The sequence below is a fragment of the Cupressus sempervirens genome, chromosome 5 (genome assembly GCF_028749045.1).
Source record: "Cupressus sempervirens isolate cs-2001-9-10 chromosome 5, ASM2874904v1, whole genome shotgun sequence".
Lineage (NCBI taxonomy): Eukaryota > Viridiplantae > Streptophyta > Pinopsida > Cupressales > Cupressaceae > Cupressus > Cupressus sempervirens.
The window spans coordinates 140,832,472-140,904,560 of NC_143122.1; the positions used below are offsets into that span (position 1 = coordinate 140,832,472).

Genomic DNA, 72,089 nt, shown 5'->3' on the forward strand with positions numbered 1-72,089 from the left:
ATAAATGATTTTTGTAAGCCTTTCACACCTTAGTAGTTTTCTTGGCACATGGCCTTACTAGGGGATATGTCCAAACTTCCACACAAGTTTTCTTAAGTTTGGCATGCTTTTAGGATGACTATCCTTTTCACAATACAAAAAGATAGAAATGCAATTATTTTCAATCAAAGTCATTTTGATATCATTGTTTCTATGTACACTAAAGCATGCATTTGTAGTAATGTTATGCTACAAATTCAATTGTAAACAAATAAGGTGGCTTTGGAGGTGGCCCACCTTCAGGGGCTCCTTCAACATTGTGGAAATGCTCTGTGTATGGTGGCTCAAGTGTCATTATCTTCTTCCTATACCAATTGCACTCTATCTTGTGGATGTTGATGTGACCACAACTTCTTCTCCCACCATTTACATGGCCCTAGTGTTGTCCTTGCCATTTCTTCTATTGGGTGACGTCCTACCATCAATGACAAATGGTTTCCCCGCCCGACACTTGTGATTTCTCAGGAGAGAGGAAGAAGAAATAGAAAAAAATATGATGATGGGTGCTCTCTTCCATAACCACCTCCTAACCCATTGATGTATGGGATTCAGATGATCACCACAATCCATCTCTCTCAGTTGACACTATTCTTGCACTCTGAAGGCATTTTATATTGTTTAAACTATTTTGTTTTGATAAATAACTAGTTGTGTTCAACCTTGGTGCCATGTGAACTCTTGCAAGGTGATCCTCTATCCCGCAACCTTTTTTTTGTGAATATGTAACCTTATATTTATAATCAATAGAAAGGGACTATTCATTTATTTTTTTAAAGAGATAACCAATAAGACAAAATGAATTCATGACTAGAAATTAATTTAAAAACACCACAATACAAATCCATTCTTAAGCTTTAGAACTTAATAATGTTTATTGTGGAGTTTTTAAATTGGTAATAAGTTCATTTTTCTAATTACTGGGAGAACATGGCCCGACCCAAAGGTAGTAACAAGGGTACCACCATCCCTGGAGAAAGCCAAAGGAATCCAAAAATAGATCACAAAATAAATCATAGCACATACAATGGTACTAAAATTTTCTTTTTTCCTTTGAATGAGATTAGAGGTTCATTTCAAAGGTTGCAACCTTTGGCATCCTCACTTTTTCCTTTACACTATTTGCCACCCATCTTCAATCCAAGCTACTTGGAACTCCCAACCAACATATTTTTAGTCAAGAAAAAGCTCATGATCATCAACCTTTGATACATCCTATAGGGCCTAATCAACCTTATTAGTTGCTCCCTCGAACACTTGTGACTCCAATGGGTTATCCTTTTCTTTCCCCCCAACCAACATCTATGCCCAATTGTGAATCTCTTTCTACCCTTGATGACATGATTGATTGGTTGTGAGGAGCTAGTTGCACCTCTTGTGAAGCAACATCAACTGATGTTTTTTTCTCCCCCATAACAACCTATGAAAAAATCATTTGGATCTCACTTTTTTTCAATTGCACAGTGTTGTTGGGTAACATCTTTCCACAAAGAGGCCTCCTTTTTTATTTTACTTTATCATATTCCACAACTGTGGGACCAGTTTGAAAACAAATTCTACATCTAAACAAAATACCTTCATGATCTAATTTTTGTACCCAAAAACCTTTAGATGTATTGATTTTGATTTTTGCAGGAAGCCCTCCAACAATACTCAACTCTACTAAACTACGTGCAAATGTAGAATGATACAAGTTGGATGAATTTACATCAACCATCATAAAATTACCTAATGAATCCCCAATAGCTTCAAGACAAGAATTAAACTAAACATGTCGAGGGAGATTTGGAAGCCTTACCCATATTAGAATTTTGTCAATCATTTATGTACTTGGGCAAAAGTTAGAGTGTCATGGCTTAAACAATAGTATAAATTTCTCTTCCCTACACCAAACTTGGTCACACATAATCGTATTCTTATCTTGTATCTTTTTAAAAACCAGAATAAAAAATCCTTTTTTCATAGGGTAAATCTAAACCCAACTAGTGAGAAGAGGCTCCCAATTATTTGATATCCAGTTGTGTAGTTGCAGTAGACTAGGCTAGAAGTCTTTATAATATCCAATTAATTTCATTTTAGAAAAAAATTGCAGGGTTATGCACAACTTCCTCATCTATTAGACTCATCTAAAGACATTGAGATCTCCTTATTGGATATTGACACAAACTTCCTTTTTGCTAAACCCATCTCGTGCTAAAACCTTACACTTCTTTTACGGGACCGTGAATGAATCTGTAGCATAGACCCACCATTCCCAACCCAACAATCCTTCGCTTGGGTCACACAATTAGCAACAAACTTTGGATCACAATCCATGATGATCTCATTGATTGCCATATCAAAATATTTATGACCAGCCATGGGTAGGTCTAACTCATAATGTAGGTCATCAATATGGGGTGAGCCCTCGGCGTTTAAGATCCCTATTGCTGCCAAAGGTCCCAAAGCTTGTTGAGATCCCACTATCGCAAGCTTATTTTGAGGTAAAATGTGAACATAAGAGTCTCCTTTTTCAAAACAACATCATTGCAACACAATCTCCAAGCCAAATAATTGTTTGTTCCTTCAAGGGCACCATTCACAAGCGACAATTAAAGCCTAGGATAAGAAAAAATAACTAATTTGGGTTGAGGACGTGAAACCCTAACCCTCGCACATCCAACCAAAATAGAACTCCACAAACTCATCATTTTAGCTTCTTGTGGAGATTAATTAGTAATAGACAAATGAAAATATTAATTCTTTGCCTATATATAAAGATAGACCAATGATTGAAAGATGACAACTTTGACAACTATTTAAAAACAAAGATCAACAAAATACCTAACTTCTTAATAAAATCCAACATTAAAAAGAACTTAAGAATAATTTAGAAAAATGATTTTCCATCCTAAAATGATTGATCTCATGGAAGTATTAAAATCTTTAATCATGCTTAAAAAATGTGAAAATGATCTTATGCTTTCCTTACAACCATCATCAACAAATAATATTCTTGTAGGAACCATGGTTAGACTTAACGTCGAAGGTTTGCAACCCAAAATTGGTGAGCTATAAAAGCCCCCCCTCACAAAGAAACCCACTCGGTCCCGGGAAAGGAAAGTACTTAGCTCCTCACTTGCGAAAGGGCCTTAATCTCCCTCCCATACGACCAACCGCTGGCAAAGGAAAATATCCCAGTCCATAATATTTTCTGCGTGTTTGCCGCCCATGGAGTCCTTACGCCTCTGTAATAACCGAGGGGGTCTCTCTTATTCACCACCCCTTCACGTGTGTCAATCCCATTGGACAAGACAACACCTCTCGAACTCTTTTTCATACACCTCACCCACCCCAAAATTGTTTAAGCAACCAAGTCGTACCAGTCTGGGCATTACTGGCTTGTTGAAACACAAGGGGAGTAAGGGCAAAGAGAAGATATTTGTAAGCATGGGGGATTCTGTTGCTGTGGCCCATCCGGACAAGGGAGATTTGAAAGTCTTTTCTAATGGAGATGAGCTAGCAGCCAGCCTTGCCGATTATGTTGCTGGATTGTCCCAGGCAGCAGCCGCCCAGAGAGGGGCTTTCTCTGTGGTCTTGTCTGGTGGATCCCTCATCAGTGCACTCAGGTAGGTTTCTGCATAATGTGAATTATATACATCAAATTTGTTGTTTTTCCTGATCTCGTCCCATTGGATACTTAATGTTGATATTGTGAAGGCCAACAGTCACACCTTTCTTCCCTCCAATAAGCAAGTCTCTTGGTTTCCTGAGACTTTTCATTTGTAATATTATTGGAGCCTTTTTATATACCGCTCCTGCTCATTTGTAATCACCTTTTTTTAACATATTAACTCTGCAGTCTGGATGTAGCCACTATTGTGGTGAACCAGGATAAATCTGGTGTTACGTATTTTTCTTATTGCGTCTATTTTATTTATCTGTTTAAATCCTTTCTTTTATGGCTCTGCTTGTCTACTGGTTCCGTAGTAGCACAGGGCCCACCCATGTAATTGGGAACATTTTGTTCAAAAAGAGTTGAACTTACTGTTGGTTGTGAACGTAAGCGGGAATGAGCAGAATCTTCAGGGTTGTGATGGATGAAGTACTCAGTCCCATGTCTATACTCCAACAATTTGTCTTTCTCTATGCCATCGTGCCTTATTCCTAGGCAACTACCTTGGCAGTGAATGTGCTCTATTTCACAGACCTAAGGTTGTGAAGATATAGGCGGAGCATCTGATTGATTTATGGTAGTGAACTGTTTTGAGTTTGCATTTTCATTGTCATAACTTCCCGAGTTGAAGAGGGAGTCTTCTGCCTGAGTATGCCATGTATCCTCTGAGGAAGAGACAGGGGCAGCAGCAAGAACTGATGTAGGAGACAGATTGTTTGTGGGATACAGCAACTGGGTATTGCCATGCTGAGAGTGTGTGCCATTACTCATCATATCAAGTAAAGGAATGAATTCTCTGTTAGGAGTCTCGTCTTTAGAATGAGGAAATACCTTCTCATTAAAGATGACATCTCTGCTCCTAATGATCTTCTTTCCAGTTAAACTCCAAAGCCTGAAGCCAAACTAATCCTCTCCATATCCAACGAATATGCAAGGCTCGGATTTAGGATCCAGCTTGCTTCTCTTTTCTTTGGGCACATGTGCAAAAGCCTGACAACCAAAAACTTTAAGATGAGAGTAAGAAATTCTTCTACCTTGCCATTCCTCTTCCGGAATTCCAAAGTTCAACCTTGAAGAAGTACCCTGATTAATCAGATATACGGCTGTATTACATGCCTTAGCCCAGAATTCTTTTCTCAATCTAGCATTTGAAAGCATACACCGAGCTTTCTCCATTATTGTCCTGTTGAGTCTTTCCGCTGCCCCATTTTCTTGAGGGGTGTAGGGTACAACTTTCACCCTACGAATACCATTATCTGCACAATAATTGTCGAACTCCAACGAACAGAACTCACCTCCGTTATCCGTTTTTAAACATTTGATCTTATGGCCCCTTTGGTTTTCAACAAGAGCTTTGAAAACTTTAAACTTCGAAAAAACTTCAGATTTATTTGCCATCATATATATCCATACTTTCCTAGTACAATCATCAAGGAAAGTAACAAAATTTTTTGCACCTCCTAAAGAGCTTACCTCAACCGGACCAAAGACATCCGAGTGTACAAGTTCCAATGGTTTTTCCTTGAGATTATGTCCATCTTTCAAGAAGCTGACCCGCTTTTGCTTTCCGTAAAGACAATGTTCACAAAATTCCAAATTTGCTAATTGGAGACCCAGTAGTTGATCGCTTTTGAGCATTACCTCAAGGCCCTTTTTGCTCGTGTGGCCTAATCTTTGATGCCAAATTGCTGCATCTCTGCCCATGACTGTCATAGCAGCCCCTATTTCAGTAGGCTTCTCAAGAAGATAAAGATTACCAACTTTATTTCCCTTGGCAATTATTCTCGAACCCTTGGTAACTTTCCAAGTATTTGGATATAAGGATGGATAATATCCTTGTGCAAAGAGCTGACTGACGGAAATCAGATTTCGCTTTAATTTGGGAACATGGCGAACATCTTTTAACAACCATTGCCCTCCATCTTCCAGCTGTAACAAAATGTCACCTTTACCAACTATTTCGCAAGATTTGTTGTCTCCAAGAAATACCTCTCCAAATTGACCTTCATGGTAATTTGTGAAACAATTCGTACATGAAGTGGCATGGAAGGAAACTCTGGAATCTATCACCCAAGAATCTGATTTTGAGTCACTTGTAGAAAGAACTAGAGCGCTTTCATCTTTCTCATAGGCTGTATTGGCTTCAATGTTTCTCACATTTTCTTGTGCTTTCTTGTAAGCCTGACAATTTCTCTTTGTGTGGCCAGGCTTACCACAAAACCAACATTCTCCATTCCTACCTCTTGACCTTGAACGATTGGGTGATTTGGATTTCCTTTGATTGTTATGGTTATTACCTCTATGATGGCTTCTTCCCCTTCGCTTGGTGCTGACCATGGTGAGAGCATCACCGAATGAGGAGTCTTTGTTACTCCTTCTCATGTCTTCACTTAATAAAGTGGCAACAACTTTGTCGTAGGCCAGCTTTGACTTCGTAGAGTTTGAAGTACTTACAGGTGTAACTACAGGATCCCAACTGTCAGGTAACGGACATAACAAGATGATGGCTTGGGCTTCATCATCTTGAGTCATACCAACCGAGCTTGCTTGACATAATAGGGTATTCAAATCATTTATATGATTTGACATCGCAGTCCCTTCCTTCATTTTTAGTTTGTAGAGTTTCTTCATAATGAAGATTTTGTTTGCAGCCGACGCCGTTTGATACATATTCTGAAGTTTGAGACTTGACTTCTTGTTTGAGACATTGAACAAGACGTTTTTCACTAGCAAGAGAAAAATGGATGCCATCGCCTTCTCATCCATCTTTTTCCAATCTTCATTAGACATTGTAGACGGTTTCTTAGACTTTCCTTCGATTGCGAGAGCCAAGTCTTGCTTAACCAGCAAGGAGCGCATCTACACTTTCCACAGGCTGTAATTCTTGCCTGTAAATTTCTCTATTTTCATATCCTCCATCTTTTCGGAAAAATTCAACACCAATTTCCCAATCTGCACACCTCGTGCTCTGATACCAATTGAAAGGATTTAAACAGAGAAACAAAATAGACGCAATAAGAAAAATACGCAACACAAGATTTTTCCTGGTTCACCACAATAGTGGCTACGTCCAGATTGCAGAGTATTGAATTAATATGTAAAAAAAGGTGATTACAAATGAGCAGGAGCAGCATATAAAAAGGCTCCAATGATATTACAAATGAAAACTCTCAGGAAACCAAGAGACTCGCTTATTGAAGGGAAGATATCAACACTTAAGACATCCATTCATTTGGATACAGTATTTGATATAAATTTAATACTTGGTCTTGTCTCCCTGGATACAAACTTAAGCTCCTTCATATCAATTTTAGTAATTTTTAAGCCCAGGAGAAAGTCAGACATCAATTTGGTCTTTCATACAGAATTAAGTAATATCTTTGTTTTACAGTGGGATTTATTTTCCTTTTTATGTAGCTAGATCTGATCTGAATTAACAATGCGATTGCCAAGTTCAAATAGTAGTTTTTGAAGGCCTTTGGACATTTTAATTTAGTAATTGATTACACAAGCCGTGCAATTTGAAATTTCAGACGTGATCACCTGATCATTGTTTGATTTCATAGAGATGAATAACCATTGATATTCAAAGTCGATTATATGCAGATATATCTCCATTTGCATATTCTACAAAGCCTGAACTGAAGCAATGGTCAAATGACCATTTTGATGAAAAAATTTAATAGTTGTTTCTGGCTTTTATAATCAAGATATTGATTACAAATGAGAGTGCACTGTCAAGTCACAAGCTTTAATGGCATGGATGCATAGATACGAGTAAAGATTGACACCTTGGTTTGATTTTCGACAATTGTACTTTCTTGAATGTGTGCTTGCTAATTGAGACCCTTTAGGCCAAATCCAGATTTGTTTACTGCCTTTAGTAGTCTCCCTGTTCTTTTGTTTGCTAACTATAAGTAAGGCAATGGGCCTATTTGATGTGAGAGTAAGCTTGAGGACGTTTCTGAATAAAGAAGGTATTATAGCAACGTGCAAATCATCCTCATTGAACAATATGATCGTTATGATAAGTTTTTCAGCCCCTGGATATTTGCCAGCCTCTTGTTGATTAAAATAAAGGGTTACAAGAAGCAAAAAGTAGGCAAAGGAAACTTAAGGAATCTGGAGTGACGAAGAATGAGCAGGCTGCTGATAAGAAGGGAAAACCCCCTTGTTTTGTTGATAGGCTGCCCCAAAAAGAGGGCAATGAAAATAAATGAAAGAATTCAATTGGAATATAATGTGTTTTTAAAGCCCTAGCTAGGAAGGGAGTTGTGAAAATGCTTTTAAACTCTCAAGGTTCTATTGAATTCAATTGTTTCTCCAAGAGTTCAAATTCACTAGTTGTAAACTCAATTAGACAATAATTTTCATCGGAGCAAAAGCTTTCAATGTTACACAAATCATGGCCATGGTACAGGGGTGTGATGTTCTCGGGTTGAGTAAGTACTCATTACAGAAGGATAAAGTTTTGAAATTTGGCTTTTCACCTTGTAACAGAGTTACTGGGGGCTATTGTTAAAATTGGAGGTACAGAAATAGAGCTCTCTCCAATTCATGATTTTGATTCTCATATTGGAGGACAGGAACTTTGAAAGTGTTGGGAAAAAAGATGATAAATTAGAAGGATTGGCATTTTTGTGGGAAGAAAATGAATTACGTTTGGTGTCTGCTTAAGATAACATTGAATATTATTAATTCCTCACAGGGAAAGAGAAAGGACAGTGAAAGTGTAGTATTGAAAAAGGAAGAGACAGAATTTACTCAAGGCATGACAAATTTCTTCTTAAGCTTTTTTTTTTTAATAAAAGAAACTACTGAATCCGGGCATGACAGTTCTTCCCTATAATCCTTCAAATGATCCCTTAATTATTATCCTCACAATTGAAATCCTCTTGGGGGATTGATTGTGTCTTTATAAGATGAATGCATTTCATTTGCATGATAACTATTGTTTGGATGGTCTCAAAACTATGTGCAAGCTTGGCAGGCCTGTTTTATTTACAATTGAAATTCATGCAGTTTTATGTAAGATTAAGGCAGTGCTAATAAGGGAATAGTTTAGGCAATCACTGGAAAAGCAGATAGGTTTGAGGATAGGTTTTAGGGCACTGAGAGGTGAATGGTCTTAAGAGGAAGTAATGAAGGTAAAAACAGAGATCAAGCATATTCAGAAGTATCTATTGCAGGGTCCTAGATTGAGGTTTTGACTAACTTGATTGAATTGAAAGGGATAAAGGCTAGATATTGCTTATGTGTAAAGAATGGATGACTCTCAGAGTCTGTTTGCTTGCACATATCAATAAGACAAGGAAGCACTCTTCCCCCTGTCTTATTTGTGATTACGGCTGAATCCATTCATTGGTTTCTTTGGAGTTCCTAATTTGGTCCTCCTTAGGGGGATTTAACTGTCCCACAAGGAGTTACCCCTAGACATACAATTTTCTGTTGATGCAACTGTCATTTCTATCTAGAATCTTGGAGCATCAAGTGTTGATCTCTATGCCTAAGTTGCCAATTAGTGTTCAAACACTTAGTCATTTACTGGGCAAGATTGAACAGTCACCAGTGTGACCGAAAAGGCCGAGTATACAAGGACTTGTTTACTTTTGATATAGATTGAGCAAGTCAGAGATTGCCGAGCACCCTAGTTGAGTCTGAGCACACAAATATATGCTAAGCTAATACAGTTGAGGCCGAGTACAATCGTAAGATAGTTTTTGCCAAGCCAACAGTGAGAAGCATGTTTATAGAAGCTGAGTGCTAGTATGAATGTTAGTTACAATCGAGTGTCGTCCGAGTGTTAGAACATTCAAATGCCGAGCAAACCAATATTGTCATATGAGTTTGTAATTGCACAGGCAATTATGTAAATCATTTTTGGCTGACTTCTATATGGCATTTAATGATTGAAGAGATAGGTTGGATGGAGATTATGTGTTATTACAAAAGGTGATGATCCCAAGGAAAGCTAAGTAACCAATTAGAATATCAGAGGGAAAACAACATAAGAGATGTAATGTAAACTGTTGATTATGATCTAGAACTTTCAAAGATCATCTATTTAACGACGGTTCTAACCCTAGAATCAATGTGTGGTGAGAAGAAAGAAGCGAACAAAAGATAGTTTGAATGTGAAGTGCATTAGAAGAAGCAATGAATGAAACCAGAGCAAGAAAGGCTAAGTTTGAAGGAAAATCGGACAAGGGCAATCCAAGCAGTGAAGGACAAAAACAGAGATATCAGATTGAGACATTATATAGATGTCATGTCCCTTTCGCACTAGTTCTTTTGGCACCTGGTTAATCTATCTCCACATCCTGATAGATTAATGACATTTCCAGAAAGGATGCCTGCCAGTCACAAGGGAAGATTTGTCTTAAGTTCATCATTTAATGTATTAAAGTACTTTAAAAAAGTTACTTTATGTTTTATTAAGACATTCACTTTATAAAGTGACTTAAGTGACTAGAAGACGAAATTGGTGTTTTATCCTACTTCTCTTATTGCAACACTCTTTCCTCACTTCAAGGTTACAAAAAGGAGGCTCAGTCTTGGGAATAGCACCATGAATATATGTCATTTAGATGAAATCCTAATAGTTTCTTAAGGTGACAGGATTTGTTTTCTGAGGACAAAACCCCTCATTGGAAAAAAGAGGAGTCTAGACGCCAACCTAGCCTCTTCCTATTTGCACATCATAAATTGCGATTCCAAAATTGGTTCATTGTATATTTCAGTATGGAGGGTTTTGCAACGACAAGAAGATGATATTGGTTTCTCTCTAAGACAACATGTACAGGTTAGTTAGAGTTAAGTTTGGAATAAGAAGTAACTAGACTATACATTAGCAAGAGCAGTGTTGTTTGTTGGTCGGTTCAAACTCCTATATCCTTCCAGACGAGACTCCATTAATAGTTGGGTCGAGTTGGACATTATTTGTAAGTTCCATTGGCAAACAAAATGTGAGCAGTACATATTATAGTGGTGACATCTCCTTTTCGTAAGGGCACTAATCTGTACGCATAAACCTCTGGGTGTCAATGGAAGAACGGTGAAGAAGAATATCTGTCGTGGGTGAACAGGTCTATTTAGAAAACTCGCACTTGGTATTGGTAAGGGACGTGAGGTTGGAGTACGAGTTTGGCTATGCTAAATTCACCTTAACCACATACTTTATACCACGAGATGATGGTGTCATAGTAGGTTAAGAAGATTGCCAACATTTGAAAGACTAGATTTGCAGAGGAGGAGTACAATCACAGCCAACTCACGCAAAGTACATCCAGCTAGATAGCTGCGGATTCACCAGTTACTACGGTGGTATCAGAGCCACAAAACCTACCATCTTGTGGGTTGAATAGGAAGAAAATGACAGCAGGGTATGAAGAAAAAACCTTATAATTTTAGTCACCTCCAACTAGAACAAGCAGGGTCTTCTGAACAAATTGACATTGAAGACAGCTATATATTGGATGAGGAATTGGATTTTGGAATTGGTGAACAAGTTGAATAGGTTGATCATTTTGAACAGGTAGAACAGGTAAACAGCTTTCAAATGGCACGTAATGAAATGGAACCAGATAGGGAAGTTAGGGAAACATTGCGGGCTATTAGAGATGGGCAAAATAATATAGTTGATGCGCTTCAACAACTTGTAATTAATTTACAGCAATTAGCCCCTGCTAATAGGAGAGCTCCGAGCCATCATAGTGGAGGTAATAGTGTAGTTGGATCACCCCGAGCTATTAGAGCTCCCACACGTAACACTGACAAGCTTTTAATGCTAGTGTTTAATTTAGAAGAGTCAACACCTCTAGCAACACCAAATCTTCTACCGGATAATGTTATGGCAATGTATGATGAATGGGATTTGTTTCCTAATCGTATTAAACAAAATTTGGCTTTTGTCCAGCATCTAAATCAGAAAAGGGAGTCAGATAGACAACAACAGGATAGGAGACCTAGAGCACCTAACAGAGACTTAAAGCATGCTATGAACAAATTATCTCTCCTTAATTTTGATGGCAGCAGTAAGACATCTGCGAGAGCTTCGATTCACAAGCTAGACATGTACCTCACTCTTAAGCCTATGTTAGAGACAGAAGCCATCAGGTTTGTTGTGATGCACTTAGAAGGAGCGAAGTATGATTGGTGGCATCACGGGTTAGTTACACAGGATCATAGTCTCATTACATCATGTGAGACTTTCAGCTCTAAGCTGATTACCCGCTTTGATAGGAAGGATATAGAGGTCTATTACAGGGACTTGGTATAGCTACGACAGAGCAGATCTCTAGATGATTTCATTGACGAGTTTCAACGGATCTCAGTGATGGTTCCTGATATGACAGAACAACGTAAGGTAATGCTGTTCACGGAGGGTTTATAGGATAGATGTAGAGGTTTGGTTAAGGTACTTAAACCAAACACTCTGGATGATGCTATTAAGATCCTTCACGATCTAGAGTCACCCTCTTCGATATTACATCCTCCTAAGAAGATGTATAAGGGGACCTCTTCGTTCTAAAAGAATAAAAACCATCATAAGGCTACACCTCCCAGGATGGACTTTGAGACACAAAATGAACTCAGAAGGAAGAAGCTATGTTTCACTTGTAGAGAGCCATGGATGCTGGATCACAGATGCCTTGGCAAGGGCAAGATACATTATTTAGAGGTACTTTTAGAGGAGGATGATAAGCGGCAAGAGGGCAGCGATGTTGAGGGCAGTGATGAGGAGGAGAACGAGGATCGACCACCTAGAGGGAAGAAGAAAGCAGGTGCCCAGGAGTAGCCTCCTATCATAGCATCACTTTCTAGCGATCCCACAAGTCACCCCTTTCGTGTGAAAGGAATTGTTAGGAGACAGTGTATTATTTGTCTCTTGTATACAGATGCCTCTCATAACTTCATAAGCTCACGATGGGTTATGTTGTCCTGCATTTTGTCACCTCAAAATGTTGGTAACAGCAAAAAATGTTTTTCAAGCTAGTTTCGCATTTCTCTAAGCTTGAATTTGATATTCAATTGCTTAATGTTGATCGATCAATCCATTTCAATTCGTATATCAAATCTTTTTACTGAAGGCCTTTGTCAAGTCTTTTTCGTTTTGTCTTTTGTCGAGCCTTTGCTTGATTTTTGAAGCCTTCATCATCCGTTCTTTGTTTTTAAGTTTGCGTTTGTTTGTTTTTAGTCATTTGGTTTTGCTCATGTCATGCCTTTTGTTTTTCCTTTCGATTCGGATTAACTTGGAAGTCAATTGGAGTTGTCAGTCAAGAGTTATGCCCATTTTAGTGCTTCAAAAGTGGACCTTTTGGGTGCAACAACATGAATTAAAAATATGATGTTATAGTTTCAATTTGACTTTCAGTTTCACTTTTTGTTATGTTTTTAAGTTACTTTTAACTTAAAATTTTTAAGTTAAAGTGACTATAGTGCACTTTATGTTATAATTTTAAGTTGAGTTACTTTTTAATTTTTCACTTAAAATAACTATATAACTATATAGTTTTAGTTTTAAAAATCAAATGTTTATTTAATGTTACTTTTAAATGATGTTTATATGTTATATTTCTATATATGATAAATAAATTTTGTTTATGGCCCATTTTGTAATATTTTTATAATTTTAAGTGAATTAAATGACTTAAAATCTTCATAAGTGGACATTTTATATGCAATAACATGTAAAATCTATCAAAAGTGGACATTTTACATGTCATTGGATATAAAGTTTGATTTGGTAGACTTTTTTGATGTCATTACATCAAAAGTCCATCATAAGTGGACCTTTTTGATGATATTGCATCAAAAGTGAAGTTTTCATGCTTAAACATCTAAAAGGTGAGTTGCATTTTAAAATATGCTTCCTCCCCCAAAAGGTCTGTTTTTGCCTATGAGCACATATTAAAACATGTAATGGCACCTATAAAGTGTGATTTTGGAGAGATGCATATTTTAAAATGTGTAAGTGACCCAAAAAGGTCCGATTTTGGAGAAAGACGTGTTTTAATATATGCATTGACCCTTCAGAAGTTCGTTTTTGAAGAACATGTCCTTGCCCTCCAAGAACCCAATTTTGATCATAACTTGAGATTTTCTCAATGGATTTGCATGAGATTTCTTCCATTAGGGTCGTTTTTGCTTGGCAATGGATTTTCTAACATCAACAATGAATTTTTCGAACTCCTTCCAATGGCACATTTTTGGAAAAATCTTCAAATAACTCCATTTTGAGAGATTTAAATCATGTTTTTGCAAGGAAAAGAGGAGTTTTGGCATCTTCAATCATTTGCAATACATCTTGGCTCACATTTTTGCACTAAGAAGCCAAAAATGAATTCATTTCATGCCTTTTATGAATTAGGTTTTTGCTAAAAAACGCCCAGAAAATTGGGGTTTTTATCCACTTTTTTGCATTTTGGAGTCACTTTTTGCATTTTGATTCATGTATATGCATTTGGGGAAGTTGTTTTTGCATTCACAAGTCAAAAATGATTCGAAAACATGCATTTTTTGGCCATGTTTTTGCAAAAACAGCCCAAATTTTTTACATAAAAAACTCATGTTTTTGTTCAAAAAAATTCATTTCCAACCCATGCCTTTGATCAGAAGGGATTGTTTTTGAGTTTTAAATGCATGATATTGTCTTTGGAGACCATGTATTTGGCACTTTCATGTCAAATTGGATCCTTCATTGTTCATTAATTTTTGTTAAATGGAAGTACGGAAAAAGTTAAATTATTGTTTGAGAATCTGGATTTTGAGAAGAATTGGTCTTCAAACTCTATGATTCATGCTATTTTAGCTCACAACCTCCAAGTAAGTGGACATTTTCAAACTTGCTCATCAATTCATGCTTATCTTGCTATTTCCATGCATATTATGGCTTGTTATTTCACACTTGTCCATATATATTCCATGAAAAGTGCATGTTGCCTTTAAAAATAATGAAAACTCTCATTTTCACACTTTTGGAATTTTCCCAAATTCCAAATTCGAATTTATACTTGAAAGCAATTTGCATATTGACATGTTTGAGTTTAAGACCAAAGGCATGTGTTTGTTTATCATTGTTTGCTTACTTGCCTTTTCATTTTTCTTCTTTTGGAAAAAAATTGTTTTGCTTCACTCCACATTCCATTTCCATCCCTCCATATGCATTCGTGACTTTATGAGCAATTACATGTTTCCGCATTTTTCCATGCTTTCCACCTCATCTTCCATTTGCACTTATATGTAAAAGCTCGTTCACCATCCGCATTTGCATTCCATCTCATTCTTCCATCCCTTGTTACATGTTGCACTTATATGTAATCATTTTTCATGCAACAACGTCTTGAAGCCCCTAAGTCACATTTTGGAAATCAACAATCTCCATTTGCACGCATTCCCATGCACGAAGCACTTTAATTCAAACAAAAAAAAAAGAAAAATAAGTTAAAGGTGCTGATGGAAAGTTGTTTAGAGTTTACATCTGGACATCGTCAAGAAGGTTTTCAAAGTGTCAAAGAATCTAAAATGTGCCAATCTGCAAAGGAGAATTCACGACAACTTGAGTGAGAAAAGCTGGAGCACATCAAGTTTCCACATGACAACGGACAATTCATCAAAGTTAGAAGTTATCAAAAAACGCAAAACCATGGTTATCAAGGTGAATGCAGCGGTACAAAGTATAGGAACTCCCAATCTTGTTATCATCTGAGATAGCATTGTCAAGTACAAGGCCTTTCAGGACAATCCATAGGATTGTTTCAATTCTCTTCCGTCTTCTTTCTTCTCTTTTTATGTTTGTAGTTGAAGAGGATGCATTACATGAAGATGTGTAATTATATGTAATGCAAGTTACATGGTATGTAAAAGATGTAATGCGAGTTGGATGTGCAGTTGCATGTAACCCTATATTTTCTCTTTCAGTTAGACCAGGTCAAAGTTGGTTGAGTTGCTCCCACTTTTTCGTCCACCTTTTTCTCAACTCTTGTGCCTATACAAAGGAGTGCCCCCTCATTGTAAAAATTATCTTTTGTTGTATGCAAGAAAGCTTTGCGACATTTGTGCAAGCATAACTTTGATTGTGTAGTATGAATTTGGGAGAAAAGTGAATAAAAGAAGCAATTGAATTCGAAGCTTTCTCTGGAAGCAATTGTGATAGAGCAAATTAGAAGCTTTGACGGTAATTTGTGCCTATTGTCTTTGATTTATTTTATTATTGTGTGTTCAATAAAAGAGCATAGTGATTTAAGAAGCAATCGGAGTCAAAGCTTTGATTGGGAGTGGTTGTGGAAATATATAGCTAAAAGCTTTCTCTGTAGCTTATTCTTCACTCTTAATTCGCAAAATAGTTAAGTTATTCTTACTTTTACGAGTCTTTGTGGCCTAATTGTAAAACTTTTCATATAGAAGTATGGCTGGACTTAGAGCCAATTGGTACATTTTCAGCTAGCCTTTGAGTTAGTGAAGGTTTATTGTTATCACTGTTTTCAGCTCTTGATAGAAGTGTAGTTAGAGATTCACCCTGCCCATTACTCGCACTACGAGTAAGTGGAGTTTTTCTTGAAAGTTAAGAAAAAAGGATATTGATAACACCTTTTTTACAAAATTTCTTGACTTTTTGCTTATGTTGAGTTGATCTAAGGAATAGTGAGAAGGGGGAGCATTCCCTTTAAGGTAGGAGAGACTCTGTCTCACACACTGTGGTTGGTCATTCTATTTTGTGACTAGATTTTTACCCAAAACTGTTGGTTGCAAAATATCCACCCAACTGGTCACCAAGAGAAATTTACAGATTGATGACATACCTGAGTTTGAGGTTAGGGTGGGAGGAGGTGAGAGATTGAGATGTTCAGGGAAGGTGTCAGGACTTCTGATTCATTTTGGTGATTTCCTTCTAGAGGCAGATTTTTATGTGGTGGATTTAGATGGACTAGATGCCATGTTGGGTATACAGTTGTTATAGACCATAGGTAGATATACAGCTAACCATGAGAAGATGCAGTTGGAGTTCTTACAGGATGGTCGATAGGTGGTCCTCAAGGCTATGCTAGAAGGGGAGCTTAGGTTGATAACAACTCATAGGATGGAAGCCATTTTGAGGCACGATGATATCGAGTGGGCGACACAGTTTTTCATCTCTTCTAAGGTGACATAGGGTATAGGACAGCAGTACCATTGTGACATCCAAACGGTGCTCGACAAGCACAGGAGGGTATTTGAGGATTTACCCCCAAGTATTCCACCAAATAGAGGGTTTGAGCATATCATTGAGCTAGAGGAGGGTGCCAAACCCTTCATTACCACTCCTTATCGTCACCCCAGGCATTACAAGGAAGAGACAAAGAAGACGATTAAGGAACTACTAGATATGGGACATATCAGTCTCAACTCCAACCCTTTTGCCTCTTCAGTGGTGTTGGTCAAAAAAAAGGATGGCACCCTTCGGATGTGTATTGGTTACCGTGCCCTTCATAAGAGAACTATTAAAAATAGGTATTCGATTCTCCAAATTGATGAGTTACTGGATGAGCTTCATGGAGCTGTTTATTTCTCGAAGATATATCTTCAATCAGGATATCATTAGATATGAGTCCGAGAGGAGGATGTGCATAAGACAACTTTTAGATGCCACTACGAACACTATGAGTTTTTGGTGATGCCATTTGGGCTCACTAACGCACTAGCTACTTTTTAGTCATGCATGAAGCACATCTTCAAAAAGCAGCTATGAAAGAGTGTGCTGATTTTCTTTGATGACATATTGATCTTTAACAGGACTTGGGAGGAACATTTGTAGCACCTAGATGAGATCCTTAGCCTCATGGAAGAACACTCTTTATTTGCAAAGGAGTCTAAGTGCAAATTTGGATTAACTAAGATTCTCTATCTGGGACACGTAATTGGTGTAGAGGGAGTTAAAGGTACATCAAGAAAAGATACATGCAATCCTTGATTGGCCACTACCAAGAAATGTATCTAAGGTGCGGGGCTTCCTTGGCCTTCGTTCTTATTAGAGTTGATTTGCCAAAGGTTTTTCCCAGATAGCAGCCCCCGTTATCAATCTGACATGGAAATGGGTATTTAGATGGATAGAGGATTCAGAGGCAGTCTTTGATAGACTGAAATAGGTGATGAGCATGTGCCTAGTTTTGGCAATTCCTAATTTTTCTAGACTTTTTTTTGGAGTGTGATGCTTCAAGGAGCGAAATTGGGGCAGTTTCGATGCAGGACCGTCATCCCATAGCTTTTGAAAGTAGGAAACTTAGGGGCAGCAAGTTATTATATTCTACGTATGATAAGGAAATGCTAGCCATAATGCACGCTTTAGCCAAGTTTAGATAGTACTTGGTAGGAAGCAAGTTCATAGTAAAGACGGATCATAATAGCCTAAGTTACTTTTTGGAATAGGAGTTGAATGAAAGACAACAAAAATGGATCAACAAGGTTCAAGCATATGATTTTGACATTGAATATGTCAAGAGGAAAAATGACATAGTTGCCGATGCATTTTCTAGAAGACCCTCAGTAATGGAGTGTTGTGCCATTTCCGAGATTTCAATGGAGTGGAGGTCTCAACTATTAGTTGAGTTGTCATATCCCCATTTTAAGATAGAATTTTAATAATAATTAGATAATACAATGTTATTAAATAAATAATAAAGTTATATTAAATATAATACCAAACTATAAACCAAGGAAATAATAATAATTATTTAATCTATATTATTAATTAAATAATATTTAGTATGATATTTCAAATAATTTAAAATAATATAATTTCAATGAGTAAAGAAAGAGATAAATAAAATTAAATACAAGAGACAATTGTAGAAAGTACGTTAACTTTTTAAATAGAATTTAATAATAAATAAATAAACACATATAAGTAAGTAAATAAATAATATAACATAGAATAATATAAATTAACTAAATCTAATGAAAATTCAAGAAATGTTTAACAAATAGACATGACTTCTTAAAATTAAGATATTTAAATGGGAGGAGAGTTTATTTTAGAGAGGGGAAAAAAGGAAGAGAAGAAAAGAGGAGTTCAAAAGGAAAAATGGAAGAGGAAAGTAATATGAAGAAAATAAGGAAGTGACTTTCTAAAAAGATATCAATGATATTGAAAGGATGCAAACCATTGAAGGGTCATAATTATGAATAGTTGTGATTCTCTAAAAATATTTTAATTATAAAGTATTGAGACTTTTCCAAAGGATTTTAGTTATGAAGGGTTGTGACTTTTCGAAAGGATTATAACTATGAAGTGTTATGACTTTTCAAAGGGTTTGTATTATGAAAGGGTGTGACTCTTGAAAAAGAAGAAGGTAAGAAAGGTATGTTTATGAATTATATTTGTTTAATTATGTTTATGAATTTATTTATGAACAATACTTGTGGATAATATTGTGTTAGCTCATGGGTTAACACCATGGATATCAATGTGAACTCAAAGCATGAAGCATGTGAGATATTGATATCTACATTGTCCGCCATGGCTGAGATTTGATATCAAAGCATGGAGCATGGAGATATTAAGATCTCCATTGTCTGCCATGGCCAATAATCGAGTAATAATACATTAATCTATTAGGAGAATTATAAGACTCAAAGCATGGGGGTAGCAAGGTATTAACACCTTGAACCGACCACCATGGCCAAGAATTTTCCATGTTGCCAGAATATTTTGATTTTGTCAAACATATGCATGTCGTTGGCCTTGGATAGAGGATGCCCGTCCAAGAAGAATCTTAAGGGGTGCATTTTTGGGATGATGCGAAGTAGCTATGAGCTATAAAGCCCGATCTAGAGACGTCCTTAAGATTGGGGTTAACTTAGAGGGTAGAATAATATAATTAGTTTTATTGTTATTGTGATTCTAACATTTATTTTTGCAGGTATTACTTGTCCCTAACTAACCCTATTCAGTGGGGACATTACATGAGTATCCAAAAAATACTCACACTTGTCAGATTATGGATGGTCTACTTCAAGATGATTGGTACAAGGTAATGAATGAAATTATATATTATAAGAATAGAATCTACCTAGTATCAGAATCTAAACTTAAAATGGCTATTATGCACACTATACATGATGCACCTACAGGGGGCCACTTAGGGTTTTTCAAAACCTACAGGCAGATTAGAGAGAGATTCTCATGGAAGGGGCTAAAAGGCGATGTATTGCAGCATGTTAGAGAGTGCCAAGCTTGTTAGCAGAACAAGTCAAAACAGGGCTTTCCAACAGGTTTACTTCAGCCTCTCCCTATTCCAACTCAGAGGTGGGAGAGTATCTCCATGAATTTTATTATAGGGTTGCCAAGGGTCCAAGGCAGAGATTGCATTTTTGTGGTGGTAGACAAATTGACTAAGTTCGCGCACTTCTTTGCTATTGCAGCAGACTGGTCAGCCTCTTAGGTGGTTGAGTTGTTCTTTCGAGAGGTTTTTCGTCATCATGGATTACCCAGGACTATTGTGAGTGATAGGGACAACAGGTTTTTTTGTACCTTTTGGCAGGAGGTTTTTAGATTGGCAGGTACAGAGTTGACACCTAGTACTAGCTATCACACGTAGAGGGATGGTCAAACTGAAATAGTGAATAAATGGGTGGAAGGGTATTCGAGAAATTATATTGTAGGTCAGCAAAGAGCTTGGGTTAAATGGTTGTATTTGGGGTAGTATTGCTATAACTCCACATATCATATGTGCATTCGAAAGACTCCTTTCCATGGTCTTTATGGCTACGAACCTCTCTCTTTCATTGACTTGGCTTTACAGGTCAGTAGGGCTCCCTTAGCCAAAGATTAGGTCCAGGATCAATAGGATATTCTCAGATCTCTTAGAGATAATATTCAATAGGCAGAACCAGCAAAAGTTATACGTTGATCGACATCATATTGAGCGAAGCTTCAAGATAGATGACATGGTTTATCTTCGTCTCCAACCATATAGACAGAGCTCCTTGAAGAAAAAGTGGGTCAAAAGAGCTTAAGCCCAAATTTTATGAACCTTATTGCATCACCAAGAGGGTAGGTGAGGTTGCTTATGAGTTGGATTTACCTGGTGACAGTTGAATCCACAATGTGTTTCACGTCTCTTGTCTTAAGAAGGCAATTGGTCAGCAAGTTATACTGTCAGAGGGCTTGCCTCCTCCTGACGAGGAGGGTATACTGGAATTGGAGTTGGCAGAGGTGATTGAGACCAGGGAAAGGAAGCTGCGAAACATATCTGTCAGAGAATATCTGGTCCGTTGGAAGGATTTACCATATGAAGACGCCACTTGGGAAGGTGAGGCTATTTTACAACATCCAGCATTGAGATTGCTTGAGGGCAAGCAATCCTGGGAAGGGAGGGCTGTCATGTCCCCTCTTTCGCACTAGATCTTTTGGTGCCTGGTTAATCTATCTCCACATCCTGATAGATTAACGACATTTCCAAAAAGGATGCCTGCGAGTCGTAAGGGAAGATTTGTCTTAAGTTCGTCATTTAATGTATTAAAGTACTTTTAAAAAGTTACTTTGTCTTATTAAGACATTCACTTTATAAAGTGACTTAAGTGACTAGAAGACGAAATTGGTGTTTTATCCCACATCTCTTATGCCAACACTCTTTCCTCACTTTGAGGTTACAAAAAGGAGGCTCAGTCTTGGGAATAACACCATGAATATGTCATTTATATGAAATCCTAATAGTTGCTTAAGGTGATTGTATTTGTTTTCCTGAGGACGAAACCCCTCATTGGAAAAAAGAGGAGTCTAGACGTCAACCTAGCCTCTTCCTATTTGCACTTCAAAAATTGTAATTCCAGAACTGGTTCATTGCATATTTCAGTATGGAGAGTTTTGCAGCGGCAAGAAGAAGATGATATTGCTTTCTCTCCAAGACAACATGTACAAGTTATTCAGAGTTAAGTTTGGGATAAGAAGTAAGTAGACTATACATCAGCAAGAGCAATGTTGTTTGTTGATCTGTTCAAACTCCTATATCCTTCCAGATGAGACTCCATTAATAGTTGGGTCGAGTTGGACATTATCTGTAAGTTCCATTGGCAAACAAAACGTGAGCAGTACATATTATAGCGGTGACATCTCCTTTCCGTAAGGGCACTAATCTATACGCATAAAACTGTGGGCGTCAGTGGAAGAACGACGAAGAAGAATATTTGCCCAGGGTGAATAGGTCAAGTCAGCAAACTCGCACCTAGTATTAGTAAGGGACGTGAGTTTGGAGTACGAGTCTGGTTATGCTAAATTCACCTTAACCACATACTCTGTACCACGGGATGATGGTGTCATAGTAGGTTAACAAGATTGTTGACATTTGAAAGATTGGATTTGCAGAGGAGGAAGACAATCACAGCCAACTCACACAAAGTACATCGAGCTAGACAGCTGCAGATTCACCAGTTACTACGGGTTTGTGACCCCCCTAGTCCTACCTCATTAAATTGCATATGAATTAATACGTTTTGAAACTCTTTTATCAGCATATACATGTTGGTCAAATGTCATGAATAAAATGCTACTTAGTCTGTGGTAACCGTGGTTGTAACATCCCGTTCATAGCACTACATTTACAGAAAACTATAATTAGGGAAATCAGTGTTAACCTTTGCTAAAAATTTGGGTTTGAGTGGCAATTGTTTGACATAATTCCTATAGACCAGTTTTAAATTAATTAAATCAGGATAGCCTGATCATTACAATAGAGGAGATCCAAAATCAGCTTATAGAGCAAACCGACGGTCAGGTACTGAATCAATTTAATTGATTGAATCAAGGCAAATTTCTTAACTGAGTGATTGTAACAAATCAATGTAAATCTCCTTACAGAGTCCTTACGTTGTTGTAAGTGTAAAATCCTTTCACAAGGTGAGATCTAGCAGTCTCAAAAGCTTCTTACAAGGCAGATCCCTCACAGGGTAGATCATATATTATGATCAAACATTGTAACCCTAACAGGTTAACTTTATTGTTGCAACAATGAAGATTTGTGGGTTTCATCCCCACCCTAGTTTTACTTTCACATTGAAGTGTTTATGGGTTACCAAATCATTGTGTTATGTGTTGAATCTTTCATGGATGTGATGTTTTCAATATTTCAGTTTTATGTTACATTTAAGATATGAGATGGTTTAGGTGTGAAATCAGTAATTTGTTTCTGCAAATAAAAGTTTAAGATCCTGATTCATCCCCTCCCAAGTATCTTGTTTACCATTAAATCTTTCCAACAATTGGTATCAAAGCTTAGTTTTCTTAAAAGAAGTTTAATAACTTGAGATGATCAGATCTTGGAAATGGAGGAATACAAGATGAGAAAAATCATTTAGAACCAGAGGATTGAAATTTAGATCACATTGTAACAATTGGAAGGAGCAAGAGAAGAGTTTAAGGAAATCACCGAGGAAAAGGAGAGAGATAACAATTCAGAAAAATGACACACTATATAAGGAGATTGATATAAAAGGTCTATTTAACAACAGGAAAGCTGGAGGCACTGATAAAGCAATAGCAAAACTACTGGAGAAGAACAATATTCTAAGCAATGAAGCAAAAGGACTCAAGAGAGAATAGGAAACCCAATCAGTAAGACTATGAAGTTATGGAGCAAAAGGAGAAAGCTAAAGAAGACAAACTCATGGCTTAAGAAGATAAAAGACAGATGACTACCAGACTTGAAGAGAGATCATTTGAAGTACAAAAATTCACAAATAATCAACTGGATATGATGAACCAATTAATAATTGCAACTCAAGAAGCAAATTAAAAAGACATGAAAATTACAAACTTAAGGTTACAGAATGAACAACTGAGAAATGAGCTGAGGAGTGAAAAGGAACTTCTAGAAAGAATGAACAAACCAAATGAGGATATGAAATATTTTGAAGAGCTAATGAGGTCACCTAGATCAACAAAAGATACTTCTGGGTTAGGATACAACAAGCACTTTTCATCTACTAAAAAAGGTGAATCATCAAAGAGTGGAGAATAAAGAAATGCAAAATCCAAAGGCAAGCCTACATGCCATCATTGTGGCAAACTTGGACACAACCAACATCTGTAGTAGCAAAAGTGGTATGCAAACCTCAAAACCTAAATTTATTAGTAATTGTTCTAAATGCAAGAAGGTAGGACACCAAGCACATGAATGCAGATCAAAGAAAAGTGATTCACTCACTACATCCAGATTTGGAGGATATTGCTATAATTATCAGAAATATGGACATAGAGCTCATGAGTGTAGATCCAAGACAAAATCTAACTAGACACCCGAGAAACAAGTACATGCACCAAGAAAAGACAACTCCTATAATTGGGATTACAACACACGGTATACTTGTCACTATTATGGAGAATATGGACACATCCTAGAGAATTGCATCAAGACACATTTCAGAGGAAATTACAAGAAGTGTTTGAATGGAGAACTAGTACATTTCAGTTGTCTTAAAGTTGGACATATTAGTAAGAACTGCAGAACCAGAGCACTAGCACCAAACAATGGAAATGATAACGGCGAAAACAAAGTCGAGGCAACGAAAACATGGATAGAGACAGTAAGAGTTGGGAGTAGTGGAGCAAGCGAAGCTGAGATCACCCAATTCAATGGATCAGGTGATCACACCACAACTAGCTAAATGAAGAAAGTATGTAGGAACTGTAAATTTAATGATATATCTTACATCAATTTGTAACATAGATGTGTTGAAAGTTCATATTTGCATAAGTAAAGATGCATCAAGAACAATTTTGTAGAGAGGAAAGTAAAAGATAATCATTTGCTACATGAAGTATTAAGCATTAGTGGTACAATCTATATTGACCAAGCTTTGTAGTATATACCGAGTGATCAGTTGATTTGATGTATTGACTGAATGAATTGGTATTGGCCGAGTAAGGTAATGGCAACCAAGTGTTTATAAACAAGTATGGAGACTGAGCTAGTTGTCATACACCAACTATGTACAAGAACATTTATTGCAGACCTAAAATGGAAATTTGAAGGTATTTATCAAATTTGAGCATTCATTTATATTCACCAAGCGATTTCAAAGCTCACAAGTGATTTAAAGGCAAAATTAGCAAACAAAGCAAGCAAATCACAGTGAAGTATTGGTGAATTTGACAAAGTGAGTAAGTGTTACTTTCAGTGTAGAGTTAATTGTTTTCTGAAGTTATCGTAGAAGAAGTTTAATTTTCAAAACCCTAGACTACAATGACATTTGCTAGTGAAATGTTGAAGGACAATAGCGCTCAAATTGTGAGCAATGACTAGTGCCCTTCACCAAATTTCAGGAACAATGTAAATCTTGAAAAGATCGAAGATGATATTGGCACTTTGTCATCAATTCCACCAAGAGTATTGACCATTCAAGATATATGATCTTGTTATCTATGCAAAATTGGAGAGATTGGAGACTTTGAGATTAGGGTAACTTATGAGAAGCTATGCAACAATGGAGTATTGAAGGATGAAAACAAAATCGTTACTAAGAAAGGGCTTATCTATGCCCTAGGGTTCCCAAAGGTTTTCAAAGTCGAATGGATAAAAGTTGTGTTGAGTCGCATCCATGATATGAAGATATGGCTAGAAGGTGGACCAATCAAAATCAACAAGGCCATAATATGCCGATTGGCTAGTTACACTACCTTGGATCGACTAAAGAGCATAAAGAGCGTGGCTCGAAATGAAATTGAGAATTTAACCAAAGCTAAATAGAATGGTTGCAGGATGTCAATTGATAGAATTAAAGACCCCCTAATTGAGTTTGTAGTTCATGTGATTGCACATAAATTTTATCAATCCAGTAGATTGAACAACGTGCCTTGCGTTGCAGTAGATTTGGGCTACAAGATTGTTAAGAAGGATCATACCTATGATCTTGTCGAGCTGCAATTGCAACAACTCACTGAGAACTTAGAAACAATTAGAAAAGCAAAGAATGCATCATGTAAGTTTGGGTCTTTGCTAGTATGTATATTTTTTCTATGTACAAAATTCATTCCCTACAATTGGGACAATAGCATGGGATAGGAGCTGACCTGCTATGGAGCCATTAAACAACTTAATTAATAGGTTGGGAGAAAATTTTGAAGTCATAATGGATAATTATTTTGAAGAATTCAAAATTAAAATGAGAAATCGAATGAGGATCCCTAAGTCGGTCGTAGATTAATATTATGATGAGATATGTTTTGTTGTAGACACAAATTTTGTACATGCTTAGGCAGTAATACCAAGGATTGCATGGTTAAAGCCTATGCCTTATGAAGTAAATGTTGATGACATCACAATAGTAGTGACTGTACTTTTGATTGAAGATATTGATGCAAATGCCGAGCAATTTGGCACATATAAGACAATAATGGTAGAACTAACTGCAGAATTTAGCACACCCAAGGCAAAAAAGAAAAGGAAAAGGAAAAGGCTTGAGGGCAAGGATGGTGAAGAAGGAGAAGGACCAGGACAACTTGTAGAGGTAGATGAAGGAAAAGGAAAAGAGCTGGTTTTTGCCAAGCCTAGGGCAACTAAGCAAAAGAAGGTAATAACTGTTGATGTGAAGGTGAAAGCTGATTTGAAGAAAGGTATGCAAAAGGATGCAACACCACAGGAGTTGAAAGGCAAAATCATAACAAGATCAAAGACAATCCAGCCCCTTGCTGTGAAAACAAAAGGAAGTCCATCGAAGAAGATACCGATCAACTCACAAAAGCAGAATATACTAGAGAAGAAGAGAAAACAGATCGTAGAACAAGAGGAGGAGGAAGGTGATGAGGAAACCGAGTCTGATGAACCAAGCAAACTGCAAATCGTGAAAAGACTCCCTCCAATGATTGTGGATTAGGTATGTGAAACTATTAGAGAATCAACAAAATTTGTAAGATTCAAGGATATTGATTATGATTCTTTAAATAATGATGATCAAGTTAAGCTTGAAGGAGCATTGATTGATATGATGATCAAATTTAGATGTACACCCTTGGAACTGGGAGATGGATTCCCAACAGGCTTATATAAACACATTGATGCAAAATGGAAGTGGGCATTATCCACAGAAAAACATATAAGAGAAACCACATTGGCACAAGCTAGGCCAGATTTAGGGAAGACACATATGTCTATAGCCCTTAAATATTTTGTAAAGAAATTCATGCCAAGAGATAGGGCATATAAAATTTTGAAAAATAAAGCTCATGAAGTTGAGCAAGAGATTAGAGGATATGGAAAGAAGCATTTGGACTGCTTACTCCAACAATAGAAGTCAGAGATGGTAGAGATGCAATAGAGTTTGAAGATGCCTATAAAGAAGAAGTTGCCAAACTGACAGAAGAAATTCGGCAACTAGTCGGTCAGCATGAACAATAAGAGGTTGTTACCATCAAAGATGTATTTGACACACCTCCATAGAATCAAAATGTACTAACTGAGGAAGACATGCAACGTCTAATGTCAGACACAATTCTACCTTGTAGAAATCCAGTTTTGTTACAAATTGTAGATTATCCAAAGATTGATAATACAAAGACTGATAGTTTTGTGGATACATCAGTTACGGAGGATACAAGTGTCGAGCAATAGAGCAAGGCTATAATTGTGTTTTCACAATTAACTTGTATGCCTATTCTTCAGACAGAGATGAAGAAAGAAGAGGTCAAGAGCACAAAGATGGCAAAAGAGGAGGTGACACCAAAAGAGCAAGAAGCTTCCCAAGCTCTTATACAGCTGCTGAGTGCAAAGGCTGCAAAACCATTGATTGAGACACTTGTACAACAGGTGGCCCCTACTCCAGAGAAGCAACAACATTTATTTAGATCAAGTGAGAAAGGGAAACAACTGCAAATATCACTACCTAGTGATACACCCTCACGATATCAAAATTTGACTCAATCAGAAGAAGAGACAGATGAGTCAGCAAGTCTAGATGAGGTAATTACCTTACCGATGTATGATTTGAATAATTTGACACTTGAGCAAATGCAAGAATTGCAAACTCTACTGAGCCGTAAGGCAAAGCAAGAACAACTAAGGAGAGAACATAAAAAGAAACAGGTATTACATACTGTTAGAGATTTTTTGTGGATGCATTCGGCATAACTGACTTGAATAATCAGGACCAAATTTTGGATCAATTAGTGTATATAATTGATAAAGTTCATACAGAGGATATAGAGACCAATGACAATTTGCTACAATGGTCTGAGAGAAGATTTGAGCTGTAGTGCCTCTCCCATTTGATTTGTGTAAGTCATCTTGATGGATGCAACCTTGATGATCTTGTTGGGTGAGTGATCATGTTTGTGACCATGAGTAGTTTACACCCTTGAAGTGATTGGATTTATGTTATTGTATCAATTGCTTTGATTATGCTTGTCTGATTTATTAGATTATGATGTGTTAGATGGTTCATTGAGGTTTGTGCTAGTGGTTACCAGGATCGATGTGGTATCATGATGTTGTTCTATGATTCTCCTGAGATGTGTGTAGAGATTGCACTGTGTACTATTACCCTGCTACACTGGTCTAGGTTCCTGTGGTAGTGGTTAGTCATGTATATGATTGTGTTTGCTTATGTGTTTTAAGTGCCTTTTCATGTTGTTTAAACAACCATTATTAAATGCTTAAATAATTAGAAATGGATTGTCCATGTTGGATTCATTGGTTATGTGTTGCGGATATTTATTTTGTTATATTTTGACCTTAGAGATATTTGTTACTCATGTTATGTTTTACATTTGAGATGACCTGAGGGTCAGGTATTATACTTTGATTTCAGTATCATAGATGTTTGACTACTATGTTGTTTAATTGATCATATTTGCATGATATGCCATTTTGAGATGACTGTCTGTTTTGTGATGATATCTGGTTATCCGGTATTGGGACATATCTCTGATTATGTCATGTGATGGATTTAATGCTATGGTTATTTACTTCTTTCTTGCTTCATTATGCTATATTTGAACGTGAGTGATGTAAATAGATTAATTCAGTATGATTGAATAAATGGTTAAATTATGTGATTTAATGCATTTATTGCTTCGGCTAAGTTATTATATGCAATTGTACTTGATCGTGTATTTTAGTGTGCAGGATTTATATCCCTGGTAGTGGCACATGGAGTTAGTGATTTAGCTATTCATATTTACCAACGTCGTCCCTGTATGGTCGACATATCTTATTTAAATGTTTAAATTAAACCTTCCGGTGATTTGATTAAATCCGAACTCATTGCATTATGTGACTAGACCTGTGAGCGTGTCTATGCATTTAGAGGTTCGCATTGTTGTGAAGGTTGTTAAGGAAATTCTGTGATTTTGGGGTTTTCAGGCTTTATATTATATTATTTTTTTATTTCTGGCAGCTTTGCCATAGATGAATTCCAATTGCTTGGAATAGCCTGTTTTCGTTTGGGTTGATTTAGGATTTAACTTGTTCTCCTGGTTATTTTCCCTAATCCATTATTCACTTGAAAAGTGAATAACTATCCAAAAAGGAATTTAATTCCTCACTTCTCACTTTTGAATTAGAAAGTTTGAGAGTAAAACCCAAAATCCTCTTCATGAGGATTTACTATTTTGTTCAATGTGGGAACTACAGGTGTGGAATCATCGCGAGATCGGTCTTGTTGGATCCAACTCGGGGAGACCTTGGATTGCTGTGATTTTCGACTACTTTTGCGGGCTTTTTATTTTATGGTTCTGATTCCCGTTTTACCCTTTTGGCTGTGAGGTAGGGCTCTCTTGTTTTATTGTTTCTGCTATGTTTTTGCTTCTGTTTTTTGCAGCCGTTTGTTAGGAGTCTGAGAACTAGGGTTCCCCTCTATTTCTGTATGTTAGCTCTACCCGGTTGGGTGGGTATGAGCATTTTCTTATTTTTCGGGATAAGGATTTGGGTTTTGCACCATTATGCTGGCCATTTTTGCATATAGACTCCAAACCCAAATTTTATTGGATTTTTGTGGCTTTTGTGCCCTAAGACCAAATGGGTTTTAATTTCAAAGTTTTTGAGTTTTGAGATTTTTTGCCTTGGTTTGTGTGCTACCCAATTTTCTCGGGTTTTCTTGGCATGATGTTGGTTGTGGACTTGGATTATTCGTAGGATGTCAGTCAGGCCATTGTTGAACTTTTTATGTTGCATTGGGATATGTGTCGTATCCGTACTCCCAACTTTGTGTTGGTTGAGTGATTTTATACCTGATGTTAATGTTTGTTTTGGACCCTTGTTATTGTTTTGTGGACACTAGGATTTGTGTAGACTCCGTACTCCTGGTTTGAAGCCGGTTGAGTGAGTTCATGATGTTTGGTCTTGTTGCATCATTGGAATTTGTGTAGAATCCATACTCTCGGATTGAGGCCGGTTGAGTGAGTTCATGATGTATGGTTTTATTGTTCTTTGGAATTCGTGTAGAATCCGTCCTCCCAAGTTTGTTTTGGTTGAGTGATATTTTTCTTGTGTTCTCATCCAGTCCTTGTGTTATGATCTTCGTGATGGTGGCGTGCCATACATGAGTATGTGTGCGTGCATTTGTCGGGTGACTTGCGAGGCTCGATCTTCTGTGGTACTTTCGGGAGTTATGATCATTGGGGTTGGGTTGGGAATATGCATGCCTATGGGCACTCATCATTGGATGAACATGGGTAGGGTAGGGTAACATATGGAGGGGGCTTCTATCTCGCAACCTTGTGATCATTGTGTCCAGAGGGTTGGCAGAGGAAGTTTTAATTAAGTGATAACTAAATAAAATATTGGATGGTAATATAACTTAAGATAATAATTTGTGCTAGAGCCTTTCGTTGAGGGAGTTGAATTTGCATGATCTGAGCTTGGGCTGGTCGATGCCAAGCAACTCTCCATGATGTCAGCTCCTACTTAGTAGCCATTGAGTGTCTGACCAGGACTTGTAGTTTATGCATTGTCTCTGATCTTGGTTTTAGTCATCATATTGTCTGGTGTGAGTGTTAGCCTTAGACATTGTGCTTTATATGTATTTGTGGTCGAATCATTATCTCCATTAGCACGGCGGGAGTGGACCTATGGGTTCCACATGGTTGGGAGGTGTAGCTACCTTCACCACTGCTAGGAACCGGCGTGCAAAGACCGTCTACTATCCTAGTGCAACTGTTGCTGGATGTTTTCACTTGGTACTTCAGGTTCTAGAGTATGCTTTCTTGTGATCTATGCTTTCATTGGAATGTTTGCATATCATGTTTAGATGATGTTAGTTTTGAGGCATTTCCTTATTATGATGTTTAGCACATGACGTTATTTGCTTTGTTGGAGTATTTATTGCTTTTGGTTTAGCATGTTAGATTTCCTGCTCTTATGAGTTATTACGCTTTAGTAGTGACGTCCTTACAAGAGAGCTCTGACTATCTAGTTGGTAGTCTAGGATGTTACACGTGGGGGATGGCTAGGGCCTTCAAGGTCTCATGATGCTATTACGGTTGGGAGGAACCGCACACTTAGCTTGTTATTTCAGTACATTGCAATGTTGCTTTCAGTTCTTTCCCTTCACCAGTATGTTAGATGGTTGGATGCAATTTTAGTCTTGTAGTTATTGTTTTCAAGTGTTTATGCCTTGACTGTGGATCCAGTACTCCTCGGTGTGGAGGTTGTGACTTCTTGTTTTCTTCCCTTGTTTGCCTTGGAGCGTTTTTTGCCTCCCTTGGGTGACCATGCATCAGCATTGGGCGATACTTTAAAGTATTGCACGCCCAAAGAAGAAGAATTGTGCGATATTGGAAAGTATCGCATGCCCATAGAAACTCTAACATGCGATACCTTGAAGTATCGCATGCCCATTGGAGAAAGGTGGTACGATACTCATAATGTATCGCACACCTTCAGGAGAAGTGTCGCCCAAACTCTGAAAGTATCACACTATTTCCTTAGAAATTTCGTACGATACTGGAAAGTATTGCATAGTGCTGATTTAAAGTATCACCCGGGCCTTAGGAAAACTTGTTCGGGCGGACATTGGGCACTTTTCAGTTTGATCGGAAGTTTTCGAGACGTGTTTTGGCTACCCTCTTCGGTGTTCTTGAATCTCTTGGGATTGGATTTTGTATTTGGAATGTTTTGGATTCAATTATGTTCTTCCGTGGTTCGTCATTTTTGGTCAATAGTGGTGTTTGGAGATCTGTTGGTGTTTGGGTGTTTGTTTAGTCTTCCATTGCGATCTTTGTGATCCTCATATGTCGTATGTTGTGGGCATCCATACTTGTTAAAATATATATATTTTGGCTTATATTTCTCCTTGTTCCAAGGGTCTCCAGGCGGGGCATTACATGAGCATAAAGTGTTGGAGAAAGTCTCTCTTGAACTTGTTACTAGACAAGCAGAACTTTCTACTTTGGTCACACAATTACAACAAATTTTGCAGACTATTCATTCATTATACATGAAGTTGTGTGATGTTGAGTCATTCACATTGGACACTCAATGTTCTATTGATCTATTACAGGCTGATATCTGGGCAAGTGTTATTTCATTGGGCAAGAAGGCAAGTTCAAGCTCACCCTCATTCAATAAGTTGACATTTGGTCAGCAAAGGTTAGTCGAGCTCATGGCTAGGGACACTGAAATACATTAATTCAACTTCAGCTATTACCCCATTTGGAAATGATTCAAAAAGAAGTGTTTGTAGCAAAGGATATCTTGAAGAAGGACACATTTTCCACACATTGAAGGGCTGATTGATCTAGCTGCCGAGCTAGAAATACAATTTCACATTTTGGTTAAGGACCAGTGGAATAAAGGCTATGCAGAAATCATGGCAAGCCATCAACAATTTTTTGATAAATACAAACTAACCCCAGCAGCCCCAAGCTATCAGTGACAAAACAAGGGGAAAATATAGATAGAAATACAGAGAGAAGTCAAGTCAAGTAATATAGAAATACAAAGAGAAGTCAAGTCAAGGAATACAAAAATACAGAGAGAAGTCAAGTCAAGGAACAAACAAGGGACAATTAAAAGGGAAATATAAGGAAAATCAAAGAGCAGCAAGGTAATAAACAGATGGAGTCAACATTAGAATTTTTCACATTTTCAGATAGAATTATAGTCTCAGGAGGAGCATCATTTTTATACACAAGGATAATTCATGACAAAGTGTTTTTGCCACTAATGTCAAAGGGGGAAATTGTTGATTTCTACGCTAAGTTACCAATTAGTGTTCAAACACTTGTCATTAATTGGGCAAGATTGAACGGTCATCACTGGGACCGAGTCATCTAGTAAAGGTTGAGTATACAAGGACTTGTTTACTTTTGATGTAGACCAAGCAAGTCAGAGATTGCCAAGCACCCCAGTTGAGACCGAGCACACAGATATATGCCAAGCTAATACAATTGAGGCCGAGTACAATTGAAAGATAGTTTTTGCTGAGCCAACACTGAGAAGCATGCTTATAGAAGCCAAGTGCTAGTATGAATGTTAGTTATGACTGAGTGTTAGAACATTCAAATGTCAAGCAAACCAGTTTTGTCATATGAGTTTTGTAATTGCACAAATAATTATGTAAATCATTTTTAACCGACTTCTATACAACATTTAATGATTGAAGAGATAGGTAAGATGGAGATTATGCGCCATTACAAAAGGTGATGATCCCAAGGAAAGCTAAGTAACCAATCAAAATATCAAAGGGAAAACGACATAAGATATATAATGTAAACTGTTGATTATGATCTAGAACTTTCAAAGATCATCTATTTAACGAGGGTTCTAACCTTAGAATCAATGTGTGATAAGAAGAAAGAAGCGAACAAAAGATAGTGTAAATGTAAAGTGCACGAGAAGAAGCAAGGAATGAAACCAGAGCAAGAAAGTCTAAGTTTGAAGGAAAATCAGACAAGGGCAATCCAAACATTGAAGGACAAAACAAAGATATCAAATTAAGAGATCAAGTTGACATTGTACAGAGGAGATCCAAAATCAGCTTATAGAGCAAACCAAGGGTCTGGTATTGAATCAATCTAATTGATTGAATCAAGGCAAATCTCTTAACCAAGTGATCCTAACAGATCTATGTAAGTTTGAAGGAAAATCAAACAAGGGCAATCCAAGCATTGAAGGACAAAACAGAGATGTCAAATTAAGAGATCAAATCGAGACATTGTACAAAGGAGATCCAAAGTCAACTTACAGAGCAAACCGAGGGTCAGGTATTGAATTAGTTTAATTGATTGAATTAGGGCAAATCTCTTAATTGAGTGACCCTAACAGATCTATGTAAATCTCCAAACAGAGTCTTTACTTTGTTGCAAGTGTAAAATCCTTTCACAGGGTGAGATTTAGCAGTCTCAAAAGCTTCTAATAGGGCAGAACCCTCATAGGGTAGATCATATATTATGATAAAATATTGTAACTCTAATAGGTTAACTTTATTGTTGTAACAGTGAAGATTTGTGAGATTTATCCCTACCCCAGTTTTACCTTCACATTGAAGTGTTTCTAGGTTACCAAATCATTGTGTTATGTGTTGAATCTTTTATGGATGTGATGTTTTCAGTGTTATAGTTTTATGTTACATTTAAGATATGAGATGGTTTAGCTGTGAAATTAGTAATTTGTTTCTGCAAGTAAAAGTTTAAGATCCTGATTCACACTCCCCCTCTCAGTATCTTGTTTCTCATTAAATCCTTCCAACATCAAGGCCTTGCTAGACAAACTTGATGTTATTTTTTCTATCTCCGGGTCCAAAAAATGTTCAAATCAGTTGATAGGTTGGTTCTCTTGTTAGGTACTGAGATATTCCTTTCTACTTAGAACCTTCATAGAGAGATGTGGGATTGGGTAACGGGTAAGGTAAAAATGAAACTGGGAAAGCAGCATGGTCATTTGTCGTGCGCAGCTGGTCATTTTCAATTTGTTAGAACTTAGAATGTCTTGTCTTCTTGTAAATTGTATTATGTATCACGCTGGCCATTTTCTTTGGCACCTTTAATTAATTATATAGATTTTTATAAAATAATTAAGAGACTTCCTGTGTTCTGATAGGTAAGGGATATCCAAAAAAAGGCACGATGTCATAGAATATCTGTAGTCTCTCAAAGAATAATGGATGTTTAGAGTAAGAAAATCTGCAGTTGCAGTCATCGAAGCTGTGAAAATTGTAGAGAATTTGCATAAAAAGTAGTCTGTTGACCACACTGGAAACATTGGCCTTATTGATTCAACTTTCATTGGTCCCCTTGTCTGGCATCTATAAGGTTCTTTTTTGCTAAGGAAATAGTGAGCACTCTGCTGTATCTTCATGAAGAATGGGAGGAATGTGTTGTGCACAGAGATATCAAATCGAGTAATATTTTGCTGGGTAGCAATTCCAGTACAAAGATTGGGGATTTCGACTCAGCATGCATGTTTACACATGAGCATCAAGCTCAGACCACCTGAAATCTGATATAAAGAAACTTGGCATGGAATTTGAGAAATACTCCTCATATGAGCTGCTGAAACTGCTAAGTGTTCTTTGATTGCCCATTTTCTATATGTGATAGGAAAATTAACTCAAATGACTAGCAAATACTAAAAAAAAAGTAAAAACCAATTTTGTGGAAAGATATCTTGTATGGGTTTATTGGGCATATGCTGTAATTTCCCCTTTTGGGATATACCAGAATTTAGTCCTGAATAGTAGTTCCAACTTGAGAATCATATTCATATTTGGTCCAAGGCATATTCCTTATAGTCAACCATATTAGGAATTCATTGGAAATGCTTGCAAAAGCAATCTCAAGGATGGTCATCCTTGTATTGTGAGAGCATGGAAGGATTTCAGGTCCGCCTTGGAGGCTGGCCATCCTCCTTGACTAAGCCCAGAAGCACAGAAAGGGTTTCTGACCCATTCCACATCCTCGTCCATGAGCATGGTGGGATTTCTGGTACTTCAACTCTCATGAATGCGGAAGGCTGGCCATCCTTCCTATTTGCAAGGCATTTCTATCAATTCAAAATTGGTTTGCTCAGGGAATTCGCTATGTTAATTTCTAATGAATACTTCTTAGTGGAGATGCAATAATTGTACTCACAAATGACTGCATAAACTTAGTTTCTGTAATTAATATCTATTTGAAATAGATTTTTAGTTTTCAGTTCTCACTTGATGCCCTCTTCAAATGGAGTGTCTCACCTTTTATATATTTGATTGTGGGGAAGGTTAAATATTTTCGCTAAAATCCTCTCCATAGAAGGGATGCATCTACTCATAACCAAGCAGCCCTTGACTGTTATAATTTTAATTTTAATTGCAGCTCTTGAGGAATCATTGCCCTTAATTATGTAAACTTCCAAAGGCTACAGTCCTTTCAGACAAGATATCCGCTTCTTTGTTCCCTTGTCATCTGATATTACTAATTTTTAAGTTTCTGAAGTGTTCCAATTCCTCCCTTATTGCATTAATTAATCCCTGTAGATGTCGGGCACAAATCTTACCTGTCTGGATTGCATTAACAATTATTTTTTAATCACCTTCCGGATGGAAACAATCAATATTCATGGCCCTTCCTTATTTTTCTGCTAGCAAGGCCGCCTTGGCTTTTGCCATATTGTTAGTTCCATCCTTAATCCTTTTAGCAGCAAAAGCCATGACATTACCGTTCAAATCCCTTGCAATCACCCCAATCCCTGATGGGCCTGGGTTGCCTCTTGCTGCACCATCAAAATTAAATTTACACCAGCCTTCCTCTGTGTTCCTCCATTTTATCTCTTTCAATTGGGCTAGTCCCAAGCTCTGCATCTTACCATAACAATTAAACTTAATCTTTATCCATAGCCATACAAATTGAATATTTTTATCCATATCAGTGAAAGCAATTGAAGGCTTTATATGTGTTGTGGCCACACTCGTAATTCTTCGATGGAGGAGTTAATCCTATTTTTAATCCTAACCACCGACTCCTTCACATCCTGAAAGATCCTTCAATTTCTCTCTTTCCAAATTTCCCATATAACAATTGAAGGGCAGACCACCCAGACCTTGGATAACACAAACTTCTTTTGGCAAGTTGGGCAAGCCTTTGTAGACCTCTAAAACCGTGTTTTGCATAGGTCCAATCCAGTCGAGCTTTTCTTTCACCATTTCCTAACATTCTTGTGAGAATTTACATTGGACAAGTAGGTGATCAACATCCTCTTGGGCTTCCTCACAAAGCACACACCTAGTTGGGCTAATAAAACCAAACCTCTTCCTTATCTCCCCTGTCAAAATTTTCCCATGTGTTGTTTACCAAGCAAAGGATCCCGCCTTTGATAGACAATCTCTATCCCAACATAATGTAGTAGACAATTGTTCAAGGTTATCAACATTAGCTAAAAGATGATAACCCAGGTTGACAGAGTATTGACCATGTTTAGATGCGCACCAAATAATTCTATCCTGTCTCTCAGTTGCCTGCACCTACCTATTATAAATTTAAGTCTGCATAACTATTAATTGCTGTTCTGTCAGTTCAAGGTTATCCATGCATTTCAGTCCCATTGCAGACCCAAATCAGTTTCCTTTAGCTCTAAATAATTAACTAATCTATCATCTGACCTATCAAGAAAGAAGGTCCTTAATTCCTGAAGCTCCTCATTATTATTCAGGGCAGGGGCACCATTCCACGAATCATCCCAGAAGGAGACGGACCTTCCATTCTCCACCTGCCATGTCAGGTGATTTATGATCACCTCCCTATATTCAAGGATGAAGTTCTATAATGCAAAACCTTTAGGTGGTTTCTGAACAGTAAAGATTCTCACATTATAACTGGAATCAAGATATTTAGCCTTGAGAATTCTAACCCATAACATATTGGGGTTAATGTAGGTTCCCCAGTCTAGTTTTGCACCCCACAGACTAGTTTTGCACCCCAAGCTTTGTTCACGAGTTACCATTCTCTTAGACCAACACCGCCATATCTTTTTGGTTTGCATATATTTTGCCATGTAATCAAAGATATTTTATCCTAATCCTGATTTCCATTCCATTAAAAATTTCTTATTCTCCGCTCTAAATATCGTAACACTTTAATCGGTATTTTGAGACAATTCATAGAGTAGATTGGAATTGCCGAGATCACAGATTGGAGCATGACAATCCTTTCAGCATAAGTAAGTCATCTACTTTTCCATCCTTCCAATCTTTTTACACGACCGTCCACCAAATCTTTCCAAAGATGGGTCCTGCATGCACCTTCAAACAAGGGGATTCCCAAATACTTCCTAGGTAATTTACCAATTTTCATATCTAGAGTTCAACAGATATTTCTTTGAATAGCTTGATCAGTGCAAAAAAAGAAAACTTCTAATTTTTGCCAATTTATGTGCTGTCCTGAGGCTTCACTATATCTATTTAAATTTGACTTGATGCATCTAGCCTCTCTAATAGTTGCTTCACCCATCGGATAGGTATCATCAACAAACTGTAAATGAGATAAGGGCTGTGTTCCCTCCGGAATCTTCACACCTTTCCAAACTCCTTTGATTCTTGCATTAGAGATTGTTTTACACAAGACGTCTGCAAGAATCATGAACAAAAATGGGGAGAGAGGGTCACCTTGCCTTATCCCATTCGTAGTGTCAAAAAAACCTTGAGGAGTTCCATTAACCAAGATAGACAGTCTTGGGGTGTTTATTCAAGCCCCAACCCATTTTATCCACTCAACAACAAATCCAAACTTCTCCAAAATCTTGAGCAAAAATCCCCTATTAGCATTATCATAAGCTTTCCCGATATCAAGTTTAATCATCATTTTGTTAGCCCTTGCATTTCTGTTAACATTATCATAAGCTTCATGAACAACTATGATCGCTTCATAAATTGACCTGTCTGGAACAAACCCACTTTGTTCTGCAGAGATAACGGAGCTTAACACCACTTTTATCCTATTTGCAATTACTTTAGTGATCACCTTACAAACATTGTTGCCTAGGGCTATAGGCTTGAAATCATCAAAGAAATTCCTAACTGATAGCAATATCACAATTCCTAACTGATCGCTTGGGAATTAGAGTAAGAAAGTTATTATTAAAATCTTTAAAAATAAAGCCACCTTCCTAGTATTCCTCAACCACCTCCCATACTTCCTCCCCTACAATATCCCATGCTCTTTGAAAAAACACCGCTGAAAAGCCATCCATTTCAGGAGCTTTATCACCTCCTAATCCAAAAAGTGACTGCCTAATCTCCTCCTGAGACACTGGTTTCAAAAGATCAGTGTCTTGTTCCTGCGATACACATCTTGGAATGGGTTCCAAGATACCATCATCCACTTTCCCAACAACACCCTTTGGAGCAAAGATGTCAGTGAAAAAGTCAACACCCTCTGATAAAGTGTTAACTAAATTAACTTTTATGGTAAAAACCTTGTTTTCAGCCCTTCTAACTTCAATAGAGTTGTGGAAAATATTTGTATTACAGTTCTCATCTTTCAATCACATCTCTCTAAATTTTGCCTCCAAAAGGATTCCTCTCTAGCTTTTTTCTCGGCATACCTTTTTTGTAGCTCCTTCTTAGCAAACTCAGCTTCTCCCATACCTTTACTATTACTAATGATCTCCAAATGCAAGGATTCTAATTCAGCATCCAAAAGAAAAAATTCCATGAAAACATTATTAGAAACCTACCTGTTCCAAATCTTGAGTTGCTTCTTCAAAAATTGCTCTTTCTTAAAGAAGAGAAAGGTCTTATTACCTGATTTTTGTGGAGCAGATGTCCACCATGAAGCAACTAAATCCCAAAAAATTGTCCACTCTAAATCACAAAGTTTCAAATCTGAAAGAAGCTCTATCCAGAGTGGAATCATCTTGTAAGTTGAAACAAATAGCGTACTAGTTTGAAACCTGTAAGAGGTAAGATCTCAGCATGAAACATCCAAGCTTTACAAGTCCAATCACCAGCCAGTAGAAATCTGTCCAATTTCTCTGCAATATTTAAAAAACCGGTTCTTTTGTTTGTCCAAGTTTAATATCCATTTCTTAACTCAATGTCTAGTAGTCCATTAGTGGTTACAAAGTTAGCAAAGTATCTCCGACTCTAACTGGCCCAATCATGACCTCCTTATTTCTCCTTTGGACTAAAAATTACATTAAATCTCCCCCTAGAAGAGCCAAATCTTCCTACAGACCACCCAAGAGAACTGTAAGATCATCTCACACTCACTTTTTAGAAGCTGTATTATTGGGACCATATATGTAGAAGACATAAAATTTATCTAAAAGTTGTTTAGAGCTCAACACCACAAGTAGCCGATTGTTTCTCTGATTAACCATCCTCACCTCCACTGAAGCAAAATTCCATAAAATCCCAAGGCCTCCGGAAGCTCCATCCACACCTACAAACACACCTTCCCATTTAACAAAGCTTCTCTTAAACTAAATAACATCCTCCTCTTTTGTTTTTGTTTCTTGCAAAAGAAAACAATCTGATTTTACCTGATCAAAGCATCTTTTGATCATGTGAATCTTGTCGGGGGCATTGCAGCCCCTGACATTCCACAAAAGGACCTTCATTATTGTTGAGAAAAGGCATAGATCTCAACTATTTTGTTGTTCAGCTGCATTTCTTGACAATGCCAGCTTCATTCTTGTAGTTTTTGCTCTCCGCTTCTTTTTTCTATAATGTTGGGCTTGGAAACCAAAGATTGGGTTTGTCCAATCTCCCTAGTTTGCAAGATGTCCAGCTGATAAAAAAAACCCATATCATCCTGCTCGCGTTCCCCAAATTGTGAATCAGTCTCGTAATCTGTCCCAATAAAATTGTCTCCATTATCTCTTACCACTTCTAAAGAGTCCTCCAAATGTCTTATTGGTGAGATTTCATTTTCCCTGAAAACCTGTACATTTCCCACAACCAGTTTTTCCCAGTTACTGGATTTTAATCTTTTAGGACTATTGGTGACTACCACAGTTTCACTGGCAAGCTTAAACCTTCTATCTCCTCCATGACAATGCATCTCATCTGTTTGAAAAGTATCTGGCACAACCACTTCCTGTTCCAATACATTGGCTTTTTCACCAAAATGATTTTGAGGTGCCCTTTCCACATCTGAAGCTTGTTCAAGAACTTTATCACCTGCTTGTGAAACTTGAGCATCACCTTGGAGGTCCGCCTGCAATCGACCATCATAAAAAGAAGAAGGGGTAGCCTTCACCACTTGAACAGACATCTGAGATTTTCACTTAATAGCTCCCCTGCCCCTTCATTTGCTAAGGAGTAATCAATGTAGGTCTAACATTCCTTGACCCATTGCAAGAATTCTTGGTCATTATTTCCAGAAAACCTTTAAACCATCTTTTTCTCTGATTCTAAAGCTTCCTCTGACTCCATTCTTGGAGGGCCTTCCATTTGTTGGGCTATCAAATTAATCAACAGATCAACCTCCAAACCTTTGCCTTTACCATTCTGTAAAGAGTCCTCCAGTTAACTAACCTCTTTCTCATCCTTTTCCATAATCAGAGGTTTCCTCCATTCTCCTTTATACGATCCTAACACAATATAGTCTAAGGGCTTGAAGCAATCTTGCACTTTGACCAGGATCCGAGGATTAATAGAAAGGTCAGATGGATCCACATATTCATGAATCATGACAAACGAGCCCAGACTATCTCCAATCCTTATAAAGGTTTCTTCATCCGTATATTCAAAGGGTAAATGCTTAAGTTGAAGCCATGTAAGTAATTCTTTGACTTCCTCCTTGCATCCAATCCCTGACATAGATCCCTTTCCCATTTATCAAATAAGGCCCCCCATCAAGAATCCATTCCTTATCCTGTTTGGATGTGCAGATTACAAGATAAAAGCCATTTGCCATGGTTTTGAAAACACATCTCAACCCCCAATGCTCATTACACCATTTCTTAATCAAACTAATGGACAACCATGGGACCGTCCATTTTATAAAAAATGCTCTATCCGTTAAGAGAAACAAAATCCAGCCAATGATTGTTATTGATTAACAGAGATGATGCCCTAACATGCAAAATGTTGCTACTCAACTTTGGAAGGGATGAATCATCACCCGATTGTGATTTTGGTCTCCAAAACTTCTGTGCAATCTGCTGGAAGTTGAAATCCTTCTGCATTGGGAACATTCCATCCTGTGCATCAACAAGCCTACTTGTATTCTCCCAGCCCCTTCCGTCTCACTGCCTGGAGTCTGCATTAACCTCTGTCTGCTTTGACAATGGGCCACTCATTTGCCTAGGGTTTGTTTGGAAGCTTGGTTGATTGTGTCTATCAAACGACCATCTTTGTGTCCTGGCCTTATTCCACCCAGGATTCATATGAGTCTGCCCCAAATCTATTCCAGCTGCCAAGTCCCTTGTTATTCCAACCAAAACTCCAATTTCCTGACAATTGATGCCATTCTGATGCATTCAGTCTCTGCAAACCTCTTGAAGTCCATCCATAGTTCTTTTCGTACATTACGGCAGTGGTCAGTGATTTAATTTATCCAGGCTGCAATTTTTATTTGCTAAATGCTAGGATTTTTGGGTGGAGGCATGACCAAATGGCATCACTAGAAACTCATAACTATCCTTATGAGTTTCAAAATGCTGTCTTCGGCTTGTCTTCTTCCTTATTCAAATTTGGTGATAGCCTCATCCAAGATCAATTTATATAAAAACCACGGCCCAATTCTGTTCATGTAACATATCATCAATAACTAGATTAGGAAACATATCTTTGATGTTTATTTCTACTTGTTTATTTTTTTGGAATGACTTTTACTCCATGAGACACTTCGTGACTAAAGTACTCCATTTCTTTGTGACCATAAGGACACTTGGAAGCTTTAGCATAAAGCTGATGTTGGAGAATTTGTAATCCTTGTTGACATGATGCAAATGGTCTTCCATATCTTTCTAGAACTCAGTATATCAGGAAAGAATGCTAATGCAAACCTCCTCAAAAACAGGTTCAAGACGAAATTTATCAAACTCTAAAACGTAAAAGGAACATTAGTAAGACTCAACTGCATCACCAAATTCTTAAATGATCCTTTTGAGTCCTATAATTTTAATGTTGTCTTTGAAATATCTTCTTTAATTTGAATTTGGTAATACCCCAATTTAAGATCAAGTTACCCAAAAAACAAGCACCATTCAACTTATCTTTTAAATCATTAATAATTGGAATTTTGTTTGCATTGAGTTGCACTCCTTTGTGAGACACTATGACCCAAGTACCCCATCTCACTGAGATAAAAGAACACTCAGAAGCCTTAGTATATTGTTGATATTTGTTGGAGAATTGTAATCCTTGTTCTATATGTTGCAATTCATCTTCCAAAATATATGTAGATGCCAATCTAATTATAGTGACTTTGTTAGGAGTACTATTGGAGTCAAACAAGCTTGTCATCTCTCTTCAACCCTATTTAGCATCTACATGAATAAGTTGGAGTTATTGTTGATGATTAGAACTCAAATATATATGATAGGTAGAGTGGACAAGGTTGAGACCCTAGAGGAGTTAGAGTTTGAATGGGACTCAACAATATCCTATTGGAGGGAGTAGAGTTCAAGTATGACTACATTATCCACCTAACTAATTAAAATAGTTACCTAAGAAGAGTCCAAAATGGGACTTAACAATATCCTCTTGGAGGAAGTGGAGCTCAATTATGACTCCACTTTATCTAGGATTAGAGTTCAAGTATGACTCTACTTTATCCATCTAACTGCTAAAAAAGAAGCTAAGGTTTAGAGAGGAGAGATTGATTAACTTTCTCAATAAGGACATTGAGAAAGAGAAATTCAAAGAAAAGAATATCTATTTTTAGCAGGGTAGAATAGAGAGATTATGACAATTAACAACAAAGGACAATTTAGTAGGTAGCAGGTATTTTCTAGGTCTACTGTTTTGTCTGTAACTTGTCTCAAAGCCATTTTCCTAAGCACTAGGAGCTCTTGTAAGTACTGAAGTAATTTTGAATGATGAACAGATTGTAGAGCATATGAATTGTGCATGCATGTGTTTTGCTTTTCTAGTTTTCTACTTTATTTTGTTAAATAAATCTAATAGTGTAAATCTAGCTTTGATCTATTTACCTAGATACTAGATTTAGGAAATTGCTATGGCACTAGAGCTATAAGCTCTAGGAGAAAAGCACAAGGCAGATATGGCAGCCAACTGGTCTTATGTTCGAGGATAGGCTAGATGGGGTTTCAAATTTCTTGCCTTGAAAGGAAAGATTCACACTACCTCTAAAAGAGCAAGGCTTTTGGGAGAATGTGGGAAAGGTTCTTCCAGTAAAAACAAATATCGCACTCTAGGCAACAGAGGATAAGGACATAGAGAGCAGAGGGTGATTCTAGACGTTACAAAGGATTACTTAATCACTCATGTAGCAAAAAAGACAAATTCTAAGGACATGTTTGATGCCTTGGTATCTTTCGGAGTGACAATATAAACTGGAAGATGATTATGAAGAACAACTCTGAGAGTGTTGGATGACCAAATCCAATAATATTACAAGTTACCCTATGAGGATCACACAAATCTGTGTTCAGCTTGTGGCATTTGGAGAAAAGATCTTGGATGTAGAGCTACTGAATGTAGCTCTAAATGGTTTCACCAAGCCATGAGAACCATTTGTAAAGGGAATCTATGCCTAAGAGAACATTTTAGATTGATAAAGACTATAGGATGATTGCATTTGGGAGACTCAAGAGAAGTTAAGATCCAACAAGTAGGGAAGTGGTGATGAAAATTTTGCCCTCATCACCAAGACTAAGAAAAGAAAAGGACATCTTTTGCCAAGAAAGGTAACAATGATGGATGACATCAGTCTGAAAAGAAGAAAGACTTGAGCAAGATCATGTGCTTTGTTTTCCATAAGAAACATCTCTATGCTTCTAAGTGTTCAGAGAAGTAGAAAGGCATAGGGAAGACACAACCAATAGTAGCAGTAGCAGAGACTTAGTTAAGTGAATTAGCAACAAAGTTTGAGAATGATTTTTCCCTTGTTTCCCGCCTTTATACGAACACTATAGTCAAAAGTGCTTGGTACTTGGACAATAGTGCTTTCATTACATGATTGAAGCATAGGATTTGTTAGTAAACTTCTTGAGTATGGCTTAGGGGTCAATGTGGAGGTTGGCAACGAATCCCTTAATGGAGTGAAGGGACAAGGAGTCTTGCAGTTCTAGCTTGAATTAGGAGAATCAATTAATGCTCAAAAAGTGTTGTATGTACCCGGATTGAAGAACATGTTGTCCATCTCAGTTATGGAGAACAAACATTACGCAATTACTTCCAAAAAGGGCATGTGCTTATATGCCTAGAGGGAGCCAACCCTGACACAACTATGAGGATTGGAACTAGGGAAGGGAACTTATATAGATTACAGGGTAAGCCCATCTAGGCACTGGTACATAACAGTGAGATCTTGTGCTATTGTGGCACAAGAGGATGGGGAACTTGCATCACAAATCACTACCTATAGTGAGAGAGAGGGTCACCAAACTTCTAGAGTTCAGTTTGGAGCAGCAAGGGCTTGGCAAAGTCAAAGCTTCATTTCCCAATAGTGAGAATGGATCCAAAGAGATTTTGGATCTTATACATCCAGATGTTTGTAGGCCTATGCCAGTGGCATTAATGAATGGTGCATCCTATTATGTCGCCTTCATTGACAATTTCTCTAAGAAGACTTGGATCTACTTTTTGAAGACCAAAGATGATGCCTTCAATCGATTCAAGGAGTTCAAAGCTCAAGTGGAGAATTAGGCAAGGAAGGAGATCAAGGTGTTGAGATCAAACAATGGGAGTGAGTATACCTGAAATGAGTTTAGAGATTTTTGTAAGGATGCAGGAATCAATTGCCTTCTCCCTCTTCTACCACCATGGGGTTGCAGAGAAGAAGAACAAATCTATCATTAGTTCTGTGGAGGCCGTGATCCATGGTTTGAGTTTTTCAATGTTTCTATTGGCATAATCATGCAACACAATCGTATATTTACAAAATTGAGGTCCTCACATTATTCTAGAGGACAGTACCTCAAAGGAGTTGTTCATAGGGATTAGACCTAAGATAGGACATCTTAGGATTTTTGGTTGTCTAGTCTATATTCATGTGCTTGTGGAGAAGAGGATAAAGTTGGAGCCTCAAGTGAGAAGGATATTTTGGTGGGGTACAATGAATAGTCAAAAACTTACAGGGTCTTTATACCAATATAGTGGAAGAGAGTTATGAGTAGAGATTTGGAGTTTTCTTCAAACTTGTTCTCCAAGAAATCTCACAAACCAGCTACAGTTGGAGATAATATTTTGCATAAGGATTCAAAGGGTGAGAAGAGTTCATAGAATTCTAGTGCGGAGGGCCAAGTTTTAAGAGAGGAGGGATAGTTAGTTAGCCCCTTCTGAATTAGTTAGGAAGCCCAGATGGTTTGAGAAGATACTAGGAGATGCCTCAGAACATGCTGAGGCTCCCAGTAACGCATCTAGGGGGTGCATGCCTCTACAAAAGTTTTCAAGATATGTGGCCTTGATGACCAACATCATAGACTCGGAGCCTTCTAACTTTGAGGAAGCAGCCAACCAACAGGTGTGTAGAGATGCCATGCTGGAGGAGCATAACAACATCATGAAGAATGAAGTTTGGGAGTGTGTACCAAGACCAGTGGGGTTCAAAATTAAATATTCAGCTAGTGGCAGTGTAGAGATGAGAATTCTCTCAAAAAAGGGAGCAGACTATGAGGAGACCTTTGCTCTTATTTCTAGTTTTTTGGGTGTTTTTTCAATGTCCAAAGTTGGGAATGATTATCTATTTACAAGGTTACTTGGAGATGGGGATACTTGGAGATCTCTAGTACTGGTATGACTATTTTTCAAAAATAGGAGATGGGTGGCACCTTTTTCTTGATATAATTTAATAATTTCTAAGAAATATCATGGATTCATAACATAGCACTTTGAAAATAAGAAGAATAGAAAGTTTTAAATATGAACAATGAACATTAAAACCAAAGGCAAATACTAAAGAGTCAAAGACTGATACTAAACAGTAATGTCATTTACTAGTTCAGTCATTTAATATTGTGCCCTATGGAGTCAAATACTTCAGAACACACATTGCATATCTGATTTCTGAGTATCACATATGATCATATCAGATTAATAATCGCTGAAATTATCATTACATATTGAAATTTGTAATTCAAAAATGTACTGTTTGATGCTAAATCACTGATATGCAGACCAAAAAACTCAAAACTGTAAACAAAAATCAGAAATCTATCTAATATTATCTACTACACCATGCTGTGATCATCCATGTCAAGGTCCTCAGCTATGATGCTGTCCAGAGAATCATCACTCTCCAACTCAAGTTCTTTTGATGATGGTACAACTTGGGCTATTCATTAAGGCCAGTTGGTTCAACCACTTCTACCACCATGATTGCAACATCTCCATCATGTGCAATTTGGTTCTATTTTTCTGAAGAACCCTCCTTATGTGCAGGATCAACATGAGAGAGAAGGCAAAGTGTGCTATGAATGTACACCAGGTTCTCTGCTTTCTTTGACCCTAATTGGTTCCTCTTAAATGAATGAGTAAACCATAGGTACTCCAATTCCTCTCACTAGCTCAAGAACTAGCAATTTGTGAGAGCAATCTTGTTGCAAATGATTGCTACTTGAGACTATCACCTCCATGGTTTCACCACCATTCTATAGGGTTTTTCTTTGCTTGTGTATCATATAACACTTCCACTGAAGCAAAATCACCTTGTCCACGTGAAAACTTATTCCATTGACTCTTTATTAAATCGAAATATCATTGCAGCCGAAAACCCCTTCATTACCTCTCTATCCTCATATGGAGCTCTCTTCTTGGCCTTTTTGTATTATGCCATTTAGGATTTAAGGCATATGCAACACAATGAAGGGGTGTGTTTAATTTATTCCATCTTCCATGCAGTTTTTCTTCTATCAAAGGATATAAAGAAGGATCTCTAGCATCTGTTATTGTCATGATTCTTTCACATATGGAATCCATTTCCTCATAAATCTCCCCAAAACATGGCTCATCTGAATGATCATCTCACAAATGAGCCTAACAAATGCCACAATTAATCTAACATCACCCAAAAGTGATCATCAAGAACCAAACTTCTCATCTCAACTGTAGTATCCGATGTAGATTGTCTCCAAGCTGCCCATGCCTCACTAACCACGGTGGAACACAAAGCTCCTTCGACTTCACAAAGGCAGTCAAGAAGAATAAAATAAGACGCAAACCTTCTATCGACATTTCTCAAAAGTTCCACTTTTGCAAATTTTTTATAATTTGCTTGTGTGGTGATGTTTACAGATGAACATCTGATTTTTTTTGCCCTTTTCTATGATATCTGAAAATCCACTGGAATTTGCCCATATCTTTTAGTGCATCATTCAGTGAATGCACACAATAAAAATTATGCTTATACTTCTTTTGTACTATCTAACCTGTTGCTTTTCAAGCAGGGGCAACACCAGAGAATAATTTGCACCACATGTGATGCTCTGATCTCCTCAATGCTGTCACATAACTAGTTGTGAAGAAAATCAGCATTCTTTTCTTGCCCTGTGCAGTCAATTGCCTTTAGAAAATAAGATCCTTTGCTATATGTTACCATGACATTGAGTAGGGATTCCTTGTATCTTTCTACCCATCCATTATAATACTGCAACCTTTTGTAGCCCACACTCTTTTTAATGGTGTTGTTTGTTGCTCTATTCAAAGTTCCTCATTATCAATTAAAGTGGTGCCAAGCTTTTCAAATCCAAATGGCTTATACCCTGCTGGTCCATTATTGATAGCTTGGACCATCTCTGTAAAGAAAATTGAAGGAGCAACATTAAATGGTATTCCATTTGCATAAAAATACCATGCAATTGCTGCATAAATTACTTCTTGATCTTGCATGTTAAAGTCTTTGACTAGGGTTTGAGTTGCTAATGTGCGGTCCTGCTAATGTGTGGTCTCTTGTGTGATTGTGAATGTTGTGCTGCCACATACCTATTAGAAGATGCATTTGTCTATATTGTCTGTCAATCCAGAGAATGAGTTCCAGTTGTGCCTCCATTAGGTGCCCCTGCTGTTGAAGCATGAGAGGAGCTAACATTTTGATATATTTTCCCATCAGCCGTTTCTTGATCCCTCACAAATTCAAGTTGTACTGGCTCATTTTCACAAGGGTCAACATCTTTTCCAAGTATATGAAGGAAATGAGCCTTCACCCTTGCGGAAGTACCTTGCCTTTTCTTTTGGACAATGTTTACATTTGACTGTGGCTATTCCACCTGTACTTTGTCCCGGGAATACAATCACAATACTTTCACCACAGGTTTCTTACTATCTTCCCTAACTTGACATTCTGCACAAAAGAAAAAAGGAAAAAAAAATTAGATTAGCAAATCAAATCTGTTCATGAAGTCAGTCTGTTACAGTGAGCAACTTAGCATTGGGCAAAATGAAATTAAAAAATTTGGACCAATAAGATTCATGAATGAACAGATAATATGAAACATTGAAATATGATAATATCTCCACACTAATTGAAGTGGAAGCATTTTGATAAGAAATGCTTTGAGTTTAACAAGTATGGAGAAATAATTAAATTTAAAACTTGTTAACTATGAATATCATAAGTTTCAACTTTTAACAGTTCAATGTTAAGTTTACTGTTTTACTTTTAAATCGTTAAGTTTTAACAGTTCTGGGTGATGCACACTTCAGTGCTTCCACATCTTGCAGACATGTCTGCCTGCGCAGGTTCACTGGCAAACATGTATGCTTCCACATTTTGCTTACATGTTTTCCAGCAGACCTGTGGTGGCAGACATGTCTGCAAGGTGTGGAAGCCATAGCAACCAAAGTCTGGAAAAAATGATAAATGCCAAGCAACAACCCCCAGAAAAAGCCAACAACAGTACTAAAAGCCAAAGAAAAACGAAAAACGCATAGGCAAAAGTAAAATTCACATGAAAAAATAAAGTTAAAAACATCAAACCAACCTGGTGAACAATGGCAGCTGCAGGTCACAAAATAATGTCTGTGTCCAGTTAGGGCTTTCACAAACTAATGTCTGTGTCATTCAAAATAAAATAAAATGACTAAAATTGCATTTCATTCAAATCGCATTACATTCAAACTAAAATAAAATGACTTTAAAATTAAAATGAGGGTTGAAATAACTTAAAATTACGGTCAAAATAAAATGTTGTGTTTTACATTTGTCTTTTTATCTGGAGACGAGTAGGAGACTTTGTTTTTTGGAATCAGAGACTTCGATTCTTGAGGAGACTTTGCCAGGAAGTCGCCAACCATTTTCTAAGATTTTGGAGACCTGAAAAGTCTTGTAGATGCATATCGGAAAGGGGAAAATGTGTCTCTGATTAAAACTGTCTATTTATAATGGCAGACCATTTTAGTAAGATTTGTGTTTTGATAGTTTGTAGGAAGAACTTGAAAGAAAGTGATACAACCAAGTTGTTCTTTAGTCATGCGTAGAATCATTTTGGACTTCCAAAGAGTGTCATATCAGATAGGGGTACTGGCTTTGGAAATGTTTGAGTGACACTATGAGAGTGGATGGATACCTGCTTGAAGAATTCTACTGCTTTCCAAATAGATGGACAGACAGAACTAGTGAACAAACGTTTGATGCAGCTGTGTAATGGTATAATCATAGGTTTCGTAAGAGTTGGATGTAATCTTGGCTTCTATCGAATCAACTTTTAACAGTGCAGTCCATTCGTCCATAAAATATAGCCTTTTGAGGTGTGTTTGGGTATTTACCCTTGTTGCTTTTGATGTTTTGTTGAGAACTAGGGACTGAAAGGAAGGTTTGGGAAATATTGATTTGGAGGTTTATTATGCTGAACAACAGAAAAAATCTACACTCAAATTCAAGAAAATCTCAAGGAATTCAAATTGAAGTAAAAATGTTGTCATGGCAACATAGTTTTGAACACAAGTTTCAAGCTGGCAACAAGGTGTAGATGTATTGGGCAAGGAGAGGCTCCAAGGTCCAGTTAGGAAATAGTAACCTATCAGGTATGGTCCTTAGATTGTTGACCAAGTGGGAGAGAATTCTTTTTGGCTGGACAAGCTTCTCTTTGTTTTAACCTTCGATGATCGATGAAGAAGAAGACTTGGAGCTTCCTTTTATGGATGATTGGGTTCCAAATGGGCAAGAGGAGTCAGAGGGTGACTTAATTTTGAAAAGAAGGCGAGGAGAACAAGGAGAGGAGCCTGTGAGAGACTTGGTTGGTGGGACTGAAAGGGCAAGAAAATGTGTCCCATGGATGATGCATGGAAGTTCTCATTTTTGTTGAGTGCATGAGCTTTTGGTGACTAGAAATCTTCTTAGTGGAGAGTTATGGTCTAAAATGGGGTCAAAGTTGTTGGATTATGTAGTTAGAAAGTTTCCACTTCAGTCTAGAAGATGCCTAGAGGCCTGCGAGCTTGATGGGTTTTGTTGTCAGAAGGCCTTAGCTTTTTGTTTGAGCCATATTCTGGGATGATCTGAAACATTTTAGGGATGCCTTGAAACACGGGGGCAAGTTTCTAAACTTAGCATGAAACCAATTATGACAAAATCATTGATCTCTAGTAGTGGTGAAATTGTTTCAATTATTGATGATTGGAAAATTTACCTTGACTGTGGTGCTTTCAAAATCACCTCTCGACTGAAGCAACAAATTCATCACTTTGCAGATAAAGCAACCAATACAAAGTGTTTCAGATATTTCAATTCAGTATTTGACGACTGCTTTTCCATTGGTTGCCTTGGCAATACATTGGAAAGGTACATCCATTGTAAACAATGTTTGAGGGTTGACTCTTATTGGAAACCTTAATTCTATGTTATTTCTTCTGTCATAAGTGCATGAAGAGAAGTGTTCAAAGTGCAGATGCATTTTGTGGGTGTTTGAGACTTTGAGTAGTAGTTGTTAACCTTTATTAGGGCCCCATACCCCTCTCGAGGCTTTGTACACATTTGTTTAAGACTATGCATGGTGCAATGGAATAAAATGCTCACTTTTGCAGGAATTTTCTCTTTTTAGGGTATCTCTAGAGTAATTGTGTTGCCTTAGCTTGTGTGTATGTCTCCCTTGCATGATTTGCTTCTGTTTTATTCGTCTTCTTGTGTTTGAAATTGACAAAGTAGTATACATTAAAAAGTGGAAAATAGTGTTTGTAAAGTTTTCTGCAGGGTTGATAAGATAGAATCTGTAGCTGGTAATTGCTAGGAGATCATCTTCAGCATTCTACGAATCAATAAATTTAAATGTAATACAAAAAAAGAAGTTAAAACAGTACTTTAGAAAAGCAGACGATTTCCAAGAAATTCAAAGAATCTATATAGCCTGTTTTGTCAACTATAGTGCTCGATATATAGGCATTTCTGTTTTAAATGTTGGGTCAGGTTATGTGCTGCCTGTATTGTGGCATGCAATTTAGATCCGCCCATTTTCTAAAAATTTAAAAATTGAAGTACAGCCAAAATGGAATATACCCTATGTATGTTACTCCATATCCTTAGCACGTGACTTCTAAAATATGGCGATTGGCCTCATTGAGGTGAGGTATATTTGGATCCTGGTCACACTTTTACCAGTGTTTCCCTTTTTCTTCATAGCTCAACTCCTTGGATGTTACAATTCCTGTTTGTTTGTTGATTTTTTTTAGTGTTGAATTGTATCTCTGTAACAGGTCTCATCATATTTTACAGTCCCTTTTAGATTTTTAGTCCATTGATTCAACCAGATTGGTGTCTTTCCTGCATTACTGCACTCAATTCTAATTGAGTATTGTTAATATGTCAACATATTTTCTCACAACATCTGTTTAAAATATTTGCCACACATAAATATTCAGACTGGTTGCTTTGGTTTGATAAATACTTACAAAAATATTCATCTGCAAGTAATTTTTGTAGCAAGTTTACTAATTTTATGAGGTCTTTTTAGACTAGGAAAAAACATGTTTCGTATGATTGCCTTTTGTTTGGCACACCCTCTGCACGTCTTGGTTCTGTTCTTTCAATTTTGAATTTATGTATGCAAGGTTTGGGGAAAGTTTAAGGGTTTAATATTTTTGACCAATTTGTTATTTTAAAAAATAAAAATATTGAAAAATTCCATAATATTTGCTGTTCGAAAATGAATATTCAATGGGACTTTTTATGCAGCATTTGTTAAAGTATTTATCCGTTAGAATTCACCAACATTTTGTTTTAAGCATAATATATCTCAAGTAAAATTGAAAATGCATGTGGTTTTTCACCAAATTAACAAACAAAAAAGAAAAGAAGTATCTCAATTTTTTACCTCCTATAATCATAGTTCCAAGTAATTTCTTTTACCAAGGTTTTTGCCTGAAGTACCTCTGCTATAATGCCATTATATACAATACTTTCATTAAGTTTACTGGCAGATTTTCATTAATTTAATTTGTTCTTTTTTCTCTTCAAAAATTTGGAAGTTTGACCCTTCATATGTCCGTTTCTGTTAACATTTGTGATGGTCATATTTGATCCAACGGCAGAAAGTTGATTGAGCCTCCATATCTCAATAGCATTGATTGGGGTCAATGGCATGTGTTTTGGGTAGATGAGAGAGTGGTAGCGAAAGATCATCCAGATAGCAACTACAAGTTAGCATATGATAATTTCCTTTGTAAGGTACACTATCTTCCAGATTCTTAATGGAGATTTATTAATGTTTGTTGAACAATCTAAAATACATGTTATGATGACATGTTTTTAAAAGTTCACAGCCTTGAGTGGCAATGTAAGATATATAAGCTGAATTGGAGGCCACTATGAAGTGTATTTGTCAACCTTTGTACCTAATTAACCATGTATTGAGAGGTAATGCAATCACTAATATTATTATAGGCCTTTGTTAATCACTAATGATTCTACACTCCATATTTCTTACTTCCTAATGTAGGCTTAATTCTCCTATAGCAGTTCTTCGAGGTATAATTTGATTATGCACAATATCATATGTAAATAATTTTACATGCTTTAATTAACTTAGAAACTTCTACTTTTGCCACTGATTTCAGGTGCCAGTTGTTCCGGGTCATGTTTATGCCATTAATGACGCCCTTTCTGCAGAGAGTGCAGCAGAAGATTATGAAACTGGTCTGAGGCAGCTTGTGAAGACAGGGATTGTAGATGTTTCAAAAGATAGTGGCTTCCCCAAATTTGACCTTATGCTTTTGGGAATAGGTCCCGATGGTCACATTGCATCCCTATTCCCTGGTCATCCTCTTCTTAATGAAAAGGAGAAATGGGTCACTTCCATAATTGACTCTCCAAAACCCCCTCCAGAGAGAATAACATTCACGTTGCCTGTTATTAACTCAGCAGCAAATGTTGCAGTGGTTGTGACTGGAGCTGGTAAAGCAGATCCACTTAAGAGAGTGTTTGATGATGAGCAGCATGGTGAATTGTTACCGGTTCAGATGCTCTCTCCCATGAATAAAAAACCAACATGGTTCACTGATAAAGAGGCAGCCGCAAAGATTGTCAGTTGAATATTTTCAAGTTCAACAATCTCTCCACTGAATTGAGTTGGTTCTTAATATTGTGGTCTCACTTTTCTGCCACTCAAGCTCTTACCTTGTTAAGATGGAAAAAGTGGGTGTTTATAAATAAGGAGAGACTATCAGGTAGGTGTTAAAGAAACAACTTAATTGAGTGGCATTTACGTTTGAACAAGAAGTTATGTTACTTGATAATTTACAATGCTTGGATTCCTATAAATGAGAGCATTTAGAGCATTTAATGTTCTAGATCATAGGGAAATACTGACCACTTGAACAAAATGCAAGCAGCTTGTTTATACTTTAGTTTGAAGGGGTAAATAATGATTTGCAATAGAGCCACTTATTCAAAGATAACAATCAGGATTTTGCCAAGCTTGGAAGTACTTGTCTCATCTGCTTTCTTTGTAAGCCACATATGTTCCATATTTATGATTCGTATATAGTCGTTAAGCAAAAGAAATCTGCATGTGAGTTTTGTTTAAATGAATTCTACCACGTTTTGTGCTTTATGGTTAATTTGTCCTTTACATGCCATGGAGACGTGTTTCAAGTTATATTTGCACACTTAAAATAGATTGTGCAATATTGTCATTTTCCAATATGTTGTTCTAGGGTTTAGGTATGTATATTTAATGCTGTCGTATGTGTACACAAGAATTGGTTGAATTGGATCAAAAACAAAAATCTACTTTTGGATGTCCAAACTTGTTCTATATCTAAGGCTGATTAAATTTTCTTTGAGCACAGAAAATTAACAGCTTCTTCATTATTTTGTTGACACAATAAGTCCTTGAATGCACCTCCTACAGAAGGGATGGGTTCTGCTAGATTAATTAAATTCAAATTTTCGCTGAACAAGAAAATTAGTAAAGTCTTGGTGATTTTGTTAATATCATAGATCTCAGATTAGTATAGGAAGCATTTTTTGACAACTTGATCATCTCAGGTTCCAGGTGATGGGTAGAGGATGTTTTGGTGGCAATCTTTATCTTTGTGCAGGAGGGTTTGATCTTACTGGGAAGAAAAGTTGGTAAAACATATCCACACATCTAGAATAGAGAAGGAGAACCTTTTTAAGTAATTTTGAGTTGTGAAACTAAAACTAGAAGATATGCTTATAGATAGATCTATTGTTTGCATTTGAAGTCTTTATACAATGAAACAAGCGAATTGGGACGTTTTAGATAGGAATGTTAAGGGTCTCATCAGACTTTGTTTGGTTGATTTAATGATATGAATATAGTCTAGTGCTTCTTTGAGAGAAGTTGAGAGATTTGCATCAAGTTAAACTTTTGGTTAACATACATCTTTTGAGAAGGAAATGATAATGCCGGTTTTGTGGTCGAACATTTAAAACATATTTAACATGGTCGTTACCAGACTACGGAAAAAAATATAAGGAGAACCAAAGAAGTAGTCGCCATACAAAGAGTTCATCTTATCTAACTATTATTCCTTGGGAACATGGAACTTGATTCATTTAACAAAGGAAATGTGACTCATTTAACTTTTGGAAAAAACCCCGCATGGTGGAATTGGAGGATTGAAATTTGCAAATTTCAGGAATGATTTCACATGGAAATAGAAATCATCATTATGCTAAGTGGACATCATTACATATTATTAAATTTTAAATTAATAAAATCTATTTTTTTCGATAGATTTGATTGCTATTTTTAAAAGATATTGTTCAAATTTGATCAATCATTGAAAATTTCATTTAAAAATGTTTTAGTTTTTTTGGCTGTAAAAACTAAAAGTCCAACTTGATTTGATATATTAGCTTGAGTTTTCTATCATTTTTAGTATTGCAAAAATATATAAATGAGAAAAGTGAATTTGGCGGAAAAAATCATTGAGAGATTTTTTTTAATAGTTAAGCTTGAAAAAAATTGATATATAATATGAAGATATGTTGAGTCAAATATTGTGAATGAAGCAAAATAATTTGAGTGCTTTTGTATATTAAAGGAAAAAGGTTCATGTGAGGAACAAGGCCCAATACAAGCTAACATCTACATTATGTATATACATATTATAGAAGTCTTCCTGCAAAAATCTAAAAAGCCATATTTTTGACAAATATTACGAGTATAAAGGGTGTAGGTAGGGGTAGCTTGAATTTTGCCAGCTGGCTTACAAATTCACATAATGCATATTTATCTCGGCATAAGATTTATGCTAACACATGACTAGGGCTCCTATTATACTTATACGAAATCATTCGGTTTATGCACTCTAAAATTTTCGGTTCTACTAAAGAGGTTGGAGTATTGCTACGATAAAAAGCATTACAATGGCATTTTGAAGTCAAATAATGCAGAAGAAGTTCAAACTTAATTACAATGTTTACAACAATTGTACATTCCTTTTTATCATGATTAACGTATCGGTAAGTCTTAAATAGGGGATTATCATCATCATTTATCAAATGTGCAACCCCATGTGTCCAATTTTCTATCAATATTTTCTATGGGTAGGTCTTCCATGACTAGTAATGATATCCGAAAACAATAAACTGGATGCAAGAATTAGCCTTAGAATCATAGTTACAGTCGTTATTAGTTCTTCCCATGAGCAGGAATACTTATGCATTCATGTTAGTGCTAATATGACATTAACTGACCAATCAAATCAAAGAATTTAAAAGTTTATATAGAACTTACAATGCGTATATCTATTTTTCATTTTTCCTTATTTTATAAATGATATTTTGTGCTCATTCTATTGGTCCATACTATTTTTGGAAGGGAGAAAAATCAATTTTCCTTAACAAAAATTCACATATTTTCTCCAACAACAATGATGCCATTCATTAGTGATAGCTTTATCTTTTTCACAATTGTGACAAATTAATTAGAGTTTCCAAAAACTAATTATTTTATCTTCGACTTCACTACCTAAGACATAAATGCATGTCTAATCAACAATAATAGCTAAATTACTTTTCTTAGCAAAGATTGTAAATATATCAATCTATTATTTTTAACATCTTGTAAATTTAAGTTTATTTAAAGTCTTACTTAAAAACTAATTATCATATCATTTTAAAATAAATTTATTTTATTTTTTCTTCACAATAATTTTAAATTATTTTATTCTAATTTTAAAATTAATTTTTTATTAAATTATAATTAAATTAATAAATAACAAAAATATATTTTTAAGAATTTAATTTTTCGATAAATTTTTACTAAAAATATTTATAAATTTTGTTACAAAAATAAATTAAATTTAGTTTTTAATGTTTTATATTTTTTATTTTAAATATATTTATTAGTTTTACATTGTCCCTTACTTTTGTCAATCATAAAATACTAACTTTTTTCACACTATGTTTAACTAGCTATTTTTTCCAGTCTTGTTCTAATTTTTTTTTTTGCATTTTAAAATCTGTAAAACTAATATTGTTCTTCAAACTTACTAACTCTTGTTGGTTTGGATCAAGTAGTCAACAATTTATTTTTTAAAATTTAATATTTGAATTTATATTGGAAAAGTTAGAAACGAATACTTCATTGATTTAACTCAATTTTATAATTGTTATTTAAATATTTCTTAAAATAGCATAATCCTTAATCTTCTTTTTAAAAATTCTCTTCCAACTATCTCTATTTAGTGTCCCTATAATGACATGTCATTCTCTCTCTTTTAAATCTCTTCATATCCTTTGTATCCTTCATTTTTATCTATAAATCTCTATTATCATTATATCTCTTTGCAATATGTCTTCATATATATATATATATATATATATATATATATATATATATATATATATATCCATTTTCCTTCTTTTCTAACTATTACAATGAAAATATCTCTTTCAACTCTCTCTTCATATATTTTACTCTCTAATTTCCTTCTTTCCTAACTATTGGCAAGAACTTTGATGCAATGCATCTCTTGTTAAAACTAGTGTTGTTGAAAGTAGCACAATACCTTTTTAAGCATTAAAGTAAGTGAGGAATAAAGTTGCAATTGTCGAGTCACATAAAAAGTTGAAAGAGACAAATGGTCAATTGTTGTCATGTCTAATTATTTTTAACATGTCTTAAAATTGAGCATATATGTATTCATTTGGCTTGAAGGTAAAGAATTAAACACTTCCAAGGTTGATTTGAGATCTTGATATAGTACAAATACTTACTCAAGTGGAGAAGAAATTCTAAGAGTATACTAGTCTATGATTGTTTGAAGGCAAACAACCTTGGTAAGGGCAGACCATAATGTACCCTTTTGAAATGGAATAATAATTTTTAAAAACTATATAACTGAAAAAATGTTAAATATAAGTTCAATTTTATCAATACCAAGGGGGTTGTGAATAATCATGACTATTGAAGAAAAAAATACTTAAGAGAAACCAAACAAGGTTTACCACCATAAAAAGAGTAGATATTTTATCATCCAAGTATTACTCTTTCAAAATGTGTAATTATTTATTTAAGTGGATGCCACACCCTTCGTGGCAGTGATTGGAGGAAAACTCACTATTTTAAAAAGGCAATTTCAAATTGAATTCACCATTGTGCTAAGTTGACTAATCTTCTAGTAGACATTATTAAACTTAATGACATTTGTTGTTTACAAACAAATCTAATTTCTATCTTGTAAAAAGATATTTAGTTGTGTAAATATAAGCAGTCATTACAAATGTCAGTTAGAAAAAGTATACTTTTTGATGAACATATTATCATATTAAAATTTAAAATTTAAAATTCTCATAGGTGCACTATAGTGACACATGTCACAAGATTGTTGAGTTAACTATGATAGGGTCTACTTGTTTTGGAAGTTAGCACACACTTTAGAGAGTTTAGTTTGGAGGTGGCAAGTTAAGTGAGAGTTAGGCAAAAACAAATTTTATTTTTTTTCCATGTTGAGTTTGCATGAAATTTTGGGCACCTTTAGAGGTGTAGTTACTTTGCAAGTTTGGTAATAGTTAGCTATTGCATATTTTCCTTGACCTAATAATTGGAATGTTGTTGTTTGCATGTATGATGGATTTGGCATCTTCCATGTGGTATCTTCATGTTTATGAGTGGGTTTTAGAAACTTTACATTTATTTCATTATAAGTTTTATAAAAACAAATGGTTACTAGAGGATCTTGAGTAGAGACTTGATTCCATCAAGGTTATACTACCAAATTTCTATAAGCATGAAAATATATTTTAAATGTGTTGCTAAATAAGACATTGGTTTTGTAATTAGTATTGTGGGATATTTACCCAAAATGGTTTCCTCCATATTCATATGTGTTTTGTGTTTTGCATTATTTATTCATGTTTTATGATTCTGACACTTTGAATCCATATGTTGTAATGTAGTCAAAACTTGCTCCATTTATAAATATATGTAATTGCGTCATTTGCATTTTTAAAAGTAAGTGAGGTGTAAAGTTGCAATTGTCGAGTCACATAAAAAGTTAAAAGAGACAAATGGTCAATTGTTGTCATGTCTAATTATTTTCAACATGTCTTAAAATTGAGCATATATGTATTCATTTGGCTTGAAGGTAAAGAATTAAACACTTCCAAGGTTGATTTGAGATCTTGATATAGTACAAATACTTACTCAAGTGGAGAAGAAATTTTAAGAGTATACTAGTATATAATTGTTTGAAGGCAAACAACCTTGGTAAGGGTAGACCATAATGTACCCTTTTGAAATGGAATAATAATTTTTAAAAACCATATAACTGAAAAAATGTTAAATATAAGTTCAATTTTATCAATACCAAGGAGGTTGTGAATAATCATGACTATTGAAGAAAAAAATACATAAGAGAAACCAAACAAGGTTTACCACCATAAAAAGAGTAGATATTTTATTATCCAAGTATTACTCTTTCAAAATGTGTAATTATTTATTTAAGTGGATGCCACACCCTTCGTGGCAATGATTGGAGGAAAACTCACTATTTTAAAAAGGCAATTTCAAATTGAATTCACCATTGTGCTAAGTTGACTAATCTTCTAGTAGACATTATTGAACTTAATGACATTTGTTGTTTACAAACAAATCTAACTTCTATCTTGTAAAAAGATATTTAGTTGTGTAAATTTAAGCAGTCATTACAAATGTCAGTTAGAAAAAGTATACTTTTTGATGAACATATTATCATATAAAAATTTAAAATTTAAAATTCTCATAGGTGCACTATAGTGACACATGTCACAAGATTGTTGAGTTAACTATGACAGGGTCTACTTGTTTTGGAAGTTAGCACACACTTTAGAGAGTTTAGTTTGGAGGTGGCAAGTTAAGTGAGAGTTAGGGGAAAAAAAAATAAAAAAAATTTCCATGTTGAGTTTGCATGAAATTTTGGGCACCTTTAGAGGTGTAGTTACTTTGCAAGTTTGGTAATAGTTAGCAATTGCATATTTTCCTTGACCTAATAATTGGAATGTTGTCGTTTGCATGTATGATGGATTTGGCATCTTCCATGTGGTATCTTCATGTTTATGAGTGGATTTTAGAAACTCTACATTTATTTCATTATAAGTTTTATAAATACAAATGGTTACTAGAGGATCTTGAGTAGAGACTTGATTCCATCAAGGTTATACTACCAAATTTCTATAAGCATGAAAATATATTTTAAATGTGTTGCTAAATAAGACATTGGTTTTGTAATTAGTATTGTGGGATATTTACCCAAAATGGTTTCCTCCATATTCATATGTGCTCTGTGTTTTGCACTATTTATTCATGTTTTATGATTCTGACACTTTGAATCCATATGTTGTAATGTAGTCAAAACTTGCTCCATTTATAAATATATGTAATTGCGTCATTTTCATTTTTTAGGGTTTGATAATTGGAAATTAACGATGTATGATTATGTTTTTATGGCACAATACTACATGCTTGTATCAAAATTTTGGAGTATGTTTTAAAGAAATATATGATACTAGATGTACATATTGATCTTATAGGTCTTTCTAAGATGCCCTCATTTCCTTTCAATTGGTACTAGAGCTATGTAATATGACTTGCATATTGTTTGTATGTGAGGATTCATGAACTTTTCTGTTTTGGTTGTTTCTTCTCTTAAAGGTTTCTAGGCTTGATAAGGTTGGGGAAATCTATTTTGAAGGACTTTGATAATTATAAATCTTATGATGAGTGTAAGGCTTGAAGTTGTTCTAGTTTGCAATAGACAACAAACTTTTTGAAGGATGGTGAAGATAAAGGAGGTAGAGTTGATCATGTTGATATGATGTCGATTTAGAGCCCCAATTTGACAATAGTACAACTCTAATGCATGTTGGCATTATTACACTTTATGGTTGTGTGCACAAAAGTTACATATTGGGTGTCTCTTTGAGGCTCAGTAATATGAAGAAACTTGTGTTGTCCTGAATTATGTTGTGATGTGTTTAAATTGGGTGCTTTCTTTACCCCTTTCTATTAGAAGGCACTATTTTGTTTTCCTTGAATTCATGTAGGTTTTGGAGTTGATTATTGGATGATTTAGAAAGCCTTTGTCCATTGTATGCATATACGTGGTGGTGGTTGTGAAGTTGGCCTACAAATAGGCTTGAAGTTCCTTTACATCTTGTTCCCTATGTATGGTTGTAGTTGCATGGTATTCATCTTTGAATTTGAGGATTTTATAGTTTTTCTTATTCAAAATTTAGTGATGCTTTTCTATGTTAATTTGTTGTTCTAGTTTAACTTGTTTGGTGTTTTAAGTCTTGTGGATCTTCTAGATGCTAGGTGGACATGGTTATGCATGTTTGTTTGAGAACACAATCGTTTTGTAGGTTTCATATGATTATTAAAACTCATGGTTTTGTAGATTTTTTGATGAGATGTTTTCTAGATCATGGTTTCTTTATGGTGATTTTGGATGATATAGTTGTAGTTACAACAAAGACTTTGTGCATGCTTATATGGGATTTTTGGTCTTCTTTGTATAGATATATTGATATGTGATCAATCATTCTTCCATAGTTTTCTCTCGATGGGTTCTTAGATGTGTACATATGTTGCTCTAACATTTGAGACATGTTCTTTACTTGACTATTCTCTTAGAGATCTTATATTAGCAGCCTATTAATGTGACGACGAGTTTTCATGTTTCAATGATTATATCCATAACTTGAGCAATGTTGTAAGATGTCTTTACTTATGTATCTATATCCATGAGTTTGTTTCAATGTTGTTGCAAACTTGTTTGATGGCCCTGTCTATGGTTACTTGTGCATTGATGAATTTGCTTTGAGATGAGAGGATGAATGATAATTGATTACTTGGATAGCCAATTTTTGGTATCTATAGCATGTTTATCATGATCTCATGGATGTCTCGGATACATGTTTTTGTGTGACATTTTGATAGTGATGGATTATTTCCTTGGTTTAGATCTCGATTCCACTTGTTATCAGCATCATAGTTACATATGCGTGGACCTGGAAGATTTTTAAATTAGGAGATAATTTTCACAATACTTGGAGCTTGGTGTCATGATTCAATGGATGTTATATAAATAATTATAGATTCATCACTTGGCCATGAATGCCATTTTTTAGTATTGCATTCTTTTTGGTGGTCTTAGATCATATTTTTGCAAAAGAGATCTTTTATTTTTGCATGTCCATTATTAAGAGATAGTTAACATTCATGTAACTAGAGATATTTAATATCTTAGAGCTAAGAGATGCTCAAACAAATTTTGAAAGTTTCATTGAAAAAATATATTTGCCACCCAACGATGTGGAACCTTGAGGCCCACTCTATTAGAGCTTGAAGATAAACACAAGGCCCTACACCACCCAAGAAATCACAAAATAGGATAACTACACCAAAACCAAACATAACATGAAGGATCTCTCAAGGGATTTAACATGAGATACATATGAAATGACAGGAGGGATATCACAAGATACCAGAGGAATTCCACAAGGAAAACTGAAGTGAATCCTAACACACACATAGGGGAGTATCATCGCATAGTTCCCACTATCATAGGTCACCCTAGTAGTCTCTATTTTGTGTTAGGATTATTAGACATAAATATAAAAATTACATGAAAATATAAATAATAACACAAAGTAATAAAGCACACAAAAATGTAATAGAAGACACATAGATTTAGTGCGATTCACCCAATCTTGGGCTACATTCACCAAACAAAGATTCCAATATTATTATCCATTAATTCAACCTGATTATAATATGCAATCCCTTTTAGTTTAATATCGTTGCAAGAAGAAATTATCCAACTGTATATTGTTTCCTGCATTATACTTAGGCATTTTTCATGATTGCCTTCCATTAAAACTAATTATTACATCAAATGATCTTACCAACTAATTATGTTGTCATCACTGCCAACATTTGTGCCTTTATTGTTGATCACTTGCCAACAAGGAGTTGCATTTTTTGGTTCCTCACTCATTAAATTGAACTTTAGTTATATCAAGGAATGTTGGTACAACCAATGTAGTCCTAGACCTTAAGTAAATATTATTGATATTTAAAGTATAAGAAGGGTACTAGTTAGGATCTTCTAAATAGATAGGTTGTTATTATTACTGAGGTCTATCGTTAGGATTTGGGTAAGGTTGAGCAGGTAGTTGCATTAGTCATGGAGGACCAACATTGGTTATAAGAGGTGGCATAAGCACTTGATGTTGTGGGAGGGGAGGCGACTAAAAGAATCCTTAAGGTTGGTTTTTCCATTGCTTACCTCCTCTCCATTATGGATTATATTACCAATTACCTTATGGCGATTGCCATGTTCTTTAAGGTTATTGCTACTAACTTTGGGGTTGTCACAAATTCCCTTGAGGGCAATGCCATTGAGATGCTTGATTTTGATAATTTGGCCATTGAGGTTGGGGGTATTCTAAGGCTAGAATTGTTAATTAAACAAAGGTTATTCAATTATTATATGCATTAGAATAAGGACCATTAAAATATAAAGGGTCTTGAGCATACCTTGTCTTGGAGCCCATGACATCCTTTGGGCAACAAAAAACACTTGAACATCATCTCCTTTTATCGGCTTAAAATCAGTAGGAAATTGCTTTGTCTCCAAATTAGCTACCATATTGCATGGAAAATATTTTTTCTATTGTCTACAATGAGGGCACTACTCTACTAGCATTGCCTCAACTTCCTCATGTTTCTTCTTTGCTTGCATAGTATCCAACTATTTGGACATGTTAATAATATCATGCTAATTGAAATGTGATAGAAGATGGGTTATCTATGTTCTTGAGACTCCATCACCATTTTATTTGACCACAATGAGCATGCATCCTCTTTCTTTCTTGACAAGAGCTCTTGAATAATTGAGAAACATCTTCTTAATATCATCTCATGATGATTGACTGATGCCTCTTCCCATAATTATATCCAAAGAATCTATACAACCCTCATTTATTCCTCTAAGAAAGATAAATATTTGATATTCCCCATTAAGCTCATGTTGAGTGTTCATTTGCAAGCTAAATATGAATGTAGATATGTAGTCCTCCAAACTTTCATCCTCTTTTTATGTCATCTTAAAGATGTAATATTCCCTCAAATCATTACCTCTACAATATTCTTTGTAATTATTGAAGAATGCAACTTTCTTTTCATCCCAGTCATGAACAATATCTCTCCCTAGGCCCGTGAAACATCTTAATGCTGACTCTTTAAGAGTTGTAGGAAATAATTTAAGCCTATGGATATCAATAGTGTAATCATAGCTTGTACAAAGGATGTCAAACTCAAAGAGAAAGGTATCAATATCCTCATATACAAAGCCATAAAACAAAAGAAAAGCTGAAGATAGAATATTCTTGAGGTTATTATTGTCATGTTGATCAGTTGTAGGAAATGAGAAAGTAGGAGGAGCTACAATTCTTGGTGGACCTATTAGTTGATAGATTACTAAAACTTGCATATTATCAACCCGATCTTGATTGAACACATTATCAAGATGATTAATGTGCAAGTTGCCCAAGATTTTAACAATTAGATTGTGGTTAATAGAGTTGTTTGATTCAAAAGGCTCTTATTTTGAGGAGTCAAACAAAAGGGTCTTCTTCTTCTTCTTCTTAAATACACAAAACATGAATGCAAAGCCCAAATATACATATCTCAACTCTATCTATCTCTCAAAACTCACACACAAGTCACAACTAATGAACTGATACAAGGAAGATGACTTTCAAAATGTAGCATTCATGAGAAAATTGACACAAGATGTAAACTAGGAAGACAAAGGGAAAGCATTAAACATAAGGCAAGATATTTGTACATATGAATGAATATGAGAAGAGGTAAGTTGAAATTCTTATTCATGAAAGGCAAAAGAGATTACAAATAACAAAGAAGAAGGCTACTATCATAAACCAACAAAGAAAGAGAGGAATCCCCAAAACATATTTACAACTACCTTTTTAAAGAGTTTAGGCATAACTCAAAACTCACCATGGAGTTCAAACCCCAACTAGGTGGAATTGAGTTGTAGAGGAGAGCAATAACTAAGAATCAGAAGAAAATTTGATTATGAAGCGCAATTGCTGCTAGAAGTAGATCTTCCCCTTGAGATGGATGATCAAGATGCAAGAGAGTCTCCCTTAATGAGAGATTAAAACACAACCATCAACGTAGATCCTCTTTATTTCCAGCAGATGATTAAGATGTAGCGAGGAGACTCCTTCCAACAAAGGAAGTAGAAAGCACGAAAGGTGGGGGCCCCTACCACGTGGTGCAATTCTAGGTCTTTGAGCCTCGCAAAAGCACTACAGAGTGAGGAAAGATCGAAATGGAAACACGTGGCAACATGATGCAATTCCAAGCTTCTGAGTGTCGAAGAAACAATGCAGTGTGAGGAGGCACCATAATAGAGATGTGTGGCAACATCTCAATAATTCTGGGCTTCAAAGTCTTGCAGAGACACTGCGATGCGAGGAAGCATCAAAATGTCGACGCATGGCAGCATCTTGTGTTTTGTCATTTGACAAAATGGATGACAACGTTTTAATCTCTCATTGAACCTCCACTGTCAATCTGTGGATGTGCATGTTGGGTTGACTTAAACATCAGAGGTGGGACCCTCCACCATGTAGCACAATTCTAGGTTTCGGAGCCTTGAGGATGCAATGCAACATGGGTAAATGCCAGATGGGCGATGGGTGGATGCATCTCGTGCTTTTGGGGAGATGGACAAATAGCTCGCAAAAACACAAAAGCCATCAAATCTCGTAGCATGAGTCAACTTGAGAAAGAGAAAACTGAGCCAACTTGGTTAATGAAGGGATTGAGTTAACATGAAATGTCAGCCGCCAATTTTAGTGTGATGTTAACCCTCTGCAAGGAATCTAGCCCATTGAAGATCTCTCGGGTCAGTTATCAATGATGAGCTGAATGGGGGACAAAAATGGCCAACATTCTTGGCAAATCAAAGGGGATGCTTGCTTGCTAAGCATAGAATTAGTGGCCTAAAGCAATCCATTGGGCATGTAGTCACCAAAAGAACAATGTATTGTCCCACTTGCAATTTCATAAAATCTACCTCTACAACTAGCAAACTACAAAATTTGCTATATCCAGGAGGGAACAGTTGTGCTCGTGCACTTCTTGGAAAGTAGAAATCTACTCTAATATATACACAATACCTTTAACCTCCTCTAGAAGCAAGGTTTAAGGTGAATCCCATTGACTGGGATTGGAACAACTTTACCATTGGGCCTAGATAGCTAAAAAGTGTTGGCCTCTTTGCACTTGTTGATAATATATAGGCCACTCAACATGGCATCAAATCTAGAGTGCCTACCAGGCTTGGCTCTATCAACATCCCACTTGAGAACAAGGTCTCCTTCCTTGAAGACTCTGACCGTAGCCTTCTTGTCAAAACTTCTTTTGACTTGTTGTTTATGTACCTCAAGTGTATGCATAGCTTGTTGTCTTTTTTCCTCTGATGTCATGCCCAAAATTTACAAGGCAAAACACAACAAATTTTTTTTTTTTTGAAAGGTGAACTAAAGGATATTACCAATAGACCTATGTTTTGTTACGAATACTTTATCAAACTATGGACAGGTGTTTGGAATATAACAACTCATGTCTTCTCAAGAACATTAGGATATCACTTATTTGATCATCGAGTTGGAGGTAATGCTAATAACATTTAGGAAAACTACAAACATAGACTAGGGTTCACAGGTAGAATTTCAGGGTAAAGTTTGGAGATAACAATTCTAGTTGGTGTAGGAGGATTTGTTTCATACGAAATTCTAGACTTCAAGTTTTCAACAGAGACCAATTAGTTTTCTAACATTTGTTCAAAATCTAAACTATCACATAAAAGCTAGATGATGTTATCATTTTGATTTCACATTCTAACCTTGGAATAAGACATTGCGTATGTAAATGTGGAACACGAATTCTTTATTGATATAGTTGTAAGAACTTAGTAATATGCAAATGTGTAGGTGACTTTCGTTTGAATAGGTTCTTGGGTGAACCCACAATAATGGGTTCCACTTTAGTGGGATGAACAAAAAGGGGGAAAAATTGCAAAATGCGAAATCACATATAGCATTCGTTCACGCGAACATACATAATATGTTCACAGTGAACATATAAATTATGTATGTTCGTTGCGAACATATTTTTAAATAATTACGAATGTTCGCGGTGAACATACGTAATTTATATGTTCACTGCGAACATATAATACTCGACTTTCAGCGTGTTAAAACACCATTTTTTCACCTGTTTTCTTCATTTCTACGACGTTTACTATTGAATCAAGGGTTGGAGCGAATGTCTGCTATCCGTTAGCATTGCCTTGTCTCTCGTCTTCAAGTATGTCTATATATTATTATTTTAATATTTTTTACGTTTTTTATGTCTTTAAAGCAATTTTTATTGTTTTCAAAGCATTTTTAATGTTTTCAAAGAATATTTTAATGTTTTTAACATTTTTAATATTTTCAAAGCATATTTTAATGTTTATTTAATATTTTTATCATTTATTTATGTTAAACTTAATTATATTAATTTAGAAAACATTATAAAACACATTAAAAAGCAAATTTAGAAAACATTAGAAAAATTGTTAGAAAAACATTATAAAATTTATAATAATAACAAATTTAGAAAAAACATTAGAAATTTTATAATAATATAAATTTTAGAAAACAAATTTAGAAAAACATTAGAAAAAACATTAGAAAAACATTAGAAAATTTATAATAATATAAAATTTAGAAAACAAATTTAGAAAAAATATTAGAAAAATATTAGAAAATTTATAATAATATAAATTTTAGAAAACAAATTTAGAAAAATATTAGACAAAACATTAGAAAATTTATAATAATATTAAATTTAGAAAAGGAATTTTTAAAAAATTAGAAAAACATTAAAAAAAATTAGATGAATTATAATAATATAACATGAGAAAACAAATTCAAAACATTAGAAAAAATATTCCATTTAAATATTAGAAAAACATTAGAATTTTTTTTTAAAAAGTTTAAAATTTAATATTAGAAAACTACAAGAAAATAATTTAGGATTTAAACATTAGAAAATATTAGAAAAATATTAGAAAAAACATTAGAAAATATTTTTAAAAATATTAGTCTTGAAAACTACAAAACATTAGAAAAATATTTAAAAATATTTGAAAAACAATAGTGTGGAAAATAAAATTTAGAAAAATATTTTCAAATTCCATATAAATTTATTAATGTTAATGTTAATGTTATTTATTCTTTAATACATCTTAATCTTTTATGTTTACGTATATGTTTTATTCATGTTTCTGTATATGTTATTCATCTTTATCCCTTAATCTAAACTATGTAATTAACTATATTTAATGGCATTCATCTTAAGGGGAGATCCTAAATTATACATAAGAATGCATATTAAAATATACATATTTTATTTCATAGATATATGTATATATGTTCATGTTAAATGTGGATGTATGTATGTTTTTAATATTCATGTTTATGTATATGTCAAATTAATCTTAATGTCTTAATCTAAGTGTAATTAAATGACATGTCTTAAGGGTCCAGATCCTAAATTATACATTTAAGAATGTAGATTAAAATGTTTTTTCTTTTTTTGAACATAGATGTATGTATATTTGTTCATGGAACTAAAAGTAGACATGTACATGTTTTCAATAAATTCACATTTTTATATGTACATATGTTAACTATTGATCTTAATTTGTCTTAATTAACTATATTTAATCTAATTGATCTCAATTTATTATAATTAACTATATTGACCTTAATTTATTATAATCAACTATATTGATCTTAATTTGTCTTAATTAACTATAATTAACTATATTTAGTCTAACTATATTTAATATCTTAATTAACTATATTTAATGACATGCCTTAAAATTAACTATATTTAATGTCTTAATTAACTATAATATTTAATGGCATACATCTTAATTAGTTCTATATTTAATCTAACTATAATTAACTATAAAATTAACTATATTTCACCTACTAGATTGAATTAAGCCCTCACATTGAAATTGAAACCTCCTAAGGATACAAAGATACAACTTCAGATGACCCTACATCAAAGAGGCCTAAGGATCCAGTATCATCTTGAATCTCACATGCAAAATGCTTACATAAACAAGTATGTGGACTAAACCAAATAGAGTAGCTTATCATTGGACCTACTACCCACAAGATTGGATTCCCATGCCCTCCTTTCCCTAAAATCAACCTCCACCCAATCATCTTCCACCACATGTACAACCCTCAGTGTCTATCAATATAAATCATTCAATTTTAAGTGAGATAGGTACCTATAACATCTCCCTTGTCATTATTCTGAGTTGTAAGCAACTATATGTAAGACCCCACAACTCACCATGAAAAAATCAGCTTTCTTCTCTTTAATATGAATATGTTATTATTTTTAATGCCTTGATCTAAGTATATAATGAAATCATCTAAGTACATATTATTTTTAATGCCTTAATCTACAATATATAATTAACTATATTCAATGACATGTCTTAAGGGGAGATCCTAAATTATATACATATATAAGAATGTAGATTAATTTGCATAAGTAATCTAATATAACATACATACATATGTATAAGAACATATAAAGAATGTATGACCTAAAGTTCATACATGTTACAACATTTAATTAATAAAAGTTAATTATAATAACATAACTTGATTATATACAAACATAAATAATGTATGATCATATACTTGAACATGCAAAGATTATATATATGTATAAATACATAACAACAATAACTTGATTATAAGATTTAACATAAACAATGTATACAAATAACCCTAAAACTAACTATAACTAGGCTAAAAGATAACTCTAACCATGTAAGGTCCTTTAACCCCAACTCGAACTCTAACCCTAATTTCTAACCCTAACTTGAAAACTATAACCCTAATTTCTAATGCTAACCCTAATTTCAAACTCCTACATATTTGTACACTTTCTTAAGACCAATTATATATACATGTCCACACTAGAACTTAGCTCGAAAACAAAGAGAGGTACCTAGATCTACTTCTATTAAATATGTTAACAACTTAGAGAACCTAAAGATATTATACACTTGAAGTTCATGCAAGGTTCACAACATTGTCTATCCATTTTAATTCTTTTGTATCTACCTAGAACTTAGTCATCGTGCCATCATACCCATGGCTCTGAATGATTTGATTGTTTAAAGTTACCAGCACATTATGTTGTCCCTAGAAAAATAATAGTCAAAATGGAGTAATATGCACATAAGTTGTATTTGATATACCTAATCATTCATGCCAAAGACCATAATTCACAATTCCTTACTGTAAACTTTTCTTCAATCCTCAACTAGATTCAATGAGTTCATGCTTTGATACCTTGAATGAGAGAGTTTATCTCTAGTTTCTTAGATTTGAATCACAAGAAGCAATTGTGAAGTTTAGATTCTAATCTCGTGGCTTATTATTCAATTTTCTAAGGTTCAACTACATCATCCTCTCCCACATAGTTCTAAGTCGTAGATATGAACTCTAACATTGTGTCAACTTGAAGTTTTAAATATGCAAGCACATTGAATTTCTTAGGGCATAAGGACCAAAATTATAAAAGCCCAGAGGTTGTTTGAACCTTAGTAGAAACATTAATAAAAAATTATTTAGCCATCATATTAGACCTTGGACAACATATCTCGTGGTAAAAGATAGAGAATTTTGTAAATGATTTAAAAACTAGTTTGGATAAAAGCTTGAAAATAAGGGATTAAAAAAGGTGTCAAAAGTTGACTTTTTTCCCTCAAGATAACCTAAACTTGAACATCTATGAAAATTTGGAGATATGGTTAAAAAATTAGTATGATTAAAAATTGAGTGCACATGCATTTTTTATTTGATAAATCTGAATTATAATACAACATCTTTAATCAAATGATACTATTTTCACTTATTTGAAAACATCACACATTAAAATACATTATTATATATTATGACATTGTGTTATTTTTATTTAAGGAAAATATAGAAAATCTAGCTAATTTAACACATTTTTAATTAATAATAAGTAAATATATTATCACTTTCCTATTATATGTTTGAAAGTTTATTTTGAATATAAATTATTGTTAATTGAAATATAGAAAATCTAAGTTTACTTGTTATTTAAGTTTATTATTAATTAAAAATGTGTTAAATTAGCTAGATTTTCTATATTTTCCTTATAGAAATAACACTATGTCATAATATATAATAATGTATTTTAAGTGTACCTGGTAGACTTGGCTAATTTTTAATTAATAATAAGTAAATATATATAGCTAATTTAACACTTTTTCATGTTTGAAAGTTTATTTTGAA

General features: G+C 35.4%; 1 protein-coding gene across 1 annotated transcript; it reads left to right on the forward strand.

The window, feature by feature from the left end:
* The first annotated feature begins 3,381 nt into the window (after positions 1-3,381).
* On the forward strand, positions 3,382-54,586 carry LOC149554891 (putative 6-phosphogluconolactonase 4, chloroplastic). The gene is made up of 3 exons (XM_089828901.1): positions 3,382-3,644; positions 53,219-53,354; positions 53,744-54,586. The coding sequence occupies exons 1-3, from the start codon at positions 3,466-3,468 to the stop codon at positions 54,215-54,217; spliced, it is 789 nt and encodes a 262-aa protein (XP_089685027.1). The 5' UTR covers positions 3,382-3,465; the 3' UTR covers positions 54,218-54,586.
* The last annotated feature ends 17,503 nt before the right edge of the window (positions 54,587-72,089 follow it).

Bases quoted from the DNA above. Each gene is read 5' to 3' on its own strand.
- LOC149554891 (XM_089828901.1), top strand. From the start codon at position 3,466: ATGGGGGATTCTGTTGCTGTGGCCCATCCGGACAAGGGAGATTTGAAA. The intron at 3,645-53,218 runs GTAGGTTTCTGC...ATCCAACGGCAG, and splicing joins TCCCTCATCAGTGCACTCAG to AAAGTTGATTGAGCCTCCAT. The intron at 53,355-53,743 runs GTACACTATCTT...CACTGATTTCAG, and splicing joins ATGATAATTTCCTTTGTAAG to GTGCCAGTTGTTCCGGGTCA.